At 35.4% G+C, this 64,174-nt stretch overlaps 3 protein-coding genes across 4 annotated transcripts; 1 reads left to right on the forward strand and 2 right to left on the reverse strand.

Annotated features, from left to right (window-relative positions):
* Positions 1 to 29,296: 29,296 nt before the first annotated feature.
* Positions 29,297 to 31,388, reverse strand: LOC124827620 (uncharacterized). The gene has a single exon (XM_047300712.2). It carries the CDS (start codon positions 31,224 to 31,226, stop codon positions 29,349 to 29,351), a length of 1,878 nt encoding a protein of 625 aa, XP_047156668.2. The 5' UTR covers positions 31,227 to 31,388; the 3' UTR covers positions 29,297 to 29,348.
* Positions 31,389 to 49,061: 17,673 nt separating this feature from the next.
* On the reverse strand, positions 49,062 to 52,950 carry LOC148200597 (uncharacterized). 2 transcript variants are annotated; one of them, XM_088114066.1, is made up of 5 exons: positions 52,819 to 52,950; positions 50,567 to 52,485; positions 50,254 to 50,477; positions 49,901 to 50,158; positions 49,062 to 49,742 (listed from the first exon to the last, which is right to left on the reverse strand). In XM_088114066.1, exons 2-5 carry the CDS (start codon positions 52,478 to 52,480, stop codon positions 49,163 to 49,165), a joined length of 2,976 nt encoding a protein of 991 aa, XP_087970192.1. In that variant the 5' UTR covers positions 52,481 to 52,485; positions 52,819 to 52,950; the 3' UTR covers positions 49,062 to 49,162. The 2 variants fall into 2 exon arrangements, with proteins under 2 accessions (XP_087970192.1, XP_087970191.1); XM_088114065.1 differs by having other exon boundaries at positions 50,567 to 52,927.
* Positions 52,951 to 56,442: 3,492 nt separating this feature from the next.
* On the forward strand, positions 56,443 to 57,302 carry LOC124839575 (uncharacterized). Its single transcript, XM_047315446.2, has one exon. It carries the CDS (start codon positions 56,595 to 56,597, stop codon positions 57,096 to 57,098), a length of 504 nt encoding a protein of 167 aa, XP_047171402.2. The 5' UTR covers positions 56,443 to 56,594; the 3' UTR covers positions 57,099 to 57,302.
* The last annotated feature ends 6,872 nt before the right edge of the window (positions 57,303 to 64,174 follow it).

Below are 64,174 nucleotides of genomic sequence, written 5' to 3' on the forward strand. Positions count from 1 at the left end.
AAAGAAAAAATAAACAACGTATAATAAAAAATCCATAAACTTATTATTTATAAATTCATTATTTTAGACTTTTAAATTGAGATAATTTATTTAGTTTAAATTCAGATTTAGATGAATATTTTGCATAACAAAATTAAATGATTATCTTATATATTTTAAAAATATGTTTAGCCAATCAAAAGAAATTTAACAGGTTGAGTCAGTCAAGGATTTAATGTTCTATTGTTGCATAATTTTCTTATATAAGCAACCAACCAAATTTATTGAAAGCTCTTACAAAGTATATATTAATTTTATTAAAATGTTTATATATATTTCTTTGACAAATCAAAACACTTAGATTTTAGTAGTTAATTACATTTTTTTTCTTATATTTAAAATGAATATTTCTTCTAAAAAGAAAACTCATAGGCTAGCCTTGGCCAATAGGGGAACTTTTAGGTGTTTCATCATGCACCTCCAATCCTTTCACCCTGCACTTCCAATTTTCAGAAATGTCCTCTAAGTATATATATATATATATATATATATATATATATATATATATATATATATATGGATAATGATATTTTGACAATATTTTAATGACATTTATGTGTCATCATGTGATTGGTCCATATTGGTGTTTATGATTATTATTTCTGACTGTGAAGTAATTTTGGACCAATCACAAAATGACACGTAAATAATGTTAAAATGTTATAAAAAAATGTTATGAAAGTATCATTGTCTTATATATTAAGATATTTATTTATTTATAATAATTATAATAGTGTATATATAATAAATACTTAATTATTAAAACCACTAATTTGTTATAATTATTTATTTTTTTTAATATAAAAAATGCATTTTAAATGTTTAATTTTTATAATATAAAAATGCATATTTATAATTATTTAAATAATTTTTAAGTTTATTATATTATTTATAAATGTAATTTATTTTATTAGTTTATAATTTTATAATTTAATTATAAATGTTTAATTTATTGTATTAGTTTTTTATTTTGTTAAAATTTTTGTATAAAACAAAAATATATAAATAACTGAAAATAACAAAACTTGATCAAAATATAAATAATTATTTATTTAATTAATATAAATGTATGTCTATGAAATAATAAAATCTTATTAACAATAAAAAATAATAATGACATAAAATTTAAACATACAGTTTCTTTAAAAATGCAAAATTAAATACGCAAAAGTCAAATTAAAAACGCAAGACATTTAAACATAACATTTTGATAAAATAAAAAAAGTTAGAAAAAAAAGTATCGTCCCTCGAAACGCGATCAGGTAGGTGTCAATATCCGATGAAGTGTATATCATTTTTGACATCCGACCTATGCGTGTTTCAAATCTGTCATTATGCTGTGAAGAAAAAATGAAAATGAGGTAGAGAAAGGTATGGCTGCCAAAGAAAGAGAGTGAAGAAGAAATCAAATCCTAAATAAGGAAGAGGGAGTAAATGAAGAAGAGGGAGGTTTAAATAAGATTGAGTTATTATTATATTGATTGGTAGGTTCAATCAAATTATGAATGAATGATTAGTTTAAATAAAATAATAATAATTATTATTATTAGGAAGAAATAAACCTAATTTTGTTTGATTGAAGATAAAACTAAAGAACCCTAATTTTACTTGCTTGATAAATCATCTTCTGAGTTTGATAGAAAAATAGAAGTGTGACACACACTTAACATGAAAGGTGGCAAATTTAACATGTTACTTTTGAAAGACTAAAAATTATAGTTTTTTTAGAGAAAATGATTAAAGTGTACAAAAATTTGAAAGAGAAAGTAAATCTAAAATCGCATGATAGATGAATCCTTATTATTATTAAATGTGAATTTTTATTTGAAATGAGAAAATTAAGATTGAAAAATGTTTCAGTTGTGAGATTGAGTCATTCCAACTACCTTGAATGTAACAGTAGTAAATGCCTCTATCTCCTTTTACCTTTGACCTGTATTTATAGTTTTCGTCATGGGTTTGGGATTAGCGGAATCTTAATCATGGTCCAATCCCAGTCCAATACCTCTAATCATTATTTACCTTAATCTTTGTAGGAATACCTGATTATGGACTTTCGCCCGGTCGTTCGTTATCAACTGTCCAACTAGTTTGATCACATGATAGCTTTATGGTCGTCCGGTCCATACGGTACAAAAAGATTATATTAAAATAAAATGGGTTTTTGTATAAATTAAGTTGAAATAAAATATTGATGATTAAATAATAATTTAAGGAGAGTTTTTTCGGTAATTTAATTTAAGGTGACATGACTTTTTCTTCTATCCAAAACAATTTTGAACACCCCCCCTAAGCGTATCACTCCAAACAAATACGACATAAGTAATTACAAATTATAAATAGAGTTTAATGAATAAACAATTGAAAAAATAATAATGAAGAGATAGATTATATAAATACGTTATATTAAACTATAAAAATGCAATATAATGATAAAAATTAATAAAATGTTATTTCGATCTTTTTAATAATTTTTACATAATATATTTACTTTATTCATACTGTTTACAACATAAAAATAATTAAATCTTTATTTTATGAATAGTTTTATTAACATCAGCAATCGAGACTGATATTAGAATAACTTAGGAAAATAAATAATTAAGAAAGAACGTTTTTATCATAATTATATTTTAGTAATTTGTAGTTAATCTTAAAATTGGGATCAAGAAAATTATTATAATAGTTTATTATCATATTGTTTTCAGGTAGGGTATACGTGGAAAGGGATTTTCGTTGACCTTGACTCAAATGCATATTCCATATTCCATGTTATGTATGACCGTAAAAAACAGTGGATTACATAAAAAACAACTATGAATATAATAAGTGAAATGATATTACAAACGGAGAAAAAAATAGAATATATATATATATATATATATATATATATATATATATATATATATATATGTCTACAATACTTCAAGGGTGTTGTTCCCTCCACCACCTCAAGTGTTCCTGCATCTTCTCACTATTTTTTTTATTCCAAAAATACTCTACACCTCCCCACTATTTTTTTTTATTCCAAAAATACCCTACACCACCCCACTATATTTAACTATCTTTCTCTTTCTCTCTCCACATTAATGGAGCATTCACATGGCTCAGATTTAAACTTGTGATATATTGTAAAATTTTATTTACACTTTCCCTTAAATAAGTTTGATTCAATCTTATTTTCACTTTTCAATATTTTTTTTTCTTCAAATTACTTAATAAATGGTAAAATTTCGTTCTAAATTTCTAGAAAAATGTTTATATATATGTGTGTGTTTTTTTTTACATTTAATATCTATAATTTTTAACATTATATTATGTTTTAACTTACCCACATGTTTAACTCAAATAACTTGAATAAAGTATTTAAATTATTTGATAGTTATTCCACCCAGGCTATCATTAACGTCCTTAATTTCTCGCATCAATAATAACGCCGTTAACTGGATAGGATTGAATTGATACAAATTTCAAAACATAGGTACCAAATGCCTACATTTTTAAAACTGGGTACTAAACAGAAAATTACCTCCTAACATGGGGACTAAGTAGGTAATTAAGCCTAATAATAATAATAATAATAATAATAATAATAATAATAATATATTATTTACTATTAATATTATTATGTTTATTATTTTGTATTTGCATCTAACTTTTAAATTTATAAAATGGGAATGGTAGAAGCACTAATATTAAAGTTTCTTCTGAATTTTATATTTTGCAATATATCACAAGTTTAAATCTAAGTCATATGAATGCTCAATTAATGTAGAGAGAAAGAGAAAGATTGCTGAGGATAGTGGGGAGGTGTAGGATATTTTTGGAATAAAAGAAAATAGTGGGAAGGTGTAGAGTATTTTTGGAATAAAAGAAAATAATGGGGAGGTGCAGAAGCAATTGGGGTGGTGGAGGGAGCAACACTCCTACTTCAAATGGTAATTGGGCCAACACTTAATTTGTTACTAGGCCAATAATCATGTGAATGATAAAATAATTAAAGATATCTGGTTAAAGATATTTGATAATCCAAATAAAAATGTTTTGGTAGATATTTTCGGGACTGAGAGACTAACCTTCTGACATGTCTTTCCTGCTTCCGAATGCCTGGACCGCCTACCTTCCTTCAATTTGGACCGCTAGATCACCTTCAATCTCCTGCTGCTGACTGTTCGGTATTAGTGCGAACCGATCAGTTTCCTTCTCGACGAGGGGGATGTACCTGCAAAAGGCACTCTGACGCTCAAGTTAGGCGTGTTGTTGAAGTGTTTTAGCTCTTAATGAAATACTCAATGGTTGGCACTGTTTGGGTATTCGAGAGTATTAGAGAGTGAATCAAGTATCAGTAGAATGTAAGTGGAATGTCTGGCTAAAACGACATTCATAACCAGATTCCCATGTACGCACCAGATCAGGATAAAATGACATTCATAACTGAACGGTCTAACTACTGTTACGAAGTGATGCTGTTCGGTCTAAAGAACGCGGGAGCCACCTATCAGCACCTGATGGACAAAATATTTTGTCAACATATCGGCAAATGCATGGAAGTGTATGTAGATGACATGATGGTCACTAGTCACTCTATGGAGCAACATTTCAAAGATCTGGAAGAAGTTTTTCTCCAAATACGTAGGTATGATATGAGGTTAAACCCTACTAAGTGCGCTTTCTGTGTACCGATCGACAAATTCTTGGGTTTCATGCTAACTGCCAGGGGAATTGAGGCCAACCCAGACAAATGTCGAACAGTTTTGGAAATGCAAAGCCCGACCGGTTTGAAAGAGATTCAACGATTGGTGGGCAGGTTGACATCCTTGTCACGTTTTATTCCTCGGCTAGCTGAACACGTCAAGCCAATTCTTCAAAAAATGAAGAAAGGAGTCACCCAGCACTGGGGTGAAGAATGTGAAAAAGCCTTCACCAAATTCAAGGACATCCTGACTAATCCACCCATCATGGCACGACCGACACCCGAACATGATTTGTAGGTATATCTAGCAATAGCCGATGGCGCTGTCAGTGCTGCCCTCATCCAGGAAGCTCTGGACTTTCGGCTGATCTATTTCGTGAGCCAAACCTTGCGAGGAGCGGAGGAGCGATATTCACGTATAGAGAAAGTCGCGTTAACTTTGCTCACAGCAGCGAGACGGTTACGACCGTACTTTCAAAGTCATAGGTGGTGGTCAGGACCGATCACCCCATTTCCAAAATCCTTAGAAAACCTGATCTGGTCGGAAGGATGGTTTCCTGGTCGGTAGAGCTCTCAGAATTTGGTCTCCGATTTGAGCCACGAGGATCTATTAAAGGACAACACCTAGCAGACTTTGCAGTCGAATTAGCTCCTATACTGAGCGGTCTTATGCCGAACGGTCCTGCATACTTGTGGTACCTCAGCATGGATGACTCTTCAGACAAAAGAGGGGAGAGCAGGCATTGTCTTAGAAGGACCGAACGATATGGTCATAGAACAAGCAATAAATTTTCGGTTCCAGACCAGCAACAATCAAGCCGAGTACAAAGCACTAATAGGCGGTCTAAGTCTAGCTAAAGAGCTGTAAGTTGACAACTTGGAATACCGAATGGATTCTCAATTGGTGGTCGGCCATATGAAGGGCACTTTCCAGGTTAAGGACAATCAGTTATTGCAATACTTTCATAAAGCTAACAATCTATTTGGAAGCTTTGACAACATCAATATTGTTCACGTCCCAAGGGCGAAAAACACCCGAGCAGACCAGTTATCCAAGTTGACCCATTCCAAAGAAAAGGGGCAGCTGTCTTCAGTCATCAGAATATCCCTTGATCGACCGATCATTGAGGTCTTTACCATTGGAGGCAGGAAATCCGAGACATCATGCAAAGGCAAGGGCAGGGTGAGACGGTCAATCTTACCGACTCAAAACGTACCGCTCGTTTTGTCTTTGTAGGAGAGGATTTATACAGGCGAGGATACACGACTCCATTGCTGAAATGCTTATCCGCAGAGGAAGCAGACTATGTTTTGCGGGAGCTTCATCATGGTATGTGCGGTTTACACTCTGGTAAATGCACCGTTAAGATCTGAGCGTTGCGAGCTGGTTATTATTGGTCGACTATGGAGCAAGATTGTGCGGCCTATGTTACAAAGTGTATGGCTTGTCAAAAGCATACAAGGACATCCGGGTCCCTCCGAAAGAACTGCACGATATTGTTTCACCATGGCCGTTCGCTTAATGGGAATGGACATAGTAGGACCACTCCCGATCAGTCGTGCACAGAACAAGTTTCTTCTGGTAGTAGTAGACTACTTCACCAAGTGGGTTGAGACTGAACCATTGGCAATCATAAGCGCTCAGCGTATCCAAAAATTTATATGGCAGTTAGTTTGTCGATATAGACTCCCTCAAAAACTCATTACCGACAATGGCCGACAGTTCATTGATAAAAAAACTAGAGGAATACTTGAAGAATTTGGGGATTAAACACGTGACCAACTCAGTGGAACATCTCAAACTAATGGCCAGGCAGAGGCCACCAACAAGGTAGTATTATCCGAGTTGAAAAGGAGACTTGGCGATGCAAAAGGACTGTGGGTGGATGAGTTACTCGAGGTATTGTGGGCATATAGATGCACCCCGCACGGTTCTGCTGGGGAAACTCCTTTCAACCTAACTTGTGGATCGAATGCCATGCTACCAGTAAAAGTGGGAGAACCTTCGTTGTGACGAGGTATCCAAGATATGGCCATTAATGCCGAACAATTGCAGAATAACCTAGACGTTCTACCAAAAAAGTAAGAGGTTGCAGCTGTCTGCATGGCTGCCCAAAAAAGGTTGCCTTATAGGAAGTACAATACCAAAGTAAAACCAAGAAGTTCAGAGAAGGAGATCTTGTTTGGCGTAGGAGGGGGGAAGCTAGGAAGAACCGAGCACATGGAAACCTGACAGACAACTGGAAAGGATTGTTTCGTGTCACAGAATTGTTATCAAACGAAGCTTATCGGCTAGAGTCCCTCAACAGGAAAGTTGTTCCCAACACTTGGAACGCGACCCACCTCAAATTCTACTTTAGTTGAAATTTGTTAACTTGTTTATTTCAGTTTTCAAACGTTGTTAAATTATAATTGTTGAACTCTGTTCTTAATTTTATCCTAAATTCAATTTTTTGTCATTCACTGCCTTTGTAAGACCGAACGGTCTATCATGAAGCAGGAATAGATAAAATGTAATAGTCCTGGATTGAAAAAGACAGGGACAAAGGCCGAACGGTCAAGCATGTGGGACGATCATTATCGACCATCCTCAACCGAACGACCTTATAGCATAATTTACTTTTGATATTAATTGTCTAACCTTGTAAATGCATTGATTTGTTTGGCTACTTTTTCTCTCATTCTACAGTGTAGATAATCACATATTGCATACAAAAGCCGAACGGTAAAGCCCGTTCCCTAGGAAGAACTCTTAGGTCAAAGTCAAAGCAAAGTGGAACGGTAAAGCCCATTCTCTAGGAAGAACTCCTACGTCAAAGCCGAATGGTCACTCAATCGAGTAGCCTAAAAACCCTGGATAGTGAAAGCGGGTGGGACGATTGTTATCGACCATCCTCAACCGAGCGACCAAGCAGATGGGACGATCATTATTGACCATCCTCAACTGAACGATTTTTCATTCCAATAGCCTAAAACACCTGGATAGTCAAAGTGGGTGGGACGATTATTATCGACCATCATCAACCGAACGACCAAGCAGATGGGGCGATCATTATCGATCATCCTCAACCGAACAATTTTTCATTCCAGTAGCCTAAAAAACCTGGATAGTTAAAGCTGATGGGACGATCATTATTGACCATCCTCAACTGAACAATTTTTCATTCCAGTAGCCTAAAAAACCTGGATAGTCAAAGTAGGGGGATGATCATTATCGACCATCCTCAACCGAACGGACTTACTTGCTTGGTATAACCATCTACTTTCTTTCACTTCAAATTCGATTATTTTTCCTCCTTAGTACAGGTAAACAGGCCTTACTGGTTGTGCAACTACATGGGGAAAAAGTTCTAAAAAAAACTCTCCTCAACCACCAATAAGAGCAGGTAGAAGCTCTTCAACAGACTTTTATCTCCTATAGTCTACTGTTCAATCTATATGGGAACAACAACTGAAGGCATGCTTTCCAGTACAGCAAACACAGCCTCCCTCAAACTCATAAGTCCTATAGTTAATCAAGGCTAAAGCCGACCGATTACACTCGGACTTGGGGGCATGATGTATCGTATGAAATATTGACCGAGCGGTTATTGAAAAAGACTGATCGGTTTATCCGCCATTGGTCTCCCTGGTCAAATGGTTTAAGCCGTAATTGGGTCTACAATGCTAATACGCTACTTCAAATGGTAATTGGACCAGCACTTAAGTTGTTACTGGGCCAATAATCTTGTGAATGATAAAATAATTAAAGATATCTGGTTAAAGATATTTGATAAACCAAATCCAAAAATATTTGGTTGAAGATATTGATAAGTAGGTTATAAACAACCAACCGGATTTTGAGGTAATCTGTTTATATCTTATTCTGTTTATATTTTATTGGGCTTGTATCAGCTCAGGATCCATGAGGTAAATTATAAATACAAAGCCAGGGCCACAAGCTAGGTACGTTTTTCAGTTACACATTATTCATTCTCCCCTACTCTCAAATACTCAAACAGTGCCAACCAATCACTGATTATCTCATTAAGAGTAAAAGCTCTTCAACCACACGCCTAACTTGAGCGTCGGAGTGTCTTTTAAAGGTACATCCTCCTCGTCAAGAAGTAGACCGATCGATTCGTGCCAATACCGATCGACCAACAGCAGGAGATTGGAGGCGATCGAGCGGTCCAAACACGTCAAAAGGTCAATCTCTCGGTTCTGAAAATATTTGCAGAAACAATATATATATATATATATATATATATATATATATATATATATATATAATATACATATAGAGGATTTTTTCTTTTATATATTATTTTTCAATTTTATCCTTTAAATTATTTTAAATTGAAATAATTAATTTCTATTTTTCTTGTTATATAAAGAGAAATTGTTTTTTTATAAATTAAAATAATTACATTTTCATTTTTATTTTTTAATGACTTTTATCTAAATTTAAATATTTTATGAATTAAGATAATTGTCTTACTATTTTATTAATAACTATTTTCAAAATTTTAAATAATTATTTATAGTAAAATCTATTTTATTATAAAAATACAAATTATTTATTTTTATAATTACTTTTAATAAAAATATTTTATAATTTAATAAATTTTTATTAGAATAAAATAAAATTATATATATATATATATATATATATATACATATATATAATATAACATATTTTCACTAGTATCAATCAAATGGAAATATCTATAAATAAAAAAAAATAACATATATTATGCTTTGCGGAGGAATAAGTTACATAAAAAATATTACTTTTAAATTAGCCTTTTTTTTTCTTGCATCTCCATTATTCTTAACTCATAAAATAAAAGAATTAAAATACCCTTTTTCATTGTATCCTATTATCGTTGTCAGCATTATTATCCTAGAGTATTATTGTTGCATATCTATTATAAATTACAGAAGAAGAAAGAGAACTCATTCTAGAAAAGAAAAACACTCATTCTAAAATATATTGTGTTCTAAAAAAATTTGTTTTGAGAAATTCATTCTGAAATGCATTATATATGTTTAGGAAAGCTTGTTTAAAAGAATTTGTTCTAAAATATATTTTATGTATTTTGAAAATTTTGTTATAAATATTTTATTGTAGAAAATCTAATTCAAAATTTTAGTCTAGAAACTCGATTTTTGAGATTTTATTCAATACATTCTGAAAAAAATTTCTATAAGATTTCTAGAAACAAGTAATTAAGAAATCACTTTTACAAATGTCATTTTAAAATTTACATGAAGTTAGAAATTTTGTGGGTGTGTAACATCCCAAAATTATACAGTCAGCAACTATATAATAGAATATTAACATGTATTAATATGATAAAGTAGTTTTACAGTGACAGAGAACAAGGTTCAAATTTGGCCGAACGGCCTTACATTTACATACATAAACTACGAGCGCTACAAAAATAATAAGAACGAACGATTTACAAAAGAAATACCGAACGTTCAATATTCAAACGCAAGCCAAAAAGGAACGCTTGCTCTAAAGCGGCTCGCTACTAACTACACTAACTAAATATAACCGAACGCCTTTACTGTTCGGCCTTCACCTCAACTTCTACTAAGTTATCTTCAGCAATAACTTCCTCTTCAAGTGTTTGCTCCAGAGACGCATCTCCCTCTGCTCACATCCACACGGATGATCATTGCATTTGACAAGACGGATATACAAAAACAGACAACACAATGGAAAAATGCAAGGGTAAGCTTATTGAATTTAATTCAAGTAAAACATACAGTTCATACATACCAAATATATTAATTAATTCACAATACATGCATTCAATTCATCCATTAACTCAATCAAATTCCTGGTACTAGACCGACCGTCCGGACTGTATGAATTCTGTGTAGCTACGACGTCCGTGCACCCAGGTGGAAGAGCTGGAATACTCGTCAGCTGCCACCTGAGGTTAGTCCGTTCTGTCCAAGTTACTGTTATGGACTAAGACCTCCTGCCATTCCCACACATGACATGCTCCTCTCTACTTGAGAACGAGCACTCACGGAATATCAGGATGACCCGCCAGCTAAGCTTACCACATTCATACTTTACAAAATCTCAATTTCCATTCAAGAGTCGTTCCTCCCTGGAACGCTCGTTCAAAACCACAATCACAATTTCATCTCATACACCATTCGCACATCTCAATCTTTCATCTTGTTCACACTTTCACTTTTAGTTCCACTTCCATAAAAGAACGAACGTCCAGCCCTCCTTGTAATAGAGGACGAACGTTAATAAAATAACAAGAAAGGCTCGTTCACGAGTAGAATAAAACCAAGACAGGTTATTAGGCAGACTTTGTTATAACTTGAATCAGTTAGATGAACTGAATCTAGTATGATCTGGAAAATACTTATAATAATTTAAGTTCAATATCGCTAGAGCGATTCCAATGGATAGATACATCACAAACTTGATTAGATAACTAAACCGAACACGAGTAAATTCAGAAGCCAAACCGCCAGTCAATGACCGAGCGCGAAAATAGGCATTTAATGAAGTTTTGGACGAACGTCACTGAAATCTTGGACGAACGTTACTAGATTTATTGGACGAACGCTATTTAGATTTATGGACGAATGCTATTTCAATTCAGGACGAACACTATTACCGTTCGTTGATAATTAAGGAAGTAACGAACGTTCGGTATATGACCGAGCGTTCTTTTACCACATACGCATTTGGACGAGCGTTCGGTATAAGACAGAGCGCTACTTAGGACGTACGCTTTTGAGTCTAAACTTATTTGCTGATTCAAAATCATAGAAATTTGGAATTTTCATAATATGGGATACTTAAAGTTCATGCTTTAACAATTGGACTAAATGTAAAATGGTAGATTTTCAAGCTTCTCAATTCCTCACACAACACTCATGAGATCTACGTTTGGCCGAACGCTCAAACGTAAATTATGTATAAGAGGGCGTTCGTCCTCAAAGGAAAATCCTTTCCAAATGAAAGGGTTCGACTATTTCAAGGAATTTGTTATGAATAACGAACGGTCAATGACCGTATCGATAACGAACGTTTATTTTCATAGACTTAAATGATCAAACTCATCTTACAGTATACAAAATTTTCCAGTATAAGCTTTCATACATCAATTTACTCAAATCATAGTACAAATCCATACATTTTCACACATCATCTCATCATACAACTCATTTTCCAATTAAATCAAACATAGCACATTTCATCATTTACATGCATCATTTCAGAATCATATTCGCATACCAAAATACAATATCATGAATCATACATTCAAGCAACACTTAAACGCACATGCAGTACAACACAATCACATGAATTAAATCTAATAAGCTTCCCTTACCCGGATCAGTAGTGATCGTTCTAAAACGAGTGATCTTGGCTTGTCCAAATATGGTTCTATCAACTTTTCTCTTGAACTCTTCTACTAAAACTAAAAGAAACACAAAGAGCTCGGTTTAGACCCATGCATGCAGACGGAACTGGTTGCAGAATTCCAGAAAAGAGCGTCCAATTATAAACTTACCAGAACCGGAAGTTGTTCGGTCCAATATGGAGCTCACGGTGCAGGGGACGTTCCTACGGTGCTGAAACGTGAACGGAGAAAAGGGTGGTAAGTTACCGAAGAGAGAAGAAGAGGGTTCTAGAGAGAAGGAGGAGAAAATGGAGGTTTTGGATTCCTGAGGAAGATGAAAGTGCACGCAGAGAAGGGGAAGAGTGTTTCAGAAAAATTCTAATTCTCTTCCCAAGTCAAACGGACGTTCTCTCATGCGTTGACACCTGGCTTCCAGACTTGAGTTCAGAACCTTCCAATTTGACACATGGTAGAGAAGGGTCAGGGAAAGTGAGTGCGTTTTAATGGCGTGCACGTGGGACATGGGTGCATTTATGGAAGCACAGTGGTGAATCATCACCGAATTAATGAGACGTGACAGGGTGCAAGAAAAAAAAAGCTCACATTATATAATTTAATGTTTTTCATGGTATATCTATCTCTATTTTTTATATGATTATTAATATTATGATTGAAAAAATAAGTCGCGCAAATCTCTAAGGAACTATATAAAATTTTTTGAAATAAAGATCCAAAACGTTTCAAACCTAGAAATTAAAGTTAAATAATTGAGACGCAAAAAATAAATGAGACACAAAACATCACATCACTCATAAATTTTGTAAATTTTCCTCCATTAATCTTTGTGGACGTTGTATTTTGTATGGGTAATGGTTTGACTAATATTGGAAACCTTTGGGTTTATTTATCTCTTCGTTGTTTTTATCCATTATTTTGTTTCACTTTGTGTTATTTTTGGTATTTTTTTTTGTACTTTTTTATAGTTATGAGTTTTCTTTTTGGTAGCCTATTCCACCTCATTATGTGTTTCTAAATATTAATATGTACTACTTGCTATAATAACCGCTCGGTCATTTTACTGACTTGAGTGTCGGAGTGTCTTTGACAGGTGTTCACCCGCTCGGTTTGGAGAACAAGGAGGGAAAACAAATACTACAACTGGGATACAAAGAAGAGGAGAGAGCCCGTTCGGTCTTCGCCAGCACGTCCAGTCCTCAACAAACAGGTAACCGTCCGGTCTTCCACAGCTTGGAGCGCTTGAAGTATTTACGGGACTGATAACAGTTGAAAAACTGTTATTTTCATGCTTAAAATTGACACTAAAAGCAACCTTTATACTTAGAAACTAGCTTGAAATCATACTTTTATCCATATTTTCATAAATAAGAGAGCTGGACAGGTTTATGCTTGATTTCAGTGTTTTTGTGCAGGTTTTAAGGTGAATTTAGTGAAAGAAGTGAAGAAGGAGAGAGATGGAATCAGAAAAGACATCAAAAAGTGCAAAAGGAGAAGTCGCAAGTACCGCTCAACGGCAGTTTACCGTTGAGCGGCACTCAGGAGCTCACGGGAGGACCGCTGAGGGGCAAAATGGCTGCTGAGGGGAAGAAACTACTCACGCATTTACCGCTGAGCGGCACACTTATGGGCTTGGACCTAGATTTTTTGTAATTTTAGAATAGTATATAAGCTTTAGGACGTCCTAGGGTTTGTATCTTTGGCAGAAACGAAGCAAACACTCTCTCTTCCACCCCTTGGGGTAGATTGGGAGATGGTGACAGCTCTCCTCTTCTCTTTCTCGGGTTTTTCTATCTCTTTCATTCTTTCATTATTGTTCATCTAGGTTCACCATGAATATGGTGAACTAAACCTTGTATGTTTGTTGGGGAATCAATGTAATCTTTTGAAGCTCTCATATATGGAATTTGTGCTTGCATCTTAATCTAAGATTTATGCTTTCTTTCATCATTAGTTAGGGTTTTTCCTCTTTGCTTAATGCTTGCTTTGTTTAACTCATTCAATGCATGATTATTGATTTTGTCGATACGGGAACGTACGGGGAAGTCTAGATCCGGGGAATCTCTCCCAATATTATATTGGTTGTCGTTAAGCTCCTGCACTTGATGAACTAATTATTAGGAATGCTAGGAATTGTATGAACTCGTAATTAGGGAGAAGCCTTCTTGAAAGGTACTTTAGAGAGTGGCATTAACAATGATGATTTGAATGTTGAATTCCTAAAATATATGAGAGTGGATAAGATGAAATTGACCCCCAACAACATATTCATATATATATTTCATTGAAAGTGCTTGTCTTTCGCTTTTGCCATTGATCAAAACCTCATGCATACATGTTTATTTTCTGTTTTGCATATTAAACTTCAATTATTTCGTTCTTAAGTCTTAGCTAATCAACAAACCACATAACTAAACTAGGCCGTGAGTCCTTTGGGAGAACTATACTTGGTCTTACCAAGTTTATTACTTGAACGATTCGGTCATACTTGCCGATTGTAAAACAAGTTTGTGACATCATATTTTGGTGATCATAAATTTGTCCATCAGGGACCCGTCCAGTCTTCAATGTCCGTCCGGTCATCAAGGTCTACCATATCTTCGGCACAACATGGAGTGTTTTGAGCGTAGGACATCCCCAAACCTTGTACCCAAAACATTTTGGCACCCACCGTGGGACCGAGCTAGTATTCCCCATTGTAGCCACAACGAACCAGTGAGTGGTGCCTCAAAAGAACATCAACTTAACCTTTCGGCCTCTCACGCTCGGCCTCGACTACTCGACCGTTCGACCACTTGGCCCCGTTCCCATGACCATTCGGTCTCCACTTTCCGACCGTTCGACCTCCAAGGTAATTCCTCGAACCTAGCCTCGCAGGTACTTAATCAAATCTGTCATCAAGTGTTCGACCTCAACTTCTTGGCCTTCCGTGAACCCTACCGTTCGGCCAAATCTGGCCTTAGGGACTCGGCCTCCAAAGACCTCAGTCGTTCGGCCGTAGTAATCAGGTACTTTCTTAAACCAGGCCTCCAGGTACATGGTGAAAATTGGCATCAACGTCAGATCATTTGGCCGTATGGTCTCAAGTACAACCAGCATCCGACCTCAACATTCAACCGTTTGATCATATCTTGACCTTCCAAGTACTCTACCAAACTTGGCCTCACAAGTACTTAGCCAACCATTCGGCCCCTAGTGTTCACCCTGGACCGATCGGCCATACTACGAGGAATCTCGACCGAAACGTATCAAAACCCAAGTTGATGAACAGAGTTTCACTCCTGTCAACTTGGCCGGGTGGTGAACGACGAATTCTTCCCAAAGAACCACTGCCGCTCGGTTACTACGGAAACCCAACTTGATGAATGGAGTTTCACTATTATCAACTTGGCCGGGTGGTGAATGACGAGTTCTTCCCAGAGAACTACTGCCGCCCAGTTACTACGGAAACCCAACTTGATGAATGGAGTTTCACTCCTGTCAACTTGGTCGTGTGGTGAACGACGAGTTCTTCCAAGAGAACCACTGTCGCCCGGCTACTATGGAAACCCAACTTGATGAATGGAGTTTCACTCTTGTCAACTTGGCCGGGTGAAGAACGACGAGTTCTTCCCAGAGAACCACTGCCGCCCGGTTACTACAGAAACCCAAGTTGATGAACGGAGTTTCACTCCTGTCGACTTGGTCGCGCGGTGAACGAGACACCTTGTCGCACCAGTCGTTTCGAGGTCCACCCTATCGTTCGAGGCGATTCAAAAGGTTAGCTTCTCGGCCTTCACAGCCTTCTGATGGACAAATTTATGAACACCAAATTATGATGTCACAAACTTGGTTTCAATCGGCAAGTATGACCGAATCGTTCAAGTAATAAAACTTGGTAAAACCAAGTATCGTTCTTCCCAAAGGACTTACGGCCTAGTTTAGTTATGTGATTTCTTAATTAACTAAGACTTACAAACGAATTAATTGGGGTTTAAAATGCAAGACAGAAAATAAACATGTATGCATGAATTGTGATCAATGGCAAAAAGCAAAAGATAAACACTTTCAATGAAATTTATGTATGGATATGTTGTTGGGGTTCAATTTCATCTTATCCACTCTCATATATTTTAGGAATTCAACGATCAAATCACCATTGTTAATGCCACTCTCTAATGTACCTTTCCAGAAGGCTTCTCCCTAATCACGAGTTCATACAATTCCTAGCATTCCTAATGATTAGTTCATACGTACAGGAGCTTAACGACAACCAATATAAAATTGGGAGAAATTCCCCGGATCTAGACTTCCCCGTACGTTCCCGTATCGACAAAACCAATAATCATGCATCGAATGAGTTAAACCATGCAAGCATTAAACAAAGAGGAAAAACCCTAAGTAATGATGACAGAAAGCATAAGTCTTAATTAAAAGATGTAAAAACAGATTCCATATATGAGAGTTTCACAAGACTACATTGATTCCCCAACAAACATAAAGAGGTTAGTTCACCATATTCATGGTGAACCCTGATGAATTACAATGAAAGAATGAAAGAATAAACCCTAAAAAGGTGAAGCGGAAGCCTCAGCATCCAAGATCCTCCTTCAAAGGGGTGGTAGAGAGAGTGTTTGCCTCGTTCCAGCCAGAGATACAAACCCTAGGACGTGCAAGTCCTTAAATAGGGCATAAAAATAACATAAAACAAGTCCAAGCCCATAAAAACAAAAGAAAACCGGTCCAAGCCCACTTAGAATGGCGCTCAGCGGTATTTTACCGCTGAGTGGTACTAGCGCATGATCCATTTTGCCCCCCAGCTGCTGTTTTGCCCCTCAGCGGTGATTTCGGCACCCGAAAAGTGCCGCTCAGCGGTATTTTTTCCGCTCAGCGCCACTCGGTCAGACTTTTTCTGCGTTCTGGTTGGTTTTTCAGCATTCTGGTTGACTGGTTGACTTTTCTGGTTGACTGGTTGACTTTTCTGGTTGACTGGTTGACTTTTCTGGTTTCTTGTTGACTTTTCAGCACTCCAATCATTCGGTATTTCAATTCTTCTTTCAAACCATTCAATTAGCCTACAAAATCAAGGGAATCTTGCACAAAACCATTAAATTCACTTTCAACTCTCTTATTCTCAAAACTAAAGCAAAAATATGAGTTCAAGCTAGTTTTTAAGTCTTAAAGGTTGCTTTTGGTATCAAATTTAAGCATAAAAATAACGGTTTTTCAACCGTTATCACAACCCCAAACTTAAAACTTTGCTTGTCCTCAAGCAAACAAGATGTAACTCAATCTTCCATCAATCCATATAATGGTTCACCACATTCAAAAATCCTTCTTTCAAGACAAGTAAATACTCAATTTAGCTCATCATCAAGACTTCAATCAAGATGTGCACATGCTTTTAGTGATCACTCAAACACATACTATCCAACAAATGCTATTTTCATGAATGATCAATTAACTAAGCAAAGTTGTTCTTATGTGTTCATGGAATCTATCCTCACTAGATAAAGTGTTTCACTCAAACACACAAGTGTATAGGAGATATTCACTCATTCACTCTACTATTACAATGTCACATGAATCAACTTTGCCTTTCATTTAACCACAATCAAAAACACTTACCAGCAAGCATCATCACAAGGACTTTTCTATGGCTTATAACGTGGCTGGGCTAACAAGAAAATTGGTTTTTCTAGATCACAAAACCCTTGAGTTAAGAGAAACATATAAACACAATGATTCTTATTTTTCCCAACTTGCCTTTGCATTGAGCTTTGCCTTTCTTTTCTTTCTCTTTTTTTTTCACATTCTTATTTCTTAGCTTTTAGCTCAATGCTTTTCCTTTTTCATGCTTTCTCAACAACCCCAAACTTGAACATTTATCAATACCACATAAGATTTTCTACTTAACTCAAGGTAAAGCTTTTCAACAAGGTTTTTCAATTTATGTTCAAGGCTAAGGGTTCAAAGAATAGAACACATAGTGTTCTCTTTTAGTGGGCTCAATTTATGAATTTAGCTAATAGAAGGGTTATCAACAAATGGCCTTGATCATATGATGCAAACAAGCAAGTAATTCAATCATAGAAAACCTGGGCAAAGTCATTCATGCTTTCACAGTAATAGTATTCAACAATAACAACTCTGGAGCTCAAAACCTCACATATAAGCTCATTCACATTCCACATATAACATCCTGCTTAGAATCATAATCACAATGATAACATCTTGCATTTGTTCACAATGCTTGTGAACCACCTGTATAAGCATATAATGTGCACATTCTCAACATCAATCAATATCAAAGCATCATCAGGCATTACTTATCAAACAATAGTCATAAGCAAACCATCATAACAGACAAAGTTTCCAATTGAGTACATCAAATCCTATTCTAAAAACAAAAGTGATTGATAAAACAAATCCTACTCTAGTGCTTTGAAAAACTCAGACCCATCAATGATGCTCTCTCCCAACCCCAAACTTAGATGGAAAACTAGTGAGAAAGTGAGTGGAAGGGACATTTTCTAAAGAGGAATGAAAGGAAAAATGTAGAGAACTTTTGGAAAAATGTTTAGGAGTGTGTGTGCAGAGAAGAATCTAAAAATAGAGGCCAAAGCGTGACTTAGGGTATAAAATACCCTAATGGGCTCAGGTTCCGCTAAGGGGCAACCTAAGCCCCTTTTACGATACCACCGCTCAGCGGCAATTTTCCGCTCAGCGGCACTTTCGTGTTGTGCTTTTCTTCTTCCTAGCTTACCCTACTTGCCTTCTACTCATGCCCCTCACTTGCTCCCTGCAATTAATTTCTTAGATCACTCAAACATTCAATCCCTATCATGCAACTAAAGCAGAATAAAAACAAACAATACAGATAAAATCAATCAACTGGGTTGCCTCCCAGGTAGCGCTTGTTTAACGTCACGAGCCTGACCCAAAATCCACCAACACCCATCAGTAGGTGTAACAAACTTACCAACACCCATCAGTAGGTGCAAAATTTTCTTACCAACACCCATCAGTAGGTGTTACAAACATAATATCCTTCAGTAGATACTTAACCACATAGCATCCTTCAGTAGATGCTATCTCCAACAAAATAGTTACAAAAATAAAGTCCACAAATTAAAAATTACAAAACCAAAATAAAATCAAAAGTTCTTAAATCACTTGGTTGCCTCCCAGCAAGCGCTCTTTTAACGTCATTAGCTTGACCCAACCTCAAGTTCCTTCTTCTTTTTCTTCTTTCTACTGAACTTCTTCAAAAATTTGATCAAACCAGGAACCTGTTGCAGTGTCTCAATCATAGGAACTTTAATCTCCAATTTCTTGAAGATTTCCATAAAGCACTTGAATTTCTTTTCCTTCCTATGATTCTTCTTTAGATAAGGATGTGATTTTTCATATGATTTCTTCTTCTTTCCTCTCATCTTTATTTTCTTCCTTTTTCTCTCCCTAAATTTTCTCTTTTTCTTTTCTTTTATTTTTTTCTTCCCTTTTCTTTTTCTTTTCAACTTTTTATTTTCACACAAATTTTCTTTCTCTCTTCTCTCTCAACCACTTCTTTCTCTTTTTCTTCATCTTTATTTCTCTCACTCAATTCTTCTTTTTCTTTTCTCTCTATCTTTTCCTCATCGCCCCCTATTTTTTTCTCATCAAGAATCTTGTCACTTTCAGTGATAATGGCTTGCCCTTCCTCCTTAGGGTTAACTTCAGTATTAACCTCATCATTCAATCTCTGACTAATGGAATGAAGCTGCATCTCCATCCTTTTACATGATTCTTCAATGCTTTTCTGAGTAGCGTCAGAATTTTTCAAAAATTGTTGAAGGGTGTCATCCAAACTTCCTGATAGAAAGGTTTGTTGCTGTTGCTTGTTAAATTGCCCATTTTGTCCAGCTTGCCCACTTTGTTCCTGACCAATACTTGGGTGTGGTTTCCACCCTTGATTGTAGCTCCCTTGACGGTACTGATTGGTCATGTAGTTTACATCCTCTACGGCTTCAACTGGAAAGGCACATTGACCATTGATATGGTCACCTCCACACAATTCGCATAACTGGGATTCTACCTGTGCAACAGTCTTTAACTCTTGTGGCAATTGTTCAAGTATCTTTGAGAGATTCTCCAATTGTTGAGTTATTAACTTGTTCTGAGCTATCAAGGCATCATTGGATTGCAACTGTAGAACTCCTTTTTGTTGAATAGGAGCTCCTCTTTCACTGTTCCACTTATTAGTAGTCATGTTTTCAATTATTTCTGTGGCTTCCTCTGGAGTCTTCCATTTGATATTCCCTCCAGCTGAGGCGTCAAGCATCATCTTGGTCTGTGAACCAAGACCTCCAAGGAAGATTAGGACTACTTCTCCTTCATTAAATCCATGCTTGGGAGTCTTTCGTAATAGGCTTTTATACCTGTCCCATGCATGCCCCAGTGATTCTTCCATGCCTTGTCTAAATGAAGAGATCTCTTGCTTCCCTTTGTTGATTTTAAAGCTTTGTTGCTGCCATTGTTGTTGTGGTTGGTTCTCAAATTGTCCGACAGCTTGGCAAAATTGGCTTTGATCCATGCTTGAGTCATGTTCCCACCAGTGGTTGAGATTACTTTGGTAGAATTGAGTGCCCATATAGTTAAATTCTTGACCAAATTGCATTCTGCAGACATTAGGCACAAAACCCTAAAAACAATTGTTAGCACAAAAAGATAGAGAAAAAAAATCAAAGGATATAATTGAAAAGATAAGAAGATAGGAAATAAAAACAAAAAAAATAAAATAAAAAAAAAAACAGAAAAATAAAATAAAATAAAATAAAATAAAATAAAATAAAATAAAAACAGAAAATAAAATAAAATAAAATAAAATCTAATCTAATCAAATAAAATAAAATCAAATAAAAACCGAAAAATAAAAAACAGAAAATAAAAATAGAAAACAGAAAACAAAAAAATAAAATAAAATCAAATAAAATACAAACTGAAAAATATAAACAGAAAAATAAAATAAAATAAAATAAAAATTCGAAATTTAAATTAAAAATAAAAAAAATAAGTCAAAGATAATCAATAATCACACAAATTAACCAGTTAAACCACGAATCCCCGGCAACGGCGCCAAAAACTTGATGGACAAATTTATGAACACCAAATTATGATGTCACAAACTTGGTTTCAATCGGCAAGTATGACCGAATCGTTCAAGTAATAAAACTTGGTAAATTCAAGTATCGTTCTTCCCAAAGGACTCACGGCCTAGTTTAGTTATGTGATTTCTTAATTAACTAAGACTTACAAACGAATTAATTGGGGTTTAAAATGCAAGACAGAAAATAAACATGTATGCATGAATTGTGATCAATGGCAAAAAGCAAAAGATAAACACTTTCAATGAAATTTATGTATGGATATGTTGTTGGGGTTCAATTTCATCTTATCCACTCTCATATATTTTAGGAATTCAACGATCAAATCACCATTGTTAATGCCACTCTCTAATGTACCTTTCCAGAAGGCTTCTCCCTAATCACGAGTTCATACAATTCCTAGCATTCCTAATGATTAGTTCATACGTACAGGAGCTTAACGACAACCAATATAAAATTGGGAGAAATTCCCCGGATCTAGACTTCCCCGTACGTTCCCGTATCGACAAAACCAATAATCATGCATCGAATGAGTTAAACCATGCAAGCATTAAACAAAGAGGAAAAACCCTAACTAATGATGAAAGAAAGCATAAGTCTTAATTAAAAGATGTAAAAACAGATTCCATATATGAGAGTTTCACAAGACTACATTGATTCCCCAACAAACATAAAGAGGTTAGTTCACCATATTCATGGTGAACCTAGATGAATTACAATGAAAGAATGAAAGAATAAACCCTAAAAAGGTGAAGCGGAAGCCTCAGCATCCAAGATCCTCCTTCAAAGGGGTGGTAGAGAGAGTGTTTGCCTCGTTCCAGCCAGAGATACAAACCCTAGGACGTGCAAGTCCTTAAATAGGGCATAAAAATAACATAAAACAAGTCCAAGCCCATAAAAACAAAAGAAAACCGGTCCAAGCCCACTTAGAATGGCGCTCAGCGGTATTTTACCGCTGAGCGGTACTAGCGCATGATCCATTTTGCCCCCCAGCTGCTGTTTTGCCCCTCAGCGGTGATTTCGGCACCCGAAAAGTGCCGCTCAGCGGTATTTTTCCGCTCAGCGCCACTCGGTCAGACTTTTTCTGCGTTCTGGTTGGTTTTTCAGCATTCTGGTTGACTGGTTGACTTTTCTGGTTGACTGGTTGACTTTTCTGGTTGACTGGTTCACTTTTCTGGTTTCTGGTTGACTTTTCAGCACTCCAATCATTCGGTATTTCAATTCTTCTTTCAAACCATTCAATTAGCCTACAAAATCAAGGGAATCTTGCACAAAACCATTAAATTCACTTTCAACTCTCTTATTCTCAAAACTAAAGCAAAAATGAGTTCAAGCTAGTTTTTAAGTCTTAAAGGTTGCTTTTGGTATCAAATTTAAGCATAAAAATAACGGTTTTTCAACCGTTATCACCTTCGACCGTTCGGCCTTCACAGGCCTCGACCGTTCGACCATGAAATGGCCTCAAGCTTTCAGCCTTTAAAGGCCTCAACAACTCGGCCACAATGGCATCAACAGTTCGCCCTTCAGAGGCCTCACCATTCTCGGCCACCAAGGCCTCAATCAATCGGCCTCCGCGCCCTCAAAGACTCGGCCACAATGGCCTCAACCGTTCGACCTTCAAAGACCCCGACTGTTCCGCCACTGCTTGGCCTCAACTTGGCCTCCTCAGCCTCAACTCCTCAGCCTTCAACATTGTCGGCCTTCAGAGGCCTTAACTTGGCCTCCAAAAGGCCTCAACATCTCAGTCTCCCGTGGCCTCAATCGTTCGGCCTTCACAAGGCCTCAACATCTCGGCCTCCAAAGGCCTCAACCGTTCGGCTTTAAAAGGCCTCAACATCTTGGCCTCCCGTGGCCTCAATCGTTCGGCCTTCAAAAGGCCTCAACATCTCGGCCTCCAAAGGCCTCAATTGTTCGGCCTTCAAAAGGCCTCAACCTCTCGGCCTCCCGTGGCCGCAATCTCTCGGCCTCCCGTGGCCTCAACCTTTCGGCCACTGCTTGGTCTCAACCTCTCGGCGTCCCGTGGCCTCAACCTTTCGGCCACTACTTGGCCTCAACTTGGCCTTCGTATGGCCTCACCCGCTCGGCCGTTAAAGGCCTTAACTTCGCCTCCAAAAGGCCTCAACATCTCGGCCTTCAAAGGGCTCAACATCTCAACCGTTCGGCCCCCTCAGCCTCAACTTATCGACCTCCTAAGGCCTCAACTTCTCGGCCTCCAAGGGCCTCAACCTCTCGGCCTCCAAAGGCCTCAACCGTTCGGCCATTTCTTGGCCTCAACTTGGCCTCTAAAGGCCTCAACTTCTCCTCTTGGCCGTCCATGGCCTCACTTTTACTTAGCCAAATTCGGCAATAAACCATTCGGCTATATGACCTCTTCCATCCGACCTCAAGTACTTAGCCAAAGCTAGCATCAAGTGTCCAGCCTCACAAATACTCAACCAACCATTCGGCCACAACCGTTCGGCCATCCGGCCTCTCTACTATTCAGATACTTAACCAAATTAGCGTCAGCTATACGGCTATTCGGCTATTCGGCCTTGTATATGGCCATTCGGCCTTCAGTATACGCCCATTAGGCCTCTACCATACGGTCATCCGTCCTTCTCGGCCATCAATCTCTGGTCGTTCGGCCTCTACTACTCGGCCTTCGATGGCCTCGAACTTCGCGAAATTAGGTATTGAGCGTTCAGCCTCGGCGGTTTGTCCTTAAGGCACGACCCGTTTCAGTCTTCTGGCCAGTCATCTTAATCAACGAACGATGAAGACAAAAAAAAGGCCAACAGAAGATTTCGTCCGTAGTAGGAAGGCCATAAACATAACCCCTTCGCATAATAAAATCATGCTCGGGCTTGGGGGGCTTATGTACCGTCCTGTCCTCCCTACCTCACATGCCGAACGGTCCTTAGGCCGTACGGTCTTCCTTACCCGATATGCCGAACGGTCTTTAGGCCAGCCACCAGGCTTACAACCCTGGCCGACCAGGCCGACCACCCATACTGACCAGCCACCAGGCCTGCAACCCTGGTCGACCACATGGTCCTGACCGGACGACTATTCCTTATGCTGCCACCAGACCAACAACCCTGGTTGACCAACCACCAGGCCGACTGTATGGTTGGATTATAAATAGTAATAACTCATTAAAGCCCCTAATGAAGATTAAGGTGTGATTAGGCCGTCATTAGGCCGACGAAAGGTAAAAGCCCATTACAACCAGTATAAATAAGAGTCTCAAGTATGATTTCTGGGCAGATTGCACACGCTACACATTATGCTCTACTTGCTATAATAACTGCTTGGTCACTTTATTGACTTGAGCGTCGGAGTGCCTTTGACAGATGTCCGCCTGCCCGGCTTGGAGAACGAGGAGGGAGAACAAATACTACAACCGGGATACGAAGAAGAGGAGAGAGCTCGTTTGGTCTTCGCCAACACGTCCAGTCCTCGACAAACAGGTAACTGTCCGGTCTTCCACATGTTGGAGCGCTTGAAGTATTTACGAGACCCGTCCAGTCTTCAACATTCGTCCGGTCATCAAGTTCTGCCCTATCTTCGGCACAACATGGAGTGTTTTGAACGTAGGACATCACCAAACCTTATACCCGAAACATGTACAGAGGAAAACAAGATTCTTTGGCTCATGTCAAAATTGAAAGTTCCAATGCTAATTTGTTCGAAGGTACAAATGGAATGTATTGCATAATGTTTGCACTTATTCCTTACCAAGACTACCATTCCCTGCAACCAACATCATGCCACAAAAATTTTAAAAGATGCATTGTTTGTCTGTGGATGAAAACGAGGCTAAATAGTTATCACCTTCTCAAGAACACATACATGAGACCATGGAAGCTTTAGAGAAGATGAAAGAAATAGAGGTAATCCAAAATGAGAAGTTGTAAGAAATTTTTAAGACCCTTTCAAGCTAGAATCTCAAAGCACCCACTTCTTTTCACTCAATCCAACCCTTTGTCTTAATATGTTTATAATTTGTTGTTTTAACAAACAATTTGTCATTATTCATACTTTGTTTATTAAATTTCAATGTTCGTACCCTTCATTACATGGTTCTCTTTGATCTTTATAGTTTCAACCCTTTTGCTGATTGACAAAAAGAAAAAAAAATTCTAAAACATAAAACTATAATATTCGAAACATATGCAATATGCCTTAATATTAGAATGTGTATATACCTTATTTTGGTATTCTATCTAAACTTTATTATGTTAGGTTTAATTACTTATTAAGTCCCTAAATTCACTACTAAGTCTCAATTTCGTCTTCCTTTCAAAAAAGTGTCATTTCTTCTCATTTTGTATAATTTGCATCAATCAAGCCCAATTCTATTTACAGTGTTTAAATAGATAACATTAACTTATTTATGAATGTGTGTTGTGCAACCATTACTATCGTAGTATTTCATTGGTATATATTATAGTGACATGTAAGCCAAAAGAGGGTTATGTGGAAATTTCCTTGGGATAGTTGGAAAAGAGGATTTGTTAAGTGAAGATGATCTTGTGGATGTTATTGTCCACGGAGATGAAGTGGTGATGATTTTTGCGAAGGTAGTGTCCAAGTTGAAGTGGGTAGACCAAGTTGGTCTTCTACTCCATTTGAGCATGTACAAGACAAGAGTTTATCTGACAGTAAGTGAGAATCTGATACTTTAGGCAGTGTTGATTTAAGTGATTCATCAGATAATGATAAAGATCGATATTGAAATTTTGGGATTTTCTTAATGCCCAAAAGTATGGAAGAATATAAATGGGAAGTGGGGACATACTTTTCAGAGTCTTCATCATTCTTCACTGTCTTCGTCTTTTCTTTTGAGCCTTTTCCTTTCTCAAGGTTCTGGTTTGCACGACGGAGATGGATGAGATGAGGGAAAGAGGTGTGTGATTTCAAACTGGGCCATACGAGATCCGACTCTGGATCGCACCGACGCCGTTGATATACTCCGGCCGGACTGCTACTTCGCCGGCGATGAATGCTCTCTGATCATGTTATTTCTCTTCATCATTTACCATCCTTACCCAGTAGAATTTTCTCTAATGGAAAGAGTCGGGGTTCGTGCATCTTTACGCAGCAGGGCCGCAAAGGTATTAATCAGGATGCCATGATTGTGTGGGAAGTAAGTATGTCCATCGTGTTTCATGTTAAGCTGAGATTAATTTTAGAAAGGGGTTATTTTTTGTTTTGAAATGTCAAAAGAAACAATTATTTCTTGAGAAAAAAAGGGTTTCATGTATTTATGCAGGATTTCATGTATGAAGATATGATCTTTTGTGGTGTTTTTGATGGGCATGGTCCGCACGGTCATCTTGTTGCACGCAAAGTTAGGGATGCTCTACCTCTTAAACTGTATCATTTTTGCATTCTTTTGAATCAAAGCGAACTGGGTCTGGTAAAACTTGCTTTATAGGGAATGTAAAATATGATAGTGTAGAATTTGAGAAAGATTCCTCCATAGAGGATAAAATGAACTCTATGTGGATTGCTTTTGTAGTGGGAGCACTACGACTATAGTGAAGTGGGTAGTAGAAGAGCACCATTTTACTGTTATGATTGTTTCCCATTCTTTTTCAATTTTCTTGATTTCTTAGCTTACCAGGGTTCCAATCTGTTCTTGACAATGGCGCAAGGGCAAGCTTCCTTTCCTCTCCATCTTTCTCTGATTTTTTGATTGGGTTCTCTTAGGATTTCGTGTTAGTGTATTGCGGTCTTGAAATTGGGATTTCTGGGATGGTTCACTAGATTTTCTATGCAGGTTTTTTTATCACATTTTTGGAAGTTGGAGTTGAATTGGGATTTTGATTTTGTGTTCCCATTTGTGAGCTTGAAACTGTTAAGTTTAATTGAATTTGTGAGTGGTGGTTGTTGATGGTGGTGCCAGTGGAGCAACGACGGGGGAGGACGCAGAGGGGGAGGGAAGAGCTGGTGGAGCGTGTCATGCGGGAGACGGTAGATCGGAGGCTCTTTAAATGTTTGGTGGAATTGAGATTGTAAAACACATCACTCACTAAATTTAATCACAATGACACGTCCTCTTAAAAATAATTACAGCTCAGCATCTGTTAACACCCTTTGAGAACATTTAACAGAAAGGACAAAATTGGCTCAATTTTTCAAAATGTTGGACTAATTTAAACACTTGAAAATATGAGGATCCACTTGAGATTTACTAACAAATATGAGGACCACAAGATGGTTTAAACATTTTATTTAAAACTTAAAATAAATCCAGATAATGACCTCTTCCTATGACACGTGGTTATGAAATGTCAGCTCACCATGCCACCAGACAACACATTTAACGTCGTTTACAGAATTTAACAGCAGAGATTTTATTGATTCAATTTTTCATAAAAAGGGATTTAATTGAACGCTTTCAAAATACGGGACCTAATTGATTCAAATCTACACAAACAGAGACCTCTGAATCAATTAAACCTATGAGATAAATAAAAGGAAAACCTCTTTTACATTGTAAATTCTTGCAACATGGAAAATAAGGCAGAGACTATAACACCCTTTTACTAAGCCTATCCGAATAAGTTTTTAATCTTGTCTTTATAAATAAACAGTTACCCTCTCCATTCCCCGTTGTCACTTGTTCATTCTATTTCGCTCTCCTTTTGTATCTTAGGCCATTTATTCCCAGTCTCCTACTTCTCTCTCCTTGTATTATGGGCCTATCAAAATTCCTTTTATTCCATAATTCAAAAATCATAGGAGATTCCAACCAAATAATAACTCTGAAAATTGAACAAATGATCTATTTTTTATATCAATAACCCAATATGAAGTACTAGAACATGTTATTTAATATAAACAGAATTCAATTTAAAGTATACAAGTGATGCAATCAACATGTAATTACTCTTTTCAAGTGTATCAGCAATGCACTTAATCTCTCCATAAAAACAAGGGCCTCGAATCACAATTTGGTACATGAAAACATAAAAATCAATTTACATTAAATTTTCTTGTAGAAGTTCCGGTGTGTGACGGGTGCACCAAAACGTCAAAGGGTGCGCCAAAACGTGAAGGGTCAACAAAACGAGGTCTTGACTAACGTGAAGGCTTGTCTACCACATAACACATAAGTTGTTATTTGTAAATATTCAATTCAAAATATATTATTATTAGTAGGTTCAAAACTGTAATAATATATAAGTAAAATTTATATAAAATATTAATATTCTTAAAATAAGATAAAAATTATATTTATGATAATATATAGAATCCAAATTATAATAAATAAAGTTCAATTATTATATAAGTTAATATATTATTATATATTAAGTTTATCTTTGTTTTTTAATATTAATATATCTATAAAAACCTGCAAATATTTCCATCACAATAAATAATCTAACTCAATACGCATTATTTTTACTGTCATACTTAAAAAAGGTTTAATACATTATTAGTCCGTACGTTTAGGAGTTTGGTTAAAAGTAATCCTTACTTTTAAAAAAGTTCAGTAAGACTCCAAATTTCGTTAAAAAATGTTCAATATGGTCATTTCTGCTCATGCCACACGCAAACCGTGGCATCTCATAAGCACGTGACACACGTTAACGTGGACTTAAATGATTTTTTAATTTTAAAAAAAAGTCACTGCCACGTCATCATCACCAACTCCAAACAAATCCTAATTTCTCTCCAAGAAACCCTAGCCGCCGTCACCGCCATCCTCGCGGGCAACCGTCCTCTCCAATGCATCACACACCACCATCAAAGCTATGCGACGAGAACGCGAGAAACCCTAGGTCTCCACGGTTTGCTTGCAGGTCTGATTGTGGTTGTAGGTGAAGGCAAGCAGCGGCGCGATTAGTGGTGGAGAAGAGTGGCAAATCGCTATCTGCAGCAGCTAGCGATTTGGTTAGTGGTTAGTGGTGGACGATTATGTGGTGGAGATTGGAACACGATTTGGCTGGTGTGAGGGTGAAAATGACGAGGAAAAGATTCGGTTATTAAACCCTTAAAAGATAACCCGGTATTGTGCTTAATCTAATATTTCTACTTTGAGACAAGGAAAAGATGAATCATTATGTGAAGTATGGGAAAAATTCGGTTGCAGCTCAAAAAAGTCCTAATCACTTATATAAATTTAAGACAACCAACAGTGGCAAAGCCACCAAGAAAAGTAGCTGCTACACTTCCAATGAGAATGGCTACTCCAACGCCTATTCCATTCTTGGACCCTGTCTTGGTAGTTGGGTTGTCCTGTGCAGTATTATCTTCTAGGTTAGTTCCATTATGTTCAACATCAACAAGCGGACTGAATCTTGGGATTTCACCAGACAGAAGATTGTTGTTAGAAAATATCAACCGTGTCAAAGCCGGCATTGTAGTAAGCTCAACAGGAATTTCACCAGAAAAACGGTTATTTGAGAGATCCAGTACTTCTAGGCTATCCAAACTACCCAAGCTTCTAGGAATAGAACCACTAAAGAGGTTGCTACTAAGATTCAATGAAACCAGCGGATACACTGGCATGCTTGGAATCTCACCTCTTAGATGGTTTTCCCCAAGTTGGAGTTCTAAAAGACGCCTCAAGTACCCAATGGATGTCGGTATGGAACCATTAAGATTGTTGCCTTGCAAATACAGGAAATTAAGAATGGTTAAATTTGCAATATCAGACGGAATTGGTCCACTCAGAGAATTCCGGCTCAAATTCATAGTTAACAATTTATAAAGTTGGCCAATTTGAGTTGGGATTGTGCCGTTAAGATTGTTCAATTGGAGCTGCAACACCTGGAGATTGGTAAGACTACCAAGCTGTTGTGGCAATACACCACTCAACCGATTCTGAGCTAAATTCAACAATGTCAAACTCTTGCAAGAACTCAATTCAGCTGGTATCGATCCCATCAAGATATTGTTATCAAGCTCCAAGTATGTCAAATTATGAAGTTCTACAAAAGCATCTGAAGGAATGTTTCCACTCAGCTGATTGCTGCCAAACCTCAACCTGAACAAATTTGGAGAAACTTTCGTAGGTAAAGACCCATTTAACGTATTATTGGTCAAATCTACAACCTGCAACTGTTGTGGAGATAAAAAGTCTTCTGGAATGGCGCCAGACAGAGTATTATAACTAAGATCCAAACTCGTGAGATATTTTGTAATCCCAGAAGGTATAGAACCTGTGAAGTTGTTCTGATTTGCTGCAAATCTTGAAAGTTTGGTGATGTTCGCCAGTGAAGTTGGAATTTCACCAGTGAGGTCATTGGTGGAAAGGATCAAAGTTTCTAATTTAGAAAGCTTCCCAATATTGGTAGGAATAGAGTGTGAAAGTCCATTGTTCTTAAGATCAATCCAAGTCAAGTTTTCATAACTCAATAATTCATCAGGGATTTTGCCATCAAAGCTATTGCTAGAAAGCAGAAGGTGCTCCAAAACCATGGACTTTCCCAATTTGGTAGGAAGAGACCCAGAGAATCCATTGAAACTAAGATTCAAAATTTTTAGGCTAACCAACTCATCTATCTCTAAAACAATATTCCCTCTCATCGCATTGAAAGACATATCCAGAGATTCTAATGCATCAAAGCCATGAAAAGTAGGTAAAACACCTAAATTGTTATTACTGAAATTCAACAGCTTCAAACCCTTTATCTTTCCACACTCAGTGATGAAACCATCATGGATTGAGCTCAGATGGTTATTGGAGACATCAAGAATCTCTAAAGTTTCAATTTTGCAAACAAGGGGCAGAAAGTCAGAAGAATTGAGTGAAAAACCAGATAAAGAAATCCCTACTACAGAGGAGTTGGCAAGGTCACAACTCACTCCCTTCCATGCACATGGGTCAGAGCCAGTCCATGGAATCCTACCAGTAAGATTCTTTGAGAGACTGTTCATGGTTTCTGTTTGGGTTTGTGATAGCAGGGAGAAGACCATGGGAGAGACAGAAAAGAGGAAGTAAACAACACTAAGGAAAGATGAAGAAGGGTGGTAATACCTGCCCATGTTCTTAGCAGTGAGTTTTGAAGTGTGATTATCCTTTATACGTGTGTATATCTATCTGGGGTGTGTGAATAAGAATTTTATTTGCTTTGGATTGAGGGTGAAGAGAAACATTACGAAGAATGGAAGAAGAAGACGAAGAGAATGTTGGAAGAATTTTATGTGCTATATTTAGCTAAATCCTATCAAATCTAATAGGATTAGTATAAAATTTTTAATATTTTAAATCCACTTTTTTCTCTTCTGTTTAAGTTAAACTCAACCATATTCTTTATCATAATATTTATCATGTCATTAAATTGATTAAATTATGAAAAAGCAAAAATCAAATAAATAAACTTTAAGGAAGAAAAACAATACTTTTGAAGATAGGACAATAATTGAAATTGAAATTTTAAATTCTTCTCCTAATAATAATGTTGTGTTATTTATACAAATATCCAATGTGTCTTTATAAGACTCACTCACATATATTCTTTTTAATTTTTTATTGTTTTATTTCTTTATTATTTCTTCTTCGCATTTTTTTAGTAAGGATGGAATGAGATAACTGTATGCAAAGATGCTGGAAAAAAAATGTATGTAAGATATTTTAACACTTAACTTAAGTAATACGTTTGATTTTTATTGCATTGTGTATGATAGATAAAAGTAAAATAATTGTAAAAATCTAGAATAGTATTGGTGGTTTTTAAAAGATGACATTATGATATTTTTAATAAAAGATTAAAACTATAAAAATATTTTTCTATTAGCAAAAATTTATTTTTATAAAAACCACAATCTTTATATTTCTTTCTAAACTTTCTTTTCTATTTTCTTTATAGATTTCCAACATAAAAAAAAAAATCATACATTGCTCATAATGAAAAACTATACATATCTATTTAAAAATAAAGTAAGTTTACCTTTTATCTTTTTTGAGGTTAATTTAGCTTTTCAAATTGCATGGGAGGGGTTACTCAACACATGCAACTTAATTATACTTAAAGTGAATCTTTATTGGTTTATAAATATGAACTTGTGTTTAAATTCTAATTTAGAGTTTTATTGTTATAGTTAAGTTATTATGTGAGAAATAAAGTTATAGTAAGGAACAAGAACTAATTCTAGTTTGGTAGAAAGTCAAGAGATGTTCGAGTCATTAAAAACTTCCGCAAATTAATTTCCAGAGGATAAAAATATTCGCAAATTAAAAAATAAACTTCCACTAAATATTTTCTTTTTTGTAATAATACTAGATATAAGATTAAGCCAAGATTCGTCATCACCACTGTCAACAGAGATTATGGATATGAGGTAGAGACTCATAAACTTTATATTTATTATTTATATTTAACATATCAAAACTTATTTAAACAACAAAATATCTTTTATATATATATATATATATATATATATATATATATATATATATATATATATATATATATATAACGCGCGTATGCCTGTTTTTCAGTTGGTACATTTTAGCAATGTGTACCGGATTTTAGTAGACAAAAATATCCTTATATACCATGGATTCTAAGTTTTAAAGTTAAGGATATTTTAATAATTTTCATTCTCACAACTAAAAAAACCTCAAACCCTTAGTCACCTCTCTCATTCCTCTCAACCATTTCTCTTTTATTTTTTCACTCCAATCTTTTCTCTGTCATCTCTACTGTAGTTCTAATTGAAAAAATCAGAAACACTTGCCTTTAAACAATCTTACAAAAAATGATTTTATAATGAGTTTTCATCTTATAATTTTTGTCTTATCTAATTTTATCCAATTTTCACAAGCATAAATGAATTGGTAATTGACTTGGAAAAAATCAGAAATACTTGTTGTTAAACAATTTCTTACAAAAAATGATTTTATAATGAGTTTTTATTTTATAATTTTTGTCTTATCTAATTTTATCTAATTTTCACAAGCATAGTGACATCAAAGGAATTGGTAATTGGCCTGGAAAAAATCAGAAACAGACGTTGTTAAACAATTTCTTACAAAAAATGACTTTATAATGAGTTTTCATTTTATAATTTTTGTCGTATATAATTTTATCTAATTTTCACAAGCATAATGACATCCGAAAGAATTGGTAATTGGCGTGGAGGGTTTTTTTAGAGATGATTCAAGATATGCAGATGATGAAATTAGAGAGATTAGTGAAGATTGTGAAATTGAACAGATCTTGAATGAACCTTTGCCTGAAGGTGAATATGTCAATGACTCAACTCTTTACAAAGGCAAATTTAAAGGCAAGTGTTTCTGATTTTTCAATTGGGACTACAGGGATGACAGAGAAAAGATTGGAGTTAGAGAGATGAAAGAGAAAGGATTGAGAGGAATGAGAGAGGTGAGTAAAGGTTTCGGGTTTTTTTTTTTTATGTTTTGAGAATGAAAATTATTAAAATACCCTTAATCTTAAAACTTAGAATCCATGATATATAAGGGTATTTTTGTCTACTAAAATCCGGTACACATTGCTAAAATGTACCAACTGAAAAACAGGCGTACGTGCGTTAACAAACCCATATATATATATATATATATATATATATATATATATATATATATATATATATATATATATATATATATATATATATATATATATTTGACAAGTTGAGACTACGAAAAACTTAAAATGTATTCCATACGGAGAAAATTCGAAGGAGTGAGAAGACTTACGATTTACGATTGAAGACATAAATGCGTACTTAAATCCATCGGTAAAAAACATTAAAGACTTGCAGAAATTGAATTATTTATTCCAGAGAAAATTGCATCGTAATAACATAAATATATTATTTAACTTTTAAAATTTTAAAAAGACCACTTTTTAAAAAATGATAAAAATTAATGTTTCGGTAGGATTGAGATCCTTACTTAAAAGCATCTTACAGCATCTTACGCTCAAGTTAGATATATATTTATAGATATTACTAATGGCTTACCATTAGGTTTGACTCATTAATTACCAATAAATGACTTTATTTTTGTTAATTGTTAATTAATGGCTATTATTCTCATTAACTGTCCATCAATTACTATTATTGTTCAGAATAATTTTCAGAACAGTCGGTCGTTTTCTCACTAGATGGTCAACCGCTCGGTCCTTTGGCTGATGGGTGGTCCTACAGTACACAAGTCCCCCTAGTCCAAGTAAATTCTTTATTGGAAGAGATGCGCAAGGAATATTGTGAGCTTGAGAGAGATAGTTCACGTGGTATTACAGAGTCTGTTTTTCGATGTGCTTTAAGCCTTCATTCCTCTCTACACCTGAATGACGGAATCTAGGAGTTCACTTAGAACAATCCTTAGGTCGAAGAGACTCGAGTGAGAGTTCACGTAGAATGTTACTCACTGAGTGGCGGACGCTAGGAGCTACAAAAGGGTTCCCTGGATCAAAGAGACTCAAATGAATGTTCACGGAGAACATTCCTCACCGAGTGACGGCTAGGAGCTACAAAAGTGTTCCCTAGATCAAAGATACTCGAGTGAAAGTTTAAGGAGAACATTCCTCACCGAGCGGCGGAAACTAGGAGCTACAAAAGTGTTCCCAAGATCAAAGAGACTTGAGTGAAAGTTTAAGGAGAACATTCCTCACCGAGCGGCGGACATTAAGAGCTACAAAAGTGTTCCCTAGATCAAAGAGACTCAAGTGAGAGTTCACAGAGAACGTTCCTCATCGAGCGGCGGACTCTAGGAGCTACAAAAGTTTTCCCTAGATCAAAGATACTCGAGTGAGAGTTCACGGAGAACGTTCCTCATCGAGCGTCGGACTCTAGGAGCTAGAAAAGCGTTCTCAGATCGAAGAGACTCAAGTGAGAGTTCACGAAGAACGTTCCTCACTGAATGGTGGAGCTAGGAGCTACAAAAGCGTTCCCTAGATCAAAGAGACTCGAGTGAGAGTTCACGGAGAACGTTCCTCACCGAGCGGCGGACGCTAGGAGCTACAAAAGTGTTCCCTAGATCAAAGAGACTCGAGTGAAAGTTTAAGGAGAACATTCCTCACCGAGCGGCAGACACTAGGAGCTACAAAAGCGTTCCCTAGATCAAAGAGACTCGAGTGAGAGTTCACGGAGAACGTCCCTCACCGAGCGGCGGACGCTAAGAGCTACAAAAGTGTTCCCTAGATCAAAGAGACTCGAGTGAAAGTTTAAGGAGAACATTCCTCACCGAGCGGCAGACACTAGGAGCTACAAAAGTGTTCCCTATATCAAAGAGACTCGAGTAAGAGTTCACGAAGAACGTTCCTCATCGAGCGACGGACTCTAAGAGCTACAAAAGTGTTCCCTAGATCAAAGAGACTCAAGTGAGAGTTCACGGAGAACGTTCCTCATCGAGCGGCGGACTCTAGGAGCTAGAAAAGTGTTCTCAGGTCGAAGAGACTCAAGTGAGAGTTCACGAAGAACGTTCCTCCTTGAATGGTGGAGCTAGGAGCTATAAAAGCGTTCCCTAGATCAAAGAGACTCGAGTGAGAGTTCACGGAGAACGTTCCTCACAGAGCAGCGGACGCTAGGAGCTACAAAAGCGTTCCCTAGATCGAAAAAGACTCAAGTGAGAGCTACGGAAGTGTTCCTCACCGAACGACAAACTCTAGGAGCTACAAAAGCGCTCACTAGGTCGAAAAGGCTCAGGTGAGAGCTACAGATGTGTTCCTCACCGAACGACAAACTAGGAGCTACAAAAGCGTTCCCTAGGTCGAAGAGACTCGAGTGACAATTCACGGAGTTCCTCACCGAGCAGTAAGCTTCAATTGGCCAAGTGGTTTGTATGCAGAGTCTTGTCATCTGCACCGAAGAAAAATAACAACTCGAATTTTGAATGGTGAGAAAAATGTAGCCAATAAATTAAGGCAATTTAGACTATGAAGCCAGATGGTCGGGCAAGTGAGACTGTTCTATTTTCAATTGAATGTTTGAAGACAGAATGGGGAAACCCATATTAGGATGTGCCATGGCTGAGACATGTTTAATACTTTGTGACCTGCAGAAGAGCTAAAGATTTTAGCCATGATTGTATGAATAAGCATCGTTTGAGATATGCTAAACAAGGTTTGAGGTATCTCGTATAAGCTCGAGCGAGAGCCAAGAGCCTGTCAAGTTTTTTTATATATAATTTAATTACAAGTCAAATTTTAAATTTCCTTTCTCCTTCAGTCGTGATAATAAACGTAGTCGTATGATCTGAAGTCCCACCTAAAAAGTTTCCATGTTTCACCTCTGCTGTCATGAGGAACGCACAGTAGGCATCAACGGTAGCATAAGCAACTTGCTCATTACTAACTGCTAAGATATTTACTAGAGCTGTCAAAACGGGTGACCCGGCCCAACCCGACCCGACCCATCACGGGTTGGTGGGTTAAACGGGTTGGCTCATTGGTTCACTTAATTAACTTTTTTTCACCGTCTTCTTCTCATATTCTTATAACATGTTACTTTGATCGCTCAAATTGAATTAGTAATAATTGGACCAATTGATATAAAAGAAAATGAAACAAAAGAAATATATTGTTATATATATTATAAGCTATCAAGCATAAAATTTTGCCAATTTAGTTTAATGAGACATACACAACCGTTTGACTAATAAACTACATATAGCCGTTAATGTTATCCATCTATTAAATTGGAGTCATGGATAAATTCACAGTATTATGCTCTCTTGGAGCATCTTCCTTTATCTTCATCTATAATATTATCCAATCTATAATCTTAGGGTTTTATTTGCACAGGAGAACTTTTGGAAAGACAGCAGCACGAAAGGCTCTATTGCTAAGTAAAGGTTGTGCATTTTGAATAATTAATTTAATTAATTTGATTTCAATAAAAAAATAGGATTTGAATAATTAATTTTATTAATTTGATTTTAATAAAAAAAATAAGATTTGAATAATTAATTTAATTAATTTAATTTAATTAAAAAAATAAATGTGTTGATGAATAATTAATTTAATTTAATTAAAAAAAATAAGTGGATTTGTGAGCCAATCCAACCCACCACGGGTTCAATCCGTATGAGTCGAGTTCTTAGTAAGCCGAATCAAAATTAACTCGCATACAAAATTTTACATTTTTTTCTAACTCAATCCAACTGAAATACGAATTGAACTCACGGATTTCAACCCGACACTAATATTTACTATCCAAATGATCTCGCTCCTCTAGTACATTATGTAACCAAGGCATGATCAACTTATGTCATACTTTCAGTGTACCAGACTTGTAATTTGATAGCCATGATTTGACTTGCCTGATGACGTGTATTGGATTCTAAATTTTGGCTTGATCAAAGGGAGAATTGCACTATAGACTTTGCTGACACTTCATCTCCATCATGAGTGAACTCCAGGAATGATGCACCGCCTTGAGGGTGGCATTTTTTTAGTAATAACAGGTGCCGCTACAACTTCATTTTTTCCTGTTGTTGACCCAGGGATCATATGTCCCATTACGAGTTTCATCTTCAGGGGCCAACTGAATTGGCGAAATTGCACGTGGTGATGAATATGGCCTTCTGAAAGACTATATTTCTCATCAACTTGTAGATTGTTCTATTCCTGGCACGACCGTGGGATTCATCCAAGTGCTGGGTTGGTGGTTATTAGATGTTAAGTTGTGTGTTTATGTTAATTGGGCTTAGCCCATTCTGTATTTAGGGTTTAACCCTTATCTTACATCATAAATAAACTACCCTATGTGTATATTAAACACATAAGGGAGATTAATTCAAATATAGTTTTTCACTATATTCAACATGGTATCTAAAGCTTAGGTTTTGTTCCAGCCAGTTCCACACTCTTCGGTACCCATCGTCGTCGCCGTCGCTGCAGCCGCCATCGTTGCCGCCATCTCCGAAGTTCCAGAATCGACCGACGACCATACCATCCGGATCGTCTCGGCCGGACGACCACCATGGTGCAAAGATCACGACGAACATACCATCTACGCACCTCCACGCGCCGCCGCAAAGGTCACCATATCCGCCGCTTCTCGTCGCGCGTTCCGGCTCGTCGCCGGCGAGATCCGCCGCCGACCAGGACCGTCGTGATTGCCTCCTCGTCCTCTTTCTGGATCGTTTGTCATTGCGTCAATCGGAGTACTTTAGATTTTTTTAGGGTTTCTCCCTCTCCATGGTTGCCCAACTTGATGATCAGAGTCGGTCTCGCCAACCAGGTAAAGGACGTCCAAATGTGACCACTGTGACAAGCTAGGCCACAAAATTGATATATGTTATGTGCTTCATGGACATCCTCCTCGACCTATAGCAATGACTAATTCTGATCCACCTCCCTGATCACCGTCTGCAGACCATCCTACTTCATCAAATACCATAAATAACCATGTACTCTTTCAGGAATTTCTCAGATGGTATGAGGACCATCAACACTCTAGTTCCACTACATCTGCTTCTGTTATATGCACAGGTACCCCTTTTGTTGGTCTGACTCACTCTCTCGGATCTTGGGTCCTTGACTCAGGCACCACCGATCATATCACTGGTAACAAGTCCTTGTTTTCTTCCTTGTCATGTCCGGATAATTTACCCTCGGTAACGATGTTTGATGGGTCTAGAGTCTCATCTCATGGTATTGGTATTGTTCATATTTTTCCGTCCATATCCATTGATAATGTACTTTATGTCCCTGTGTCTCCTTTTAACTTATTGTTCGTAAGTCGTCTAACTCGTTCCCTTAATTGTGTTATTTCATTTACCAAAGATTCTGTTTGGTTGCAGGACCGGAGTTTGAAACACATGATTGGCATAGGATGTGAGTCTCATGGCCTATATCATCTCAGCCCTTCTCCACATGCTGGCGTAATCATGGAGTCACCATCCCTTCTTCATGCTCAGTTAGGTCATCCTAGTCTTGCCAAACTGCAACAACTTGTTCCGAGTCATCGAAATTATCAAGTTTGTCGTGTGAGTCTTGTCAGTTAGGTAAACATACTCGTAGTTCCTTTCCTCGTAGTGTTTCACAAAGAGCGTCATTCCCCTTTTCATTGGTTCATTCTGATATTTGGGGACCTAATCGTGTTAAGTCAACTTTAGGATTTCAGTATTTTGTTACCTTTATTGATGACTATTCCAGATGTACTTGGTTGTTTCTCATGAAGAATCGTTATGAGTTGTTTTCTATTTTTCAATCTTTTTTCAATGAAATAAAAACTCGGTTTGGGGTTTCTATTTGCACTTTACACAGTGATAATGGCCGTGAATACCTTTCTCAACCGTTTAAACATTTCATGGCTTCTCATGGCATTCTTCACCAAACATCATGTGCCTATACCCCTCAACAAAATGTGGTCGCTGAGCGCAAGAATAGACACCTTATTGAAACAACTCGTACCCTTCTCATTCATGGTCAAGTACCCTCATGTTTTTGGGGTGATGTTATTCTCACGGCATGTTATCTTATCAACCGCATGCCATCTTCCGTCCTAGATAACAAAATCCCTCATTCTATCTTATTTCCTCAAGACCCTCTACATCCATTACCTCTTAGAGTTTTTGGGTCTACATATTTTGTTCATGATTTTAGTCCTGGTCTTGATAAGTTATCTCCTAGGTCTCACAAATGTGTCTTCTTAAGATTTATTTCGGTTTTTAACTGAAAGTAAAAATTTATCTTGTTTTTTACCTTGTTTAAATATATCTTGATTCGAAAACCGTTATCTATTGTTAAAAATAATTATTATTGTTTTTCTTTAATGCACTAGTGAATATTCAATAAATATATTACAACATCAAGATATCATCATTGTTTACAATTTTTACATAAATAATAACATATTTTATTTACTTTGTTGCGAAAGCTCTACCGCAATCTCTTTTGACTAATTCCTCCTCGATTGACTCAAATTTCATAATATTAGAAATTTCATCTATATGATACAATACATCATTTTACTCCAACATTTTATATATATTTTTGTGAAAGATAAGAGCTTCTTGCATAACATGAAAATAAATAAAACAGAATGAGCCTCGGATGTTTGAAAACTATGAAAAAAAAAAGAACATATCAATGCTTATTAAATGCATTACCCACCTTCAAAGTCTTAAAAATCTTAATTCTCAACTAATCCTTTTTATCAAAATCTTGATGTCTAAGAGCAGTTGCAAAGAAAGAAGAAAAATTGAGCTATGTAAGATTCATACATATATAAATCACAAAGGGTAAAATGAATAACTTGAAAACTGTGAAGATGTGTAGAAGAAATTATGGGCAATTGCTCTAGTTGAGTGTCCATTTAACAATGTAAGCCCATGACACACTTTTTCCTTTTCACATTTTGTTCAATGAGTGGTTAACCAATAACATAAGATCACATCTTGCAAATTATAGTGCTAACTTTTCTTTAAACATGAATTTTTGTTCACTTAGTGGATTCAAAAGCTATTCAATGTGCTCATATAAAGTTAATCTATGAACTCTGAAAAACTAATAGGAAGGAATATCTGTTTGAAGAGTTTTTTTTTTTTTATTTGTGGGAATATAAGTTATAACCAACAAAACTAGCAACTGCATAAAAGTTCCTTTATATTAGTCATAGATTATTTCATTATTTATTAGTCACAATCCGATTAGACGATAAAATATTTCTTAACTATCATTAATCCATTAGAAGTTACATATAAACTAATATATAATTTAAAATGTATCTTTTTTTAATTTTAATATATTGTATATATTTAACACTCTAAAGAAATTATACTTTTTTTATGAAGATTTTGATACTCCAAAATATTTGTTAAAGATTTACCACTGAATTAATTAGACAAGAGAACCAACCCTCTTTACTATTTTATATGTATTCATAAAACATGTATTTTTATGTTAGAAAGAAAATGTAATTAGTGTATGTATAAATGCATGAAATGAAAAATAAAATAGAAAAAAAGCATAAGTATATTTTAGTAAAATAAATATTCACTAAATTATATATTTATCTTTTACGTGTGAGAAAATTTTAAACCACATATAAAATGAAACGGAAAGTTAAAGTTGTTTGGCAAACATCTATCGCCTAATCGTTTCAAATCTGATTTGACTTAATAAAATGTCTTCGACTTTTAGAAAAGCCTATTTAATTAAATATGCTAGGTTTGGATTTATGAAAAAAATTATTAAGCCTGACAGACCAAACTTTTTATTTATTCAAATATAACAAATTTTATTACATCTGAATAAATTTGTATTTTATGATTATCGAGTCTCTAAAATTTATCTCATATTTATCATGTTATTTTTGCTAGACAAATTTGCAACATCAGTAACTCACACACACACATATTTGGTTTGTATTTGGTTAGTGGAAAATTTTCATGATCAAGAGATTAAAACAAATTGTAAAGAGAAGTCTAATTTTCAAGAAAGTAATTTAACCATGGTATATAAATACTTGTATCTCAACATAAGTTTTTTTCTATTACATGGCTAATTTTCATCTCAATTTAACACTTGCCGAAGAATTCAATATACAAACCATTATCTACTTAACATCTTGTTCAAGACGAAGACAAAAGAACACGACATATGGTTTCAACCTAATATTTTACATTTTAAATCCAAAATCAAACCAAACATAATAATTCGTTTACCACTTATTAACCAATAATGAAATTATTTACATGGATTCAATATTATAACCATAATGACATATTTTCTTCTCGCCCAACTATCAATATCTATTCAAATAATAGATTCTCAACTTACATTTACAATTCAAAATACAACTTAAACTAAAGTAAGGTAAAATAAAACAAAGTAATTCTCCTTACTTGGAATTGATTTGAATCAAGAGTTACAACTTTAAGAATTTAAAAAATTTCTAACTTCAAACAATCAAATCATAAATTTCAATGAATTTAAAGGTTGGTTGAAAAAACCAAAGTTCTCTCAACTTCACAAGTTAAGGAAGAACTTACTATGTTTAAAAATTTAATTGGATGGGTGTGCTTACTAACTTGCAACCATATACAAACTATGATATGTGTTTCTGCTGGATTGGGACGAGGATGATTCTTGCACAATTCTCCTATCTAGCCGAACATCTACTCCTTACTCTGCTATGGACGACCGATCGGTTTGAGGGTGGTAAGCTGCAGAAAACACTCTGACGTCTTTTTCTATGAAGGTCTAAAGTAATTAAATTATCATAAAGTGTGTATTACCTCGAAATTAAACCTCTACTTATAGCGTTTAAAAGAATCGGACCTATTAATTTACTTCTTAATGGTCATTAATGCCAACATTAACCACTCATCAATAGTAGTTACCATATTGATTACGTTTTAACTCTACTCAACAGTTCTTTTCTATACCCCCAACCGATCGACTCATATGACTCAGACACATAGTAATACTTTATGTGTCAGCTTTCATCCTATAGTAACAATATGATATTGAAAAGGATGATAAATGAAATCAAGATCAAAAGAGAGAATAAAAATGCTATAGAGATGATAGAATGGATTGCACATATTCAAGATGTGGTATTTTGGTTTTAGAAAACTAAAATTGGAAAAGGATATAGGAAAAGGATCTGAAATAGACTTGATTTTAAGGATCTTTCAAAGTCATAAATAATAAATAACTAATTTTTATACCATCATAAATTAAACACCCTTAGCTTCCTACCAACCAAGGTAATGTCACTACATAACCTATAATTACAACTAAGTTATGAGTATTAAAATGCACCCATAAATAGAGTCCTTTGCACGATCATCTAGCACTTCAACTTATAGAAAATGTTATAATGACTTCATTTTATAAAAAAAATGTCCCCAATTCAAGGAATCACTTTGCCTCCACCAATAAAGTTCATGCATAAATTAATATAATTAGTAAGCACATTTAACATATTCAAAGAATATGGTGTATCTCATTATGCCCTACACCATACTAGTCATTATATCTAAGAGTAAGTTGTGATACCAAGTTGAGTTTGTTTCCATTTAATAAAGGGGTAAAGAACCGTATTGTTTACACAACTATCTTATAACTTATATTGTGATACCTATATCATGCAAAAAATATTCTTCCAAATTAGCAAAGTATACTACATCAATTGCCTACCAAAGACCCATATAAGTGTTTTAAAGAGTGCCACATCCAAAATATTGCATGCCAAAACTTGAAACATTTTCTTGCTAAAAAACTTCACATTAATCCAACACTAGCACATTAATGTAGAATTGTAGAATTGTAGAATTGTAGAATTGTAGAATTGTACACTTATAGTATACTATATGTATAGGTCATCGACTTAAATGTTACTTTATTCTCAACATCGGTACTGTAACACCTTTTCTTATCTACTACTTACTAGCACCTCCTGACTTATCATACTTCCTAACACACATATGAAAACTTATTGATGAGACTACTAACCGTGCGTGTTAAGCACAACCAACTTAACATCCATGTTAACATATAATATGATCATTATACCTTTGTATAATACCTCAATTATACCAAATTAAAGGTTTCATCAAAGGAGTTGATGGTGTAATGTTCGTAATGGTTTCAAATTGGTTAATATTACAACATCGAGTAGGGTAGGTATAATTAAATTGCAAGGGAGCTTGCAAGCACACAAATCTTTATTCTAGTGGTGGAACGTAACAAGTAACATTGTACACATCAAAAGTAAAAATATTGAACTTGATTCAGTTAAATAAAAATAACATTTTTTTCCAATAATTAGAGTATCCACACTTTCTAGCCAAACCTAATAAACATCTCATTTTCAGCATGTCTACAACGAAACATCTTTTTAGTATTTTCCTATAAATCAATCATTATCTTTTCATCATGAATATTGCTTAAACCCTCAAAAGGAGGGATGGATCCTTTACATACTTAACACTAAAGTTAAACCTAAAAGGTCAAACAAAACCATAATAGTGATCACTAATGTAGAAAGGAAGTATTACTTATGTAGATGCTATCTTTTTAAACTCTTCTCCTAGTCCCAATTCTAGTGCAAGCGTAGGCACACAAACTTCTAAAAGCTCATTCAAGATAATAGGTCTCAATGGCCTAGAAGCAACAAAAGAAAGATTGTGAAAACGAGAAAATTACACAAAAGTATTTAAAACTTCTAAAGATTTTCACAAAACAACGTTTGATGAAAGCATTCAGAGGATGTTCTAATAACTTGATAGACACATTGTCAAGAAGTTTCCATAAGATCGGTGTCTAATGAAGATAGTCAGACGCAATTTTAAATTGACAAATGCACTATCAATAGGCAACTTAAAGAGTTAGAAGTGAAAAAAGATTTATTCTAGGTGTTTGTATATTGGTTCATCTGTAAACACATATTAGGTCCAATTCTTAATTAATATGATCAAGTTTCATTATGCAGGATATTGTTGCAAAAATACAATGTGCATATTTTTTGAAACTCTACTATTAATGGTTAAAACTAGGTATTATTTGGACTCCATCAACTCTTAACTAAGATAGGATATTTTATAGAATGCAACACTTCTTAGTTAAGATTGTATATTCCTTGGAATGCGACGAGTCTTAACTAAGATTAATATTTTTTTTAACATAATCACTCTTGGATGAACAACTTTCTTTCACAATCTAAGTTATCACAGGTTTGCTAAAAGAGGGTAACACTTTAAGATAAATACAAGATCAATAACACTTTTTTAGGTTGCTACTAAATAATCTTCTTTTTCACAAAGACTTGAGGATTTCTTAATGTATGAAAAACAAAAGAATTATTAGTTTTGTCCACCTTTCCCTTTTCAAAGGAATCTTCTATTTATATATGGTGAGAACAAAGAGTCGCAAGAATCTTTTCTAACTGTTGTGAACATTGGAGAAGTTCTTCTTCTTCAAGCATATGTCTATCCACATGCAAGCAGAAATGCAATAAACTCTCTTTATGAGACGTTAATTACATATATATTTTTCGAGCAACATTTTGATGCATAACTATAATTTATCATACCTAGGTCATATAGTTTCTGTATAAATTAGAGTAAAAAGATATATCAAATGAGGTTGATGGTCTCTTGGGGAATTGATATTTAGTCTTTCCAAAATGGTTGTTGGCACGAAGCATGTTTAGTGTATTCTTCAAGATATCTTTGACGCAAACAATTCTTGAGAAATCTTCTTATAAGATAAATAAATAAAAAATTAGTTTAATATAGAATAAGCATTTTTAATAATAGAATTTTACCTTGAAATGCTTAAAGTGTCTGTATTGTTTATCCAAAAAAGTATGTCAATTGTTATGTGTTTGTGAATTAACTTAGCACATGCATCCATCATGATCAAATACTTAAAATACTACACCATTTTTTAGTTTAGACAACAATTGAAAAATGATGTGTAAAGTAAAAAAAAAATATAGCCTTAAGTTTAGGCAACAAGTTTCTAGCATTGGAGCATGTAGTCATGGTTTTTGCTCAAAGGCAACAATTTTTTTCCTAATGCTATGAGTGGTTACAATCATTACTTTAAGCAACAATTATTTAATTTTTGTGTTTACATTTAGAACAAAATTATTTCAACAATTATCTCACAAGGGATCAAACTCTTCAATTGTGACTTGGTTCACCTAGCCTACAAAACGAGATAATTATGCAACATGTAACAATCTTTCCATAAAGGTTTAATACCTCTTTTGGTCCCTAGAAAGGGGGCCAATGTTCAATGTGGTCCCACCTTTTTTTAGAAGTTCAATGTGATCCCATCTTTTGTAAAAAGTGTGCAATCAAGTCCTTTTTGGAAACGGCGTTAAGTTTTTAACGGAGCAGCTGACAGGGTGGACTGAAGTTAACTACGTGGCTTTGTGTGGGTAATACGTGGCAGTGAGAGGGTGATACGTGGCTGTGAGAGGGTAAATCAGAAGTTAGGGTTTGAGTTGCAGAGAAATTAGTAATTTGGGATTTCTTCTTGGTAAGAGTCCCCTCTCCCTTGCTTCACTTCCACCATTTATTTGAGAGTTATTGCTTTTGTTTTTTTTATTAACGTTATTCTTCATTCCATCGTCCATTTCCAAAGCACAATCAAAATTTCCTTCTGGGCACCTCAAAAACAGGTTCTTTGTTTTGTTTCTTTGGGTCCCATTGAGTTGTATCATCAAAAAACAAATTTCGGAGTAAAGCAGAAAACGAGTAGGATAAGGTAAGGCAAATTGGGAACCTGGAACAAGAAAAAGGGTAAAAGAGTGATTGACTTTGAGATATTTGAATTGCTGAGTTTGCTTTGAGTTCAGTTTTCGAAGAGAAGGGGTAATATGAAGGGCAGTCGGGACATTGTTCTGGTGAGCCAATCTTGATTTTACCTAATTGTGGATGGCGTTGTAACCCCAATGCGCGTGTTGGAGTCTGATTCCATTGCTTCGGTGAAAATGAGGATTCAGCAGTGCAAAGGCTTCGTGGTGAAAAAGCAGAAGTTGGTTTCCGATGGCAAAGAGATAGCCCGGATCAAGGAGTATGGTATCGTTGACGACAATGTTCTTCACTTCTCTGATCTTCTAAGAAATCCCAAATTACTAATTTCTCTGCAACTCAAACCCTAACTTCTGATTTACCCTCTCACAGCCACGTATCACCCTCTCACTGCCACGTATTACTCACACAAAGCCACGTAGCTAACTTCAGTCCACCCTGTCAGCTGCTCCGTTAAAAACTTAACGCCGTTTCCAAAAAGGACTTGATTGCACACTTTTTACAAAAGATGGGATCACATTGAACTTCTAAAAAAAGGTGGGACCACATTGAACATTGGCCCCCTTTCTAGGGACCAAAAGAGGTATTAAACCTTCCATAAATAATTCTCTCGTTGGGAATCAAACTCATAACCTTAACTCTAATACTAATTATTAGATCAAGTATTTATCACTAGACTAAAAGTTATAGCTAATAGTCAATATGAAACTTTTTCTCCTTAAGAATGTAGTAGCCCAAATACCACAATTTGAACGTGAGTTTGTCCACTTGACCTTTGTCACAAAATAATTTGATACACCTTATAACGATTTAATTATTATTGAATCATGTGATTGATGGTAACCTAAAATATTTAAAGTTAAAGGCAAAATACCCAATTTTGTCCCCACTTTGGTTCGGAAATCTCAAATTAGTCCCTTTATAGAAAAGTGAGTTGAATGGATCCTTACTTGTAATTAATTGACTCTAATCAGTCCCTTCCGTTAAATAGAAGGAAACGGAGTTAGTGGACTGATGATGTGGCAGTTGTATTTGGTGAGGTGTCAATACGGTGCTTACGTGGTGTTAGGGTTCCCCATTTTCAAATTCGTGCCTATTAAAAATTGGGGATAAAGGATTTGGGGCTCATTTGTTCGAGATTAGGGCACGTCCGTGTGCGAGAAAGAAGACAGAGGATGCAGTGATCGCGGGAAGACGGAGCAGTGGTGGGGTAAATAACGAAAACCAAAAAGCGACTTTCGAAGGTGCGTTTATGGTAGGTTTTGTTCTGTGATTCGTTGCTTTCAGTGTGGTCCCCCCAAAAGTTTTGATTTATTTTGTGGTTTGTCTGTGTTGTGTGCCCCATTGTCAGTGCATTTGTTCGAGATTAGGGCATGTCCGTGTGCGAGAATTGAGACAGAGGCAGGCAGTGATCGCGGGAAGACGGAGCAGTGGTGGTTCGCGGTTGGCGAGTTCTTCTTCGTTGTCAGTGGTTGTCTCTGTTTGGGGTTTGCTCTTTTGGGTTCGCTGTTTGGGGTTGGCAATGTCTTCGAATCACGGTTGTTCGTCTTGCTCATGGGGGAGCTGTCGTGGTGGTTCATCCAGAGGATTGGTTGGAAGCCAAATATGCCACTGTGGGGAGGCTGCTGTGTTGAGAGTGGCAAAAACAATTAAGAACGAGGGGAAACAATTCTGGGGCTGCCCTAACTACAAGCGGACAAGAAATGAAGAACTTCAAGGATGCAATTTCTTTAAATGGCTTAGTGAAGATTGCGTAGATGATACTGTTAGTACTATTGCAAGGCAAAGGAGGAAGATTAATAGTCTGGAGAAATGTGTTAGGGAATGTCAAAAAAGGGAGAAGATGTTAATAACAATGATATGTTTTCTGGGATTGATTAATATCATTGTTGTATGTTTTTTGTTTAAAAGTCCATGATGTGTTCTGTTAGATAGTTTATGTGAAGAGCACTTTGGACAAATTGTAATATGATGTTATCAAATGAAGGTCAAATTTGAATTCAAGCTTCTGAATATGGTTTGAAATTACATTTAGTTTGATATGTACAACATAAAATGAGGAAGTGGTGTGTAACTGGCAATAAAATGAGGAAGTGGCTTCTGTAATCCAAAAAGAAAAATCTGTATACAATTTTGCAGTTCCAAAAAGAAAAAGATTGAAAGTGGTTGATGGATAATGACAGTTCCAATTTTGCAGTTCCAATTCCGGACGAGCGTCCTGTTCTCCTTGCTGGATCCACTTCTGAGCGTCCACTTCTGAAGGACGAGCGTCCTATGACAGGACGAGCGTTCTCTTCTACCTGGCTGGACGGGCGTCCATTTCTACGTGGCTGGGACGAGCGTCCGCTCGTGCTTCTACTCTTGGACGAGCGTCCACTTATCCTGGCAAGCGTTCTGAGCGAGTGGGCGACCGTCAGCTGAGAGTCTTCTCTGGACGAGCGTCCTCTCGTGCTGGACGAGCGTCCTCTTGTGGTGGGCGAGCGCCCAATTTGGTAGATTTGGTACGAACATTGGTAGATATTAAACAAAGTGGAATTACAAAGTGGTGGGCGAGCGTTCACATTCATAATTACATCATAATGAAATTACAAAGTGGAATTCAAATCCACGTCTGACAGTTTACCAAGCAGATGTATGTGATTACAAAAAACATGTCTGTGATTACAAAATATATGTTTGTCATTACAAAATAGCCATCACTTAAGCTAAACATACTGTCAGTCCTAAATCAGTTTTAAACTTGTGTTGTAGATGGCTGAGTATGTTCCAAAACGCATTGAGTAAGTTGACTTGGTCCAGTAGTTGGCTGACTTTGTTCAGGTTGGGTTGCAGGTTGCTCACTTGATTGATATTGAGTTTGGGGTGCTGGAGGAGCTTGCGGACAACTATTTCTTTTATGACCAACCTGTCTACATATGGAACATCTCTTACGAGTTCCATTTTGCTTCAGTTGTGTGTCATCCTTCTTTAGCTCCCAAGCCTCTAGCCTTCTCTTCTTCTTTGGTCTACCAGGCAAGACTCTTTTAGTTGGAGGCAACACATCAGGCTGAGAAGTTGTTTCCCATAGCTGAGGACCATTGACAGGGTAGATGATTGGAATGTATGTTTCTTGGTAGGTTGACTTTGTAAACCAATGTGGCACGTAGTCTTCTCCATTGATGTTGATAAATGTCATGGCAGCTAGTGCATGACAGCATGGGATAGCTGTTAAAGTCCACTTTCTGCAACTGCATTCCAGTTTATCAATGTCAACGACATACTTGTCACTCATCATTGAAATGTGTCTGACCTCAAAAATTTTCTCTCCAGACCAACTGCAGATTTTTAAAAGAGAAATCAGTGTTTAAAAGAGAAATCAGTGAAATGGTAATGTGCAGTGAAATCAATGAAATCAACATACCTAGGTATCCAGTGAAATCAATGAAATCAGTGTTTAAAAGAGAAATCAGAGAAATCAGTGAAATCAACATACCTAGGTATCCAGTATTTTCTCAGGTGCAGTTCCTTGTCAAATCTTTTCTTAATCTTTGGACAAATACTACCTTCATATGTGGATATTTTGTTTCTATTTGTTGCCCATCTCTTCATGAGGTACATACGAATGTCTTCCATCATTGTGATGATGGGCTTACCTCTTGCATGTAAAATTACACTATTAAATGCTTCAGACATGTTATTCACTAAGGTGTCACAAACAGCATTACTTGTAAACCTTGACCGTGACCAAAATCTACTTACACAAATAACAAGTGCAAAATATCAGCTATGAAAACAAACAACAATTAATACGAGCAATGAATTTTAAAGGCATGTGGATTGGCATACCTTGGTGGGATGGCTAATAAGTATTTAAAGGCGTCTGGATTCACCCCTTTAATTTCTCTCATCACTGCTTCCCATGTTTGAGGGTGTGTTGATGCTGCTGCCTTCCATAGTAGACGTTTTAGAATCTGGCCAGGAAACCTCTTCCTGAAATTAGCATAGATGTGCCTCACACAAAACCTTTGCTCCACACCAGGGAGAAGTTCTTGTAAGGCTGGTAAAAGTCCCTATTCACATGAAGATATACAAGTTAATATAAAACACATGAAGGTTTAAAACATAAAAAAAAAGATGGCAATGGTAATAAGTTACTAACTTTTTGTTGATCTGACATAAATGTGATGGTTGAAGAAATCTCCACACCACCAAGATCATCAATGAGAAAATGTAGAAACCAACTCCAACTGTCCTTATTCTCCACTTCCACAACAGCATATGCCAAAGGACACATTTGGTCATTCCCATCTCTTGCTACTGCAGTTAACAACTCACCTCCAAATTTTCCTTTTAAAAAACAACCATCCAAACCTATAATCTTCCTACATGACACGAAGCTGTCCTTACAGGCCTTCAAACACACATATAGCCTCTTGAAAATTGGAGTGTCCTCATTAGGTTCAACATGAACTTTCACAGTTGAACCAGGATTTGACCGAAGCAACTCATTGGCATAGTCATACACTCTTCTATATTGTTCTTTAAAATCACCTTCTATTTGTTTGGATGCCATTGCTTTTGCCCTACAGGTTGTGGACCGTGAAACACCAATGTTCCACTTCTTAGAAACTTTGTTATGGAGGTTATACAGATTAATATTTGGATTGTCTTTCATAGTCTTCTCTAACCTCCCACTCAACCATTTTGAAGTCATTAGACGGATGTTAAATTCTCTACTGCAAGTGTGGTTGTCTACTATTTTCCTTAGCTGCCATGTATTTTCAGCTGCCTTATATGCACAATATGCATTCCAAGGACATTTCCCTTTTGCCCCACAACATCTGACACGCACTCTTCTTTTGTCATTTTTATAAACCTTTAATTTTCTACCATTCTCTACTCCATAGGTTCTTATAGCTTCTGTAAATTCTTTTTTGTCACTGAAGTACGTGCCCACTTCCCATTTATATTGTTCCATAGTTTTGGGCATTGAAAAAACACCAAAATCCCCATGGTCATCCCTGTCATCATCTGTGTTATCACTTTCCACAACACTCTTCAAACTGTCGGATTCCCAATCACTGTCAGATAAACCCCTAGGTCCACCAAATTCAACTTCATTAGTACCTTCAAATATATCAAATCCCACTACATCTCCATGGTCAATCAATACATCCTCTTCGGACCCATTCCAACTGCTAACATCATACTCATCAGTTTCTACTCCATTACCCTCTACCTCACCCTCTACTTCTGCCTGCCCCTCCACATCAGACTGGACGTCTACATTCACACCATTTCCCTCTACTTCAACCTCTGCCTCCACACCAACATCCTCTACCTCAACCTGTGCCTCCACACCAACATCCTGTACCTCAACCTCTGCCTCCGCACCAACATCCTCTACCATACCCTCTATATCAGCCAGTACATCAACCTCAACTTCTATCATTTCTGGATGAACTTCTGATTCAGGTTCTACCTCAGGTGCTATTGTCTGAACCTCTGCTTCACCCACTGCCTCAACATCTGCTACACCAATCTCCATCTGAACTTCCTTTTCAGCACTCTCTCTCTCAACTTCTCCTTCAACACTAGGTCTATCAACTTGCAAATCAGCACTCTCTCTCTCAACTTCTCCTTCATCACTAGGTCTATGAACTTCCAAATCAGCACTCTCTCTCTCAACTTCTCCTTCAACACTAGGTCTATCAATTTGGGGTTCAGATATGCATTCCAACTGTAGAAGATACTCAGGTTCACACACCCTATGTATAACATAGAGGTGAGCTTCACCATTCAACATAGCAATATTAATCAGATGACAAGCACCCTTGTCATCTAATAAAGGTTCCAAACAATCTTCTAATACAGGACCACGACCCAATGAATACCATAAGTCCTTTACATTCCTATAACCCATCTCCTTTAGAATGCTTAATATTTCAAAATAACTCCATCGATCAGGGTCTATTTTTATAGTTGTGGTTTGACCATAGTGATATCCAAATGTCCCATTATTCTCAAATTTCCCCCCATGGTGAAACACGACTTCAATGCGTGAGTTGGCCATATTATCTAATATAAAATTGGTCACAGTTAGTTAATCTATGCTTAACCCTTAACCCAAATGATATCTAAGCAAAAAACAAAGCATAAACATACTACTGTACAGACCATAAACAACTCAAACAAAACAAAACCACATTTATGACATTAAATAAAGCAAATGCCACAACACAGTACCACACACTATGAAGGGGGACCACAACGACAACGTCGCAACAGAAACAAAGCAAATGCACTGACAATGGGGCACACAACACAGACAAACCATAAAATAATTCAAAACTTGTGGGGGGACCACAACGAAAGCAACGATACACAGAACAAAACCTACCATAAACGCACCTTCGAAAGTCGCTTTTCGTTATTTACCCCACCAATGGTCGTCCACTCACAAATGCTTTGTGTAAAAGTTCTTACGAGTTCCCGCGATCACTTGTAATCTCCAAACACTGCCTGCCTCTGTCTTCTTTCTCGGACATGCCCTAATCTCGAACAAATGAGCCCCAAATCCTTTATCCCCAATTTTTAATAGGCACGAATTTGAAAATGGGGAACCCTAACACCACGTAAGCACCGTATTGACACCTCACCAAATACAACTGCCACATCATCAGTCCACTAACTCCGTTTCCTTCTATTTAACGGAAGGGACTGATTAGAGTCAATTAATTACAAGTAAGGATCCATTCAACTCACTTTTCTATAAAGGGACTAATTTGAGATTTCCGAACCAAAGTGGGGACAAAATTGGGTATTTTGCCAAAGTTAAATTACTCAACTTTTAAAATGTGTCACTTTTAAATAGTGATCTAACTATATCTTTGTTTTAACCATTGTCTATAACTATCCACATTTTCTAATGTATTGTTTAAAACAAATAGTATAACGAAAAAGGTAGACTTAATATTTTTTTTTTAATTATCTTCTTCGCAGTTTTGTAAACAAGACGTATATCTGCAAAAACGATTTTGTTAGATAAAATTTAAATTCATAACTTGAATTAAAGTAATCTAAACTAAGTTACTATCCCACGTGTAGGGGCAAATTGAAAAGTTTGCATTGCAACATGCTCTTAAGAATAAACTCTTGGGTAAGTCTTACTTCTTTTCAAATAAGTATATATAAGACAAAATTAGACACCGATTCTTCTTTTTATCACACCAATTATTAAACTACTTATAACAAGTCTTCTAATTTTTTAAAGACGTTGCAACAAAAGCAGACTTTTAAATGTAGTAGGTCATGTTAGACTTTTAGATCAATTTTTAAAACGCATATGCATGACAAGTAAATAGGTTTGATCCGAAATTTATTTATTTATTTTAAGAAAGAGCAAATCAGAATCTATTGTTGGAATTTTTGTGAGGGTCAGAAAAAATGTTAGAAAGATTGGACACGTATGAATCATGAGAATTATATATAAAAATTCATTATATTACTTTAAATCTAAATCCTAAAACAATGGATTTGTGAGATTGCTGTTTTTTTATAGTGCTATCATAAGTTTTTATAGCATAAATAAATGTCCTTAAATGTAAAATACAGAAAAACCGAAGGCAATGAAAGGGTTGATGTCTAAATGGTGTGCAAATATAAAGGCAAATTTTTAAAAGGATAGTTTCCCCCTTAATTTACAAAAATGAGGCAATTTGATCTTTTTCTAAAATTAGGAAAAGTCATTAAGTTCGGACAACCTCTAAGTTATAAATCTGGATAACTTCTTTATAAAATTGTGAAATTCTAAGGATTTTTTTATAAATACATTGAACTAAATTTGTCATGATTCATGACAATAACGAATTCAATTTAACGCATTTATAAAGAAGTTGTTATAAGTTCTTATAAATCATAATTTTATCTACATATCATTTTCTAAATGGTGTGCAGATAAAGGTTAAATTTTTAAAAGGATAGTTTCACTCTTAATTTACAAAAACGAGGTAATTTGATTTTCTTTTTAAATCTAGGATAAGTCATTATAAATTCGGACAACTTCTAAGTTATAAGGCTGGATAACTTCTTTATAAAATTGTGAAATTCTAAGAATTTTTTTATAAATACGTTGAACTAAATTTGTCATGATTCATGACAATAACAAATTCAATTTAACACATTTACAAAGAAGTTGTTATAAGTTCTTACAAATCATAATTTATCGGCACACCATTTTTTAAATGGTCTGCAGATAAAGGGCAAATTTTCAAAAGGACACTCTTAATTTACAAAAATGAGATAATTTAATCTTTTTTAAAGATCAAGGATGAGTCATTATAACGACTTCTAAATAGAAGTCTAGATAACTTCTTTATAAAATTGTGAAATTCTAAATTTTTTTTATAAATACTTTCAACTAAATTTGTTATGATTCATGACAATAAGAACTTCAATTTAACGCATTTGTAAATAACAACTAAATACGTTCGACTCATTTGTACATGGGTTGAACTAAAGTCGTGATAATTCATGACAATCAATATATTTATAAAGAAATTCGTCATGAGTACTGATGAGTTAAAATTTTATAAAGTTTTAAGACTTATAACGATTTATCCTAAATTTTATAAAAAAAACCACCTTATTTTAATAAATTAGGGATCAAACTATCTAGTTATGAAAATTTTCCCAAATAAAAATATGATTCCATTTTCTTATTTTTCTTGGTTTAAACTCTAGAGTAGCCCCAATGCACAGTTATGGAAGCATAGTGGTTATTTGAATATTTTAGGAGAAACACCGAATTGCACGCTGGCGAAATATTCAACTGTTTGGTGAGAACCATCTCTATTTTGGTTGGCAATGCCATGGTGCATTTGGCACGCCTCATTAACTATCACAACCTAAATCAGTAGCCATGTTTCAAGAACAAAATCCAGCGGTCACATATCTTAGCCGTAAAAACAAGCCAAAAGCACGTTTTGTTCCACACTAAATTGTTTGTCACTCTAGACCAACATCCTTTACTTCGTTTTCACTTTTTTAAAATCCAAATTAATAAAAATCTGTAAAAATAAAAATAGTAAATAGCATATAATGAAAAATCCAACCTAATTTGTTAAATTTTGACAAATTAGAAAACCGACCCGTAAATCTAAACCCGTTTTATCATGTCTAATAAGTTAGACCCATATCACATTATTATTGTTATGTCTCCCACTGCCCTTTGAAAGACCCGTCAATACTCTTTTACTAACTTGCCTGATTTTAACCATCAGCAATATACACCTTTGCAATGTGGTGACAACTGGTCCACATGGAATGTAACACAACACACAACCTAAAAAGATTGAAGAAGTTGTTGTCTTAGATTCCCAGTGGTTCAACGTCCCTTTCACGGCTTAAATGGTCAACACCAAATTGGAAAATAACTACCATACAATCTACTTCTTCCTATCAATCCGGCGATAATAAACATCCCTTGGCTACCCTTAAAGGTCTAGCCTTCTGTTTATGTAGATTCTAGAAATTACATCACATCTTATCACCCATTCTTACATTCATTTCATCAACCTTTAATCATTAAGGAAGGACAATTATGCATCCTGTACCCTCTTACATTATTATGGAAATATTTTTTTCTCCTTTTGTCATTTTCTCACTCTCACTTTACCTTCCTTTCTTACATCTTTTTTTCATCATAATAAACTACACACTTCAATATATGATTTTGTTTGGTCCTGCCCTACCTAAGTGTGGTCAAGATCTTTCTTGAAAATGTAACTTAGCATGTACACAATCTGTGTTCAAATTTCGTATAAGATATTTTATATCGATTAAAAATAAAACGATTTTACATTATTATATAAATTATAAATTGACTTTTTCTAATAATATGTTTCTCCTAATTTATTATATCAAGTATTTGGTTTATGGAAATAACTTGATTTATTCTATTCCCGTATGACTGTTTAGAATATTATCCAAATAAACAAGGAATTCTATATTACCATGATGTCTTTAATGATTTGTGAGTTGTTGTGAATAAGAAAGTGCATGATTTTTAGCAGTTGAACCAAAAGGCTCTTGTAAACAAGTGAGAGGCCCACCTCCAAAACCTACCCAAAACACACCTTTTTCCACCACTCTCTAATATTGTATACAAAGTGGTGATTAGCCAAACCATGGATACAGAGGAATTCAGTTTCCCTAGAATCAGTGATACTTGTTCACACAACATTGATTCTCCTCCTCTGTGGAATCTGTCACCAGCAGCTTCTCCTAATCCCTACAAAGGAAACACAAGAGAAAATGATTGCTTTGGAGCAGCAAAACTAGTGGCTGAGGTTCACAGGAAGAGCTTTTCTTGTGTGGAGAATAGAAGGAAAAGAAATGGATTTGAAGATGAAGAAGAGGAAGAGGAAGAGGAGGAGAAAATGGACTTGTTGTGGGAGGATTTCAATGAGGAGTTGTACTCCACAACGACAACAACAGGCTCTGCTACCTCTTCTTCAAGGGAAGTTGTCGAGTTTAGAAGTGCTCATGAATTAACTCTTGCAAAAACCACTCATAATTCCCTTCTTCATCCCACCAAGAATAAACCAGCCATGGTGGTGATTGTGAAGGTCTTCAAGAAACTTTTCTCCATTCATAATTCTCATGCCAGATCAAGAAAAACAGTGAGATAGAGCAATTGGGGTTCTGTTGGTATCATATGATTGACTTAGGAATATCTGATCAATCTTCTTCTTTCTATTCAGTTCCTTACAGTCTGTCATATAACTGATAAATTTTCTTGTCTTTATTCAGTTCATTACAGTCTGTCTTTTCATGTTCATGTTCATGTACATGTAAATTGTGAATATAAATTATAGAGATTTTTTTTTTCTTCATTCGTTATTACAATCATTGTGTTGTTTTTCTGTTAATGTTGCTTGAAGATTTTGACAAAGGAATGATGCTAAGTAATAGCCTAGATGTAGGACCAAAAACATGAAAATCTCTGCTTTTTGACAGTAAAATGATAAATAAATGTTAACTTTAGGTAAGTGACCATGTTTAGGTTTAGGAAATAGCAGCTTCTAATAATTAGATAATCATTTTTTTAACAATAATTTGGTATTCATAGTATAATGAATGAATTAGAGGAGGAGACTCACTAAGAGAAACAAATCAAATTCTCAAACTGATGAATATTTTAAGCCAAATGTTAGTGACTGCATCAGGAAAAATAGCACTATACTTTCAAAGCTAGTCAGTAGTATCAATTAGTACATTCATAATATGTAATAATCATAGCAAATGCTTTTAAACTTTTCTCTTCATATAATGTGAAACTGAAACAAAAAGCTTTTTTCTGTTCTTACTGCAGTTCTGGACAGAAAATAAGAAATTTCAAATAGTTTATTTATGTGTAGAAATTTTATAGTCTGATGAAATAGAGAGAAGAAGTGATTCGTGTTAAACAATAATTTCCAATAATAAAACTATGATCGTTAATGTAAGATTTTACCTAAAACTTGTCATTCAATTTAAGTAAGCATCTTCAAATAAATTATTGCTTTTTTATCATGCATAATTCAAAATGGTTTTCTGTATTATTTATTGCTGTTACTAAGTCTTTTCTGATATTGTATTCTGCTTGTTGCATGATTTGTGATTTTTTATTTTATTTTCTTTTACTTTTTAATTTTGACTTCATCTATTCATGACTCAGTTCTTGTCATAAAAGGTAAAAATATTGATACATTTTTTTAAAAGAAGTTGAGGACAGAAATTGACTATTTTTTCTGATGAAATTTGACAAATGTTATCATAAATGGATTAATCATTGACAATCAAAGCATTGGATTAATCAATTACTTGTGGAATAAGTGAAGCACCGATGAAATTACATAAATCAGTGTATGTTAAATATTAATCATATATTCAACATATATATTTAATTTTTATTTGTATATATAATTAAAATATTGATTTGAATGCTTTTAATTCATGTCAAATGAGTGAGTGTAAAATAATTTTTTTATCTGAAGTCATTGCGTTTCAGTCGTTATAGAATTATGAATCTTGATTTTAATCTTTGTAAAATATTTTTCTTTAGTTTTCATTCTTTTAAAATTATAAATTACATACTTGTGTTGCTAATATCCATTGTAGGATAGATAATTAACATGTATTTTACAAATATTTTAAAAGAAAAATTTAAAAAAAAATACTGGTTGCAATATCACAATACTAATAGATAGGAGTTGAAATGGTCGCTTGATTTATAATAAATTTACATAATATTAGTCATATAAAATAATAATTTTAATATATATTTTTCTTTTTGTGATTGTGAATATCTTTATATTATGAAATATATAATAGTCTCTTCAATGCTTTTAGACTCAAAAGTACACTTAAAACAATGCAACCAAAAAGAGAAAAGAATAATAAAGACAAGTGTGCTAAATGATAATAAATCCATCCAAAGATATAATATAATTTAAACATTTTTGTGTACAATAATTAAAGACATTAACCCACTTGATTAAGACACCGAGAGTTAGAAAGTCTTAAATTAATCAATTTCATGTAATTCTTTCTTTTATTTTATTTTTCTCTTTACAGATTGAGATAACAATATGGTGGGACAGGTTATAAAGCTTGTTTATTTATAAGGAAAAAGTATGGGACGGGTTCAACATTTTGACTTCGTAAACCCGTTAACTTCATCTCGCATAACTATGTAGTTGGACTAATAATGAGGAAAGACGAACTAATTTACATAATTTGAAAAAAAATATATATTATATGTTAATATTTAATTTAGACAGGATTATTTTATTTTATTATTTATTTAATCTATATTTGAATTCTTAAGTCAGTTTTTATTTCTTTATTATTGATTAATTGTTATAATTTTTTTCAACTTACACAATAATTTATTTTTATATTTTTTATTTGGAAATATTTAACTTTGATATATTTATGTGATGTAAATCTTAATATTTTATTTATTTTGATAATAATTTGTTTTTATGTTTTTTTATCCAGAAATGTTTAACTTTGACATACGTTTATTTATTATCGATGATAGACTCATTATTTGGTACAATGAAGATGTAAAACACTTTAAAAAAACAATTGTGACAACATTTATATCAAGTTAATTTTAAGATTTGGTTATGTGGGTTGATCTGTCAAATGGGGATGAACCAACAAAATTACCCCGTAATTCTTCTGTGGGAAACTCGAGTTTTTAGCCATTAAAAAGAAACAAAGATAAATTTTCTTTGATGTGATTAAGCGTGTGCCACATCACTTTTTCTCTGAAACGTGTCGATCATTCCTTCCTGCATCTTCACCGGTGGCACCCACCTCCTCATCTACTCACACGCATATCCGTGCAAGAGGTCATCACGATCGTCGTCCACGCCAAACCTTTCCCGTCTATCATCGCAATGGATCTACCTGATCCTCACGGCCGAGGACGTCACCATGGAAGACTTATGTTGCGCCGTATGTGACTTTCACTACTTCAGCTTTCCCTCCAAGGTCGGTTACACCCTCCCTTATGCCTGGGTTGGAAACTTTGGCAATCATGTATTTTACATTATTATTTACCTTTTGTAAAAGGGGGAAATTTTAATAATAACTAGGTCATTGATTTTATACAGTAATGCAAACCCAAGTATTAATTTACTATCTATTGCATTTCAGTTGTTGCAGATCGGTGATTATGGAATTGGAAGATAGTTGAAGCTTGCAGTCTGTAATATCAGACTATAGTGCCAACCTTTCTTTAGGTACTGGGACTTCAGAGGATAGACCTAAATCTTGTTTTGGAACTCAAAGATCAAATAGCCTGTTCCTTGAGGGCAATTTAATGTCTCTTGAGGGAAATGTAATTGAAATTCATAACAACCTAAATCTGGTTTCAATAGTTCATGCTCACAACCAATTGTATTTTTTTTCTTATTTTTTTATTAATTTCTCCCAAGAGATGCGAAAGGGAAGAGGAAGGGCGGTGTCGGTGGTCACGGCGGCGGCTGCAGTTGTTGCGGCGGCCAACAAATCCCTTTTAAAGGAGCCTCGGTACCGGGGGCGTGAGAAAGAGACCATGGGGGAGGTTCGCGGCGGAGATCAGAGACCCCGTTGAAGAAAGCCAGGGTTTGGTTAGGAGCCTTCGATTCTGCAGAGGAAGCTGCTCAAGCCTACGACACTGTCGCACGAACTCTCCGGGGTCCCAAGGCCAAAACAAATTTCCCTTTTTCACACCCTTTCTACATCGTCTCCTCGTCGTTCCGCCCTCCCTTGCCTTTTGATCTCAATGCACCACCATTCGACGATGTCGCTGTCGATGACGATCTCCGTTGCACCGCGCTTTGCCTCTGAACGTGTTGTGATGGTTTTCAATTTCTGAATTTTTTCACCCTTGATTTCTTTTTATTGTTGTGCGAAACAAATTATAATGATGATAAGATGTAAGACTGGCAATATGATCTTAGTTCTGTGAGAGGGATATTCCATGATTTGGTGTATTTTCTCTTTCTAAAATTTTATTTAGGAGAAAATATTGAATGAGAAAAAAAAAGTAATTATGAATTATGATATCTTTGTTGTTGGAAGATTAATGTCGGTGTGTATGCATTGTTCCCAGAATCTATTTCTCTTTATCTCAACGTCGTGTATTGTAGTACTACTTCAGAGATTTAGTAGTATTTTCTTTTGTAGAATGAGAGGGAGAAATGACACAAAGGAAGGAAAAGGTACTCGTTCGTGATGGAGACGGAGTGGGAGATGTTGGCGTCGGTCTTGTCGGTGTGGAAGGATTTGCCACCAGTAGGAGACGGAGGGAGAGGGGGCGGTCCGACGATGAAGGGAGTTGGAGCATGATGGAGATGAATAAGGGAGGGAGAGAAGCTTCAGCATGAAGATGCAGGAAGGAAGGATTCACGTCAGAAAAAGGAAATGACGTGGTGAACCGTTAGCTACCTTAGAGAAAATTTAACGTCGTCGTAGCTTTTTGAGGACTAAACATTCGAGTTTGCTGAGGAAGAAGATGAAAATGAACAAACCTTTTAAAAAGGGACAAAACCTAAAATCACGGGATACTTGAGGAATTAAAAACATATTTAACCCTTAAAAAAATAATGTTTCACCCTAACACTTTCACTCTATACTTCCAAAATTTTCTCAAATAAATGCCCTTCACTAAGACGTAATTAATTTTTAATAAAACTAGAAGAATCTTTTGACCCAGATTCTTAATCTCAATTAAAGTATCTTGTTTTTATAATTTTAAGATATATAGTTACTTTTTAATGAAATATTAGAATTTAATAAATATATAAATATTTGAATTAATTAAATTAATTATGAATTAAATAATTTTGTTTGTAAATATTTAATATATATTTTAAATTATTTTAATGAATTAATAATATTTTACACTACCTAAAAAATATTTTAAATTTTTCATATCATTTTTAAATAAATTTATCAATTTTAAATACATTTATTTTTTTCATAAATTAAATTAATTCATATAAATTACTTAATTAAACATTTATAAATTATATAATAAACCATTTTAAAATAATCTAATAAATATTTATAAATAATGTAATTAAAAAAAACTATAAAAAATGTAACATCCCAAAATATAGTGTAAAATATAGTGTAAAATATATATATATATATATATATATATATATATATATATATATATATATATATATATATGAGAGTCATCACAGTTATGATAGGATAAACAATTATAACTATAATATAAAGTATTAATTTTATAGTTATTCAAAATAACCATAGAATTTAAAACTTTATATATATACAAGAAGCTAACAAAACCATATACAAAATTAATCTAAAAATAACTACTCAGCAGCATCTCCTCCATCCAAAATCTGCTCTAGAGACACCTCATCTCCCTCTGTCCACACCCACAGAAGATCATTGCAAAGGAAAGAACACCAACACATACAAAACACAAACACAAACACAAACAATATGGTAAGCTAGTTTAAATAAGAGAAATCTATTATAATTGTCAACTATAGTTCATACAATCATTTCCAACATAAAATACTTGATGCACGACACTACACTGACTTTGACCGTCTAGACTTAGAATGATTGTCGAGCTATGGCGGGTCGTGCACTCGTGGTGGCTTCTATTGCTTTGCAAAGTCATTGCCAATGGGTTTCACCCTACCACACTCACGAGGTTAGTCTGTTACGGGCCTTGGAGCATACTGGAAGCCTCCAAGACTAAGACCTCCTACTACTCCTCACGACATGGATCAATCCTCTCTATGTGAGAATGAAAGACCATTGGAGTTTCAGGATAACCCCCAAGATTGAGCTTCTGCATTCATTCTAAGCATACTTGAACCTCACCAAGAGGATTCACTTTGGAACTTTACTTTTACCACTTTGAAGCCATACTTTGAATCTTAACTCATAACTTTATTGTTGATACAACTCATACATGATCATATTTCATTCCCAACAAATCCAATTTATATTTCAAACCAATCAAAAACAAGAAAAGATAGGGTACTCAAATACATGAACCAGTCGCTTAGCGCATACCCTCGCTAAGCGACCAAAAAATGTTCTCGCACAGCGAGCTAGGTCGTTGTGCAAATCTACAGACAGTGCCTCCAGACTCCAACCGACTTGCTCAGCGACCCAGCTAGTTGAGCGAATAAAACTCCCAATAATACCAAACCCCAACCTTTCACTCAGCGACCCAACTCGCTGTGCGAAAGTCCAAATAGTGGTCCAGACCTCCAATTCACTCGTTGGGCGCACTCATTTGTTATTCGAATAAAACTAACAGTGCTCCCAGACCTCAACCATTCGCTCAACGCACCTTCTCGTTGTGTGAATCATCAAACAAAGAGTTAACCTCTAAAACTACTCGCACAATGTAACATCCCAATATCTCACATTGGATAATTCATATTATTACATTTACGGTAACATCCCGTAATCTCACACTTAAAAATTCACAGTTGATATACATATTTTAAACTCAGATTTCAACTATAAACTCCTAAGTATAACTTGAATCCTTCTAACTTATCTTCGATCTCTTTCTTCATTCGTATTGCTTCAGACGACATTTCTTCATCTGCTCCCGTATAATATCACGCATTATACGATCATCGCATTCACATGCACACACATGTAAGGGTGAGCTAACAATTCAATACAATAAACATACCTCGATATCAAACCATACTATGCTCACTATACCAGATCAAATTACATAAACAAATATGAGTTACACACTAAACCACATTGCATGCATCAATATATACCAAACACCAAATCAGAATGCATACACCAATATGCATCATGAATACACCAATATGCATCATGCATACACCAATATGCATCATGCATACACCAATATGCATCATGCATACACCAATATGCATCATGCATACACCAATATGCATCATGCATACACCAATATGCATCAAACACCAAATCAGAATGCATACACCAATATGCATCACGTCCATCCATCCCAAAAGTCATACAAATTGACTATATCGCATACATTCACATACTCTCCACATAAATCACATCATTATAATTCACAATCATATTCAGATGCATAAATTCAAATCTAATAAAGTCCAATTATTTCAGAAATCATACAAACTGAATATATTCCAACAAGATATATTACACAATAATTTAACAGTACATAATCTGTTCAATAGGATTTAAGTTAAAAACTTGT

The sequence above is a fragment of the Vigna umbellata genome, chromosome 4 (genome assembly GCF_029865625.1).
Source record: "Vigna umbellata cultivar VRB3 chromosome 4, Vumbellata_1.0, whole genome shotgun sequence".
In the NCBI taxonomy this organism is placed as follows: Eukaryota; Viridiplantae; Streptophyta; class Magnoliopsida; order Fabales; family Fabaceae; genus Vigna; species Vigna umbellata.

What these genes read in the sequence shown, in the direction of transcription:
- LOC124827620 (XM_047300712.2), bottom strand. Translation starts at nt 31,226, where the DNA reads ATGGGCAGGTATTACCACCCTTCTTCATCTTTCCTTAGTGTTGTTTAC.
- LOC148200597 (XM_088114066.1), bottom strand. Translation starts at nt 52,480, where the DNA reads ATGGCCAACTCACGCATTGAAGTCGTGTTTCACCATGGGGGGAAATTT. An exon ending in TTATGTCAGATCAACAAAAA is followed by an intron (nt 50,478 to 50,566) that starts GTTAGTAACTTA and finishes TCATGTGAATAG; the next exon opens with GGACTTTTACCAGCCTTACA. An exon ending in TTATTAGCCATCCCACCAAG is followed by an intron (nt 50,159 to 50,253) that starts GTATGCCAATCC and finishes TTGTGTAAGTAG; the next exon opens with ATTTTGGTCACGGTCAAGGT.
- LOC124839575 (XM_047315446.2), top strand. Translation starts at nt 56,595, where the DNA reads ATGGATACAGAGGAATTCAGTTTCCCTAGAATCAGTGATACTTGTTCA.